General features: G+C 39.1%; 1 protein-coding gene and 1 pseudogene across 1 annotated transcript; both read left to right on the top strand.

Moving 5' to 3' along the window:
• Window positions 19,097–38,877, top strand: LOC100158065 (annotated as a pseudogene).
• Window positions 59,371–60,033, top strand: LOC110259678 (olfactory receptor 1J4-like). Its single transcript, XM_021085249.1, has one exon. It carries the CDS (start codon window positions 59,371–59,373, stop codon window positions 60,031–60,033), a length of 663 nt encoding a protein of 220 aa, XP_020940908.1.

Raw genomic sequence — 72,089 nt, 5'->3', positions numbered from 1 at the left:
GGAAGACATGCACATTTTAAGGGGCTTTGTGTTTTAATGAAACCTGTGTCAGTGTTGGGGAACCTACAGAAGAACTTGCACTGCTTGTGCCATACACTGCCCTTTGGAGAAGCTCTGCTTATGATGCAGAGGCCACGGGCAATGGACGAACTCCTGCTTCTCATCAGAGACTTTACCAGGAGCCCAAGGTAACACTGATATCAGGGACACTTTCTCCTGTGAAAATAGGTGCAGCTCAGCCTTTTTGGACCCTAATCATCCTCCTTCCCAAGGGGCCAGGAGGGAGTTGGGAAGTTACCCCATTGGACTGCTTCTCTAGTCAGGAATGGGGTGGATTCCCTCCAGTGTCTCTTTTGGATGGAGAAAAGGAGATCTCCTTGTGCATCATTTTGAAGCTGGGGAACTGACATGAGACTCTGTATGGTCCTCAGGCCACCAAAGTTTGCTCTCTTTCTTTGGATACTGGGTCTTCTGGACAGAAAGTGAAGATTCAGGTAACAGAATGAAGCAGAAGGTATTTGAACTCAGAGCACAGGTATAACTCAGAAGCAGCCCAGAAATCTCCATATTCAGGGAAGTGTGTCTGTGTTTAATGTGTGTGTGACCATCAGAGAAGGTAGAGTATTTGGGTGTGTGTGTGTGTGTGTGTGCATGTTGTACAAGTCTATGTTTGTATGTATAACTGACAAACACACTGGATGACACACACTAGGATATACAGAGGTCAGAGAATCCTGGACATCTCCTCAGTGTGTGCCTATTCTACTTGCATCTGCTGCTTATATGTCATGTGTAAGACATTGTGCACTGTTTGTGATCCCAATATGAAGGACTTGCGACAACAACACCTTTGGTCTAGGATGCTTGACAGTTCTGAGTGTGTAGCTGTATTGTAAATGGATATTTTGTTTGTGTGTTTTGCATAGATTTATGTGAAGCTGACTCACACCATGACTGTACTTATATATTTGAGTATAAGCCAGAGTAATCTATAAATCTCCACTTGACTAGTGTTTGTCTGTGATGGTGTGTGAGTTCTTTGTGTATCAAACTCACACATTGATTTCTTTCACACAGAAGATATAAATATGTGTGTGTGTGTGTGTGTGTGTGTGTGTGTGTGTGTGTGTGTGACTGTCTCACATTTTTTAACCTCCACCTGTCTGAGACCAGAGTCCACACAGGCAGCTCCACAGGAAACTGACTTTGCAGAGATGTTGGCATCCATTTTTCTGTGATTGGATTCCTCCAAAGTTTTTGACACTCTGCTTCAATTTTGGGCAGTCCATTTAGTAACGAAAGGCTCATTTTGGAAGCACGTACTTTGACAGTCATATCTTTATCATTCCTCACTTAATAGCTTGGTAGCCTTGTTTGTGGCCATGGTGATTCTCAGCATCCACTGCTGGTAAAAGGTATCATGCTAACTGCTGAAAGATCTTGTTTGTAAGGTGCTTAAGAAGCTCAGCACTTCATAGGCATATGGCACACTGTAGCCTCATGAAGACCCAGACACCTGACTCTCTATTTTCTATTGTGCAGGGGGCAACATTTAGTATGAAGACAGGAAAATCAAGCCCATCCATAGTCTCTCTCTTTCTCAACGCTCCACCCCTAGGTCATACACTGTCTACTCTTCACTATTGAGCAATTTCCCAGCCGCTTCTTTGCACATAATGCTGATGGAATCAAAGTACCACATCTGTATTGTTCCCTTCTGATCACATTGCAGCTCCTGGGTGTCATTAGGAGCTCTGGTTCTTTTTCAGGAGATCTCTGAGGTCCTGGGATAAGACTGATCCAGAAGCTTTCAGTGAGAAGCCTGTGCTTGGCAGGAGGGTCAAGTGGCTGGTCCCTCCTTATGCCCCATGAACTGAGTCAGTTAATAACCTCGAACAAGTCCCTGGTCCAGAACAAGCATCTACTGACAGATTCTTACACAGTGTTAATGTCATATTCCTCTCTCAGGCGTATTTTAGCATTTAAGTTTTCACTTTTAGCATTTGACTTTAGCCTCTATACCCTCAATAGAAAGAAATTGGTGGATTCTCTCTCTAGTGATAAGATGAACAGAAAAATCAATGTTTGAGTCCCGGTTCTACTATGTGATATCTACGTGAGATTGTTTAAGTGATTTCACTACTCATGTTTGTAAAAAGCAGGGGAAAAACACTGTGTTCTTTACTTCCCAAGAATAAATAAATGTTGATCAATTCAATGAAATTAAAGGCACATTGAAGCCATTGGCAGGCTAAAGGGCTGCATGAATATGAATGTGGACAGTTACCTGAGCAGGTGGGCACCTTCAAATCCTGAAATACTTCTTCACAATGTCCTGCCTATTTTGTCTAAATAAAGAGAGGAATAGTATGGTTATAGGAGCAAAGATTCCAATATATATTTAAAAGCTTGTGAGGAAATGTGACTACGGCTGTTACTCATTTGATGGTCATGTTCTTTTCATACTCCTTCTGAGTATGTTCATAATGAAGTTTTATTTTTTTAATTCTTAATTTTATTTTTTATGTCCACACCTGACAAATGTTGTCAAATCAGAGTTGCAGCTGTGATGGTAAATCACAGCCACAGCTATGCCAAATCCAAGCCCTCTCTGCAACCTACATCACAGCTCTCAGCAATGCTGGATCCTTAACCCACTCAGTGAGGTCAGGAATTGAGCTGGCATCCTCATGTATACTATTTGGGATCTTAAACCACTGAGCTAAAATGAGAACTCCCAATAGTGAAGTTTTAATAGCACCTTCCTCCTAAGACTATTGAAATATTCAGTGAGGCAATCATGTACAAGTCTATTTATTTGCCATTGTGTTAATTAACTGTGTGAAGATCAATATCAGACATAGTGCTGGTCAATCAGGTCACTGACTTCTAAGAGACACCCCAATTCTTCAGTATGCCTCAGCTCTCAAACTTCATCTCAGATCTCAATTGTCTTTCTGTCAATGAATAGCCAGATCCAAGCCAACTTGGAGGATTAGATATAGACAAAATAGACAGAGGTGCATGAACTGAAGTAAGCTTTATTTCTTGGCAAGAATGTAAACGTGCATTAAGACATGATCCAGAGGGGAACTTACCCCAGTGATAGGTTATGAGCTCAGAAACATACTTGAAGAGTGTGAGAGCTCAGGTAAGTTAACATAAATTTTAGGTCACATTTTTGGTGCTTTATTGTGACCAGCTCATAATACTCTTTTTTTAATTTCCTGAATTTGATACTGGTTTATTTTGGATATTTATCCTGTCATAAAAATGATCAGTACAGTTTTTGGTGTCTGTGTGATGCACAGCAGTATTCTTAGATATGAATGCATATTGAATTAGAATTCTTTTTGTTAAATCTATGAATGTGTGATATTGGCATCTTCAAGTTATAGAGGGACAACATGAGTACCAGATATAGACAGAGATAGATGGAAATAATGTTTATTTCTTGTTTATATATGATTATTTTTTCTATTATAGTTGATTTACAGTGTTCTGAATAAGATTTATTTCTTGGCAAGAAGATAAACTTGCATTAAGATAAATCCCACCAGGGAACTAACCCCAGTGATAGGAAATGAGCTCAGAAACTGACATTGAGTGTGTGAGAACTCAGGTAGGTTGACATAAATTTTAGGTAAGCTTTGTGGTCCTTTATAAACCACCACATAATATTGTTTTATTGAATTCATGATTGGTTTTTTGGGGATATAGGTCCTCTCATAAAAGATAATTTATGCAATTTTTGGTGTTTATTTGATGCAGGACAGTGTTCATAGACATTCATGCATGACGAATTAGAAGCCTCTTTATTAACTCAATGAAGGTGTGATATTGGCTTCTTCATGTTATAGAGGCACAACTTGAGGCCAAGAGAGATTTAGCATCTCATTTCCTACAGCAGCAAGAAAGAGGTGGGACCAAAATCACAACACAGGGAATCTGGGTTCAGGTTCACATCGTTAGTCAGTCCTTTGTCACGTGTGCCCTTGAGGGTCAGTATCCTGAAGGAAGGGATCCTGTATGTTGTATTTATTCTTGTATGTCCAGTTAGTGACTTAGTGCCAGAAACATGGTTGATTAAAAAGAAAAAAGAAGGAGTTCCCATTGTGGCTCAGTGGTAATTAACTGAACTAGTATCCAGGAGGATGCAGGATTGATCCCTGGCCCCACTTAGTGGGTTGGTGCTCAGGCATTGCCATGAGCCCTGGTGGAGTTCACAGATGTGGCCAGGATCTGGTATTATTATGGCAGCAGTGTAGCCCTGCATGTGAAGCTCTGATTTGACCCCAGGCTTGGAATTTCCACATGCCACAGGTGCAGCCCCACTCAAATAAATAAAACAAAGGAAAAGAAAAAAGAAGAAGGAATTTACTGTTTTTTATTGAAAGGAATCATGTTGAGTGTTGAGGGTGTGTCACTTACTTTGGCAACACTACGTGATAGAAGAAATGCAGGCAGTTATTCTATTTCTCCACTAGAAAGTGAGAGACCCTAGTGTGGTGGCCACAAGTGAAAATTCAATGTCTCTGACATTTCCCACTCCCATCCTTCCACAGCAGACAGGAGAGGAGCATGAGGAGGGAGAAGCAGAGCAGCATCTCTGAGTTCCTCGTCCTGGGGCTCCCATCTGTCCAGAGTAGCAAGGTGTGTCCTTTGCCCTGTTCCTGGGCATGTACCTGACCATGGTGCTGGGGAACCTGCTCATCATCCTGCTAATAAGGCTGGACCCTCATCTACACACCCTCATGTACTTCTTCCTCAGTCACCTGGCCTTCACTGACATCTTGTTTTCATCAGTCACAGCTCCAAAGATGCTCCTGAGCATGCAGACACAGAGTCACTCCATCTCACACACTGGGTGCAATTTTCAGGTGTATTTTTTCTTAATGTTTGGGTGTCTTGACAGCTTTCTTCTCACCTCAATGGCCTATGACAGGTACATGGCCATCTGTCACCTCTTCCACTATATCATGATTATGAGTCAGAGTCTTTGCCTCCTGTTAGTAATCATGTCCTGGACACTATCCTCTGCCAGTGCCCTTTTGCACACCGTCCTCCTAGCTTGTCTCTCTTTCTGTGGAGACAACTCATTCCCCCAGTTTTTCTGTGATCTCTCCATCTTACTTAAGCTGTCCAGCTCAGATACCACAGTCAATGAGCTGTTCATCCTCACTGTAGGAGTGATGGTCATTGCCCTGCCATTCTTATGCATCTTAGTCTCTTTTGGGCACATTGGGGCCAGAATCCTTAGGGTCTCCTCCTGCAAAGCTGTCTACCTGTGGCTTTCACCTCTCCATGGTCTTTCTGTACTATGGAACAATTATCAGACTCTACTTTTTTCCCTCATCCAGTAACTCCAATGACAATGATGTTATTGTGGCTATATTGTAAATGCTGTTCATGCCCATGTTCAATCCTTTCATCTACAGTCTGAGAAATCAGGATATGAAAGGAGCTCTGGTAAATATACTCAGCAGAGCACTTTCATAATGATGAACCTTGCTTTTCCTATTAATTGCATGTAAGACCTATTCCACCCCCATCCCTGTTCCATCATTTCCTCTCTCATTAGCTGTTTCTTAGTGAATTTTGATGCAGTACTTTCTTCAGTCTGTGTTTCAGTTGGACACTGTTTTCTTCTCTTTAATTTTTTGTTCATTATGCAGAAAGGAAGTTCTTACAAACCACCTGCAAAACATTTTCCTGCCCCTTTTTCTCTGGCATACCTTGTACTAGAAATAATTAAAATTTCATGTAATCACAACTTTCAGTTTTTTTTGGCTGGGTGTGGATAATTTACAGCTTTTATGTAGGAAATACTTTTCCCTTCTCAAGATAACAAAAATATATCTTTGGCCCATGATTTTATTCTGTGTTTAATTCACTAATACCTTCGAAATTTATTTTTTGAGTTAAGAAGAAATCTAGTTTTAATTTTATTTATAATTCCTTTTTTACTATTACTGTGCTTTTATTTTGAAAGCAACTTCCTGTTACATTTTTTCAGCCCTTTCTTTTAAGATTTAATTGAAACATGTCTTAGAGTTCCAGTTGTGGCTTAGCAATTAAAGAAACTGGCTAGCATCCATGAGAACACAGGTTTGATCCCTGAAATATCTCAGTGGGTTAAGGATCTGGTTTTGTCATGAGCTGTGGTGTAGCTCACAGATTCAACTTGGATCCTGTGTTGTTCTGGCTCTGGTGTGGGCCAGTGGCTAGAGCTCCAATTGGACCCTGGCCCAGGAAACTCCATATGACATGGTTGTGTCCCTAAAAAGACCAAAAATAAGTAATTGAAAAGAAAAGGAGACATCCCTGAGGGCCATGTGACTGAGAGAAGAAGTACATGAGGTTGTGGAGGTGAGGGTCTAGCCTGATAATCAGGTTCCCCAGCACTGTGGTCAGGTACATTCACAGGAACAGGGCAAAGAACATACCCTGTTTCTCTGGCTGGATGGGGAACCCCAGGAACAGGAACTAATACATACTGATCTGGTTCCCCCTCCTCGTGCTGGTAGGGCAGCTGAGGGGACTAGTAGGGATGTTGAAGGGAAAATGTGGGATATCTTGGGATAGAAAAGTGATCAGTGTAGCCTAGCGTAATGGAGAAGTTCTTTTGATTTAGGGAAGGGCTTCATTCATATTTTCATACATTTATTTTATGTATTTTGCTGGATACATGAAGAAAAGTTGTAGGATTTTCCTCAATCTGGTGCCAGTTTCTATAAATGATAACACTGACAGTATTATTAAATGTTGTCCTTCTGCACTGTTCTAATAGCATACATGTAGTAAATAATGCCAAAGTCTTAAAACATGAGCTAGGTAGTTAGTCTTTCTTTCTACTTTCCAGAGAGCTGTGGCAGTCAGTCTCTTAGTCACTGAGGTAAGAAGAGAAATTGAGATTTGGACACAAGCATTTTCATCCTGAGTTTTCTGTCTGGAAGACAAATTATTTGACATTAAAATGTTTTTGCCCTTCATAATTTTGTGTTAATGATCTACTGAAGGCTGCATCCTCTGCTTCTTTCCACATTCCATGATTATTTCTAATTTGTTCATTTGTTATAGACCCCAATGTCTATGAAAGCTGACTAATGCACACACAACATAAATTTGTTGATTAAATAAAAGATGTCATATCCAGTTCAATTCCTCATGACACCCTCTTTAAGAAACTTTCATCAGGTCTTGGAAGTATAACCCTAATTATCCTGGGGTTCCATGTTATTTGTTGCATGACAACATGTTCAAAAAAGCACAACCTAAGAGACAAATGCAATTTTTAAAAGGAATTCTAATCTTTTCATGGTCTCTTGTATAGCTTCAGCAAATAAACTAGGAAATTTAATGATGAGTAAAAAATTATAATCTCAAGATATGTGCATAGATCATAATATCACTAGTAAAAATTGATAATCCAAGTAAATATTTCTCAAAATTTCTATATGTTTTTAAAGGAGAAGTTAGGGATACACCATAGCCTATCATAGCTTATTATAAAGCTAATTTGATTTCAACAAATAATATACTGTCACAAAAATAACCCCCTACAACAGTCAAGGAAAATATAGAGCCTAGACACAGACTGGTTGTAATGAGGACTTGACCTCACCATCACTTTGTCAACTGGATTCAGAAGCAACAATGTATCACCAGTCTTGGTTCCTCCATTCTGATCAGAGTGAAGGGAAGAGTGTGTTATCAATGAAATCAATGCAGTAGGTGAACATTCTTGTCAAAGGGTAACTTTCAGTGACTAGAGCAAAGCAACCATCTGTCTCCTGAAAATGTTGGAACCAGATATCAGATTAGAATGTCTATGAATTCTTTACTATTTGATCCCCCAGAAAGAGGTGAAAGATAGTTTGCTACTTAGTCCTAAAGGTGGGGGGCTTTCTTGGCAGAGTCTAGTACCTTGGACCTAAGGGATGACCCCAAAATCTTTATGGATTATAGAAAATGAGAACTGGGATACTGTCTCTAACTTTCTTAAGATTCTTTAGATTATTTGGGTCAATTTTTCTTGGGCAAGGACTTGAAGAATTATTGCCTGTGTAGTGTGATTTTCAGATCAACAATTAATCCTCCATATATCTACCCAAACACCACCTTCAAAGGGCTGCAGTGTTCTTTCAGCAAGAGAAAACAAGATTTGAGGTCCAAGCTATAGATTAGGTTTAAAAGTAAATATTCCTTGAAGAGTGAGCCCTATGGAACTCACAGAGGTAGAATAGCTGTGAAGAGTTCAATATTTAGGGACCAGGTTTGGCTGGCCAAACACAGGCTTTGACCACTTCAGTCAAAGTGAGGTTAGAAATTACATGCAGAATAAGGGCAGGGGCCATAGACACACTGAAAACAATTGTACTATCTTTCCAATTTGGCTGAATGACTGATATGTGGATTTATCATTAATAAAATCTGAATTAGTACCTAGTTTGCACCAGGTTCTTTTCAAATACTTTTCACTTCTTCCCCAAAATCTTGCAATATAGACAATCTGCTCCTCATTTTTGAGGTGAAAGCATTGGGAGGCAGTGATAAAACTTGCCTAATGTTATAGCACTAGGATGTAGTGGCTGTGGGATTTGAATCTATGTCTTCCTGGATTCAAAGATAACATTCTTCCCACTATATTATGTACCTTCATTACCTATGCTGCCTGAGAGCATTCAAGAATTTCAGGAATTAAACTAGGAAATTTAATGATGAGTAAAAAATTATAATCTCAAGATATGTGCATAGATCATAATATCAATAGTAAAAACAACAATATTATTACAACAATCATTCATTAATCACATGTTTATTGTGTGACTACTATAGACCAGTTGCTGTAACATGTACTTTATTTCAGCCTAACAGCCCACAATAAAGGCATTTCTCTAGCTTAACTTGTTGAAAACCAATACCTAAGAGCATAAGAAATTTGCCATACAGCCCTCATCATGAAAATGATGGACAAGTCATTCAATCCTATATTTATCAGATTTTGAACCCATGCTTCTAACCACCATGCTATTTTGACTCCTGTCGTGTGTCATTTGACAGAAAAGTGACACCTGCATATATGCTCCTCATTCAAGAGAAGATGGGGTCTGTCATTTCTCCAAAGCCTTGGTGGATGTGTTGCCTCTGTCCTTAGTCAGATGATCAGACATGAATAGAGAGATTATGAGACCAGCTACTGAATTTATAAGACAGATACTCATAAAATGAATTTCTCAGGGCGCCAAGGACAAAAGCATAGATAAAGTTTTTCAAAGGAAACAATAGGTGGAAAGTTAAGGCAAGTATGGTACATATCCATTGGAAGTAAAGTCATGTACCTAATAAATTGAATTCATGAAGCTTATGAATTCATTTATGAAGGAACATAATCAAAAATTGTATATAGGGTGTGTTTATAACTTTGTGAAAAACAATGCAGATAACATCACATCATAATCATCCTTATCATTATTAAGCCTGGAAGGCTTTGCTCACTGCTCACATACATACCAGACATCTACCAAAATTGTAAAAGTACACCTTCTTAGAAGGAAGGAACAAATCCCAAAGAATTGTAATTTATCATACCTATATAAGTTTTTTTTTGAGATGATACAGCAAAATTATAAAAAATCATGAGGCACAAATATAATTATCTGCAAGATTTCACAACAGACCACTCAGAAACATATACACACTCACACACACACACACACACACACACACACACACTGCTGAGTAAAGTCTAAAAGCCCTGCCCTTACCTAGCTCAGGAGAGATCAATTCAAATACTGTCAGCTCCAGGATGTAAGCAAATTTTTCATTTTCTCTCCAGAAGACTTTGACCTAGAATGGGGAGAACCCACACACTCAACCAGAATTCGGGAGGTAGTACACTATTTTTTAAACAAGATCCACGACAACAACAATAGTATTTATTTTTACCAGACAGAAGGGAACCCAGATGACCAAGGTCAAAAATTTCTGTTGAGGGAAAATTTGGGAGTGATAAATGCAATTCCCTTAACTATTCCCCATGGAGGTGTGCCTTTGACAGATACCAAAGATAGTCATCTCCTTTGGGAATATAAATGAGGATTCATTATTTGCAGATTCACTTAGAGAATGTTCATGTCAATAAGCTCATTTAATGCCCCAATCCTTCCTGCAGTAGATAGTATTTTTCCTATTCCGTTGCAAAGAGGAGGGGTTGAAGGAAAATGGGCAAAGGAGAGGTTTCAAATGCAAACGCATTAACTTCACATCTAAAGCCCTGTTCTGCTGCATAACAATGGCTCTCCTGCAGCAGTGGACTCTATCCTGTGGAGCTCTTCCTTCTAAATCCAGTCCAGATGTGGGAGGAGAGTTGCTACTCATCCCTGGGGAATAAAAACATTTATCTCAGAATAAATGGGCTTCTGTTTCTCAGAAATAGAGATTTTCTTCTTCTTATAGAAACATACAAATGCCTAAAGGGATTTTTTTAGTTAATGCACATAATAATAGTTGGCACATAGTCAGGGTTCAAAGTATACTTTTTAACCCTAAGAATGGATATTAGAAGGCTTCAATTCAGATTGGCAAAAAATAAAGACATAGAATCGTGTGGAAGATAGCATTTTATCTATTCCAATAATTGTTTATTTAATTTTCATAAAATTATTTTGCAACTACTATATGGCAAGAGTTTTGTGAGGTGCTGTGAGCAAAGTTTGGAAAGCACATTTTTAACAGAATGTAATAATGCCATTTGCAGCAACATAGATGGACCTAGAATTTATCATACTAAATCAAGTTATTGAAAGACAAACATGATGTGATATGACTTATATGTGGAATCTAAAAAAAAAAAGGATACAAATGAACTTATTTGCAGAACAGAAACAGATTCACGGACTTTGACAACTTCAGGTTACTAAAGGGAACAGGTGGGTATGGGGGGAGAGAGGGACTGGATTCTTGGGACTGCCATATGCACACTGAGGTGTATGGAATGACTGGCCAATGGGGACCTGGAGTATGTCACAGAAAACTCTACCCAATATTCTGTGATAATCTATGTGGGGAAAGAATTTGAAAGAGAATGGTTGTGTGTTTATGTATAACTGAATCACTTTCTTGTACAGCAGAAATTATCACAACCTTGTGAATCAATTTACTTCAACAATACTTTTTTAAAAATGAAAAGCTTTGAAACAGTTTTTTCCTCTAAAAGTTTTCTCAATCTAGTGAGTAGAATAGACAAAATAGGGTGTGTCAAATGATGTACTAAAGGTGAGGCCTGAGTCCTGTGAGAACAGAGCATGGGTGTTACACCTAAATTTAAGGGTCTGGCAAGGTAGGCTGCAGAAAGTTATAAGTAAGCAGAGACTCAGTATAATCCAAAGAGTAAAAGTTGATGTGGGCAGTGTAGAGAGAGAAGGAAGGAAGAAAAATATAGGAACAAGAAAACACATGGACAAGAGAAAAGGTGACAAAATCAGGAAACAAATATCAGGAAAATTAGAATGGCTAAAATATAATTTCAACAGGGGAAGAAGTTCAGGATGAGGCCAGAGAAACTAGCAGGAATGAATAGTGCATAATATTGACAGCCATGTTGAACAATTTGCACTTTTTCCTGAAGGAAAGGGAGAACTCTAGAAGGATTTGCTCAAAGAATGACAGTGTCTTGTTAAAACATATGTCTATAAGTAAAGAATGGATAATGAGCAGGTGTTTGCAGTAGAGGGAGGGAATGTAGGCAGGGCAAGGATGGAGGAATGGCATGTAAGACAGTAGCAGGGAGACCAGTTTGGAACTGTTCACAGTTTCTGGATAAGAGATTATGGAAGTCTGTCTGAGGCAGTGGAACTGGAGAGAACTCTATGGATTTAGGTCTCCTTCAGCATCAGAATTTAAAGGATGTGGTCGTTTTGCAGTGAGCCAACATTGATGGGACTATGGAAAATGAAGGCACTAAAAAACTCTCTAGATTTATGGCTTCCACAGCTGAGTGTATGCTTGTGCCATTTACTGAAATAGGGGATCTAGAAGGAAAAACAGATTTGAGAAGTTTTTAACACACCAATTATGAAGTGCCTATGGATAATTCACAAAAAGATATTCAGGAGGCAGGTAAATATATTTTGGATGCAGATAGATATTAATGACCCATCAATATAGAAGAGGGTAAGATTTAAAAAGAAATGAGATGAATAAGAATATTGAGAAAAGAGGGCAAGAATGGAGAAAGAAAAAGAGGTAAAGAAAGCAGAGGAAAGAAAGTACAAAGAGAGGAGTTTCTGTCGTGGCTCAGCAGAAATGAATCTGAATAGGAAGCATGTGGGTTTGATCCCTGGCCTCACTGGGTTAAGGTGTAGGTGTTGCTCTGAGCTGTGGTGAGGTTGCAAATGTGGCTTGGATCCTTCATTGCTATGGTCATGGTGTAGGCCAGCATCTATAGCTCTGATTGGAATCCTAGCCTGGGAACCTCCATATGTCATGGGTGCGGCCCTAATAAGGAAGCAAGAAAAAAAGAAAAGAAAAGAAAAAAAGAAAGAAAAGGAAAGAAAAGAAAGGAAAGGAAAGGAAAGGAAAGGAAAGGAAAGGAAAAGAAAAGAAAAGAAAAGAAAGAGAGAAAGAAAGAAAGAAAGACCAAAGAGGAAATAACAAAGAGAAAGGAGGTGAACAGAGCTGAACACAGACCAGAGAGAACATTGAAAATTAAGGAAATGACAGAGAAGAGCATCCTCAAAGGGCATCAGAGAAACAGAGACATGGAAGGAAAATAAAAAACATGGGACCATGGGAGAAAGGGAAGGGAAGGTTAAGTGATGAAAACTATCTACTGAATTTGGTAATAAGGAGACTTTTGGTGATGTAACAGAAGCAATGTCAGTGAGTGATGGGACCAGAATCTAGACTACAGTGAATAGAGGACTAAATGGAAAGTAAGGAAGCATAGAATGTGAATAGTCAGATTGATGCAACGTGGAAGCTTTGCTAGATGGGTGGGGTAGAAGGTCATTGGAGTTAAGTCTTTTGCAATAGGGAAGAGAGTAAGACAACATGAGATCTGTAGTGGAGAGGATAACAAATTTTGGGGAAAATGGACGGGATCAGACTGCATAGAATTTGGACCCAAAGATTCTATATAATGAATGAGTAGAGGGGAAAGAGAGAACAAGTTATATTGAAAGTTTAATTTAATAGGTAAAGCAAATCCAGTCTTCCTAATATAACCATGGGAATAGATGGCTAAAGTGCAATAGAGGTTGAATGACTGAAGATGAGCTCAGAGGATAAATATGCCACATTGCTGAGGGGTTCATTCATACAGATGCTGCAGGCACCCCACTTGATAGTGAAATTGTAGAGAAGTAAACTGATTCAGGTGCCAAAGTCTGTAACCAAATAAGAGCCACTGGAGTTTTGCTGTGTGGCTATAGGACCTAGGACAGTTTCTACTCTTTGCACAGTACTGTAGGCCAGCAAAAAAAACTTTCTCTGAATTAGAATTAGAGATATGTCTCATTATGGTATAATTTTAAAAGAAAATAATAGTTACAGCTTAGTTTCTCTCAATGAGGGAAGGGTTAAGTAACTGTGGTACACAGCCTGTAGAATATTACCTCACTGTTAAATGATATTTATGAAAAGGTTAAGATGTTATTTTTGAAAGACATAATAGAAAATTTGCATATAGGCATGTTTATGACTATTTTCAAAAATCAGATTGTTTTCTGATAACCTGGAATGATGCAGTCTAAAATGTTAAAGAAATTATTTTCTTATTGGAAGTAGAGACATTTATATATTTTAAAAAATTCCAAACAATAATATTATATAATCATGTCTTTCTCTTTAATCATGGTTTTTATTCATAAGTAATGAAAATATTAGTTAGTTTTGTGAATGCTGGCTAAATCTCATGGGAAAGAGATGGTCCAGGAAGAGAAGTACATGTGCTGGCAAAATTCGTGTTGAGGAACGCGGCTGACCCTAACAGGCACCATTGCTCTGTCTGATTGCTCTGTTTCTCACACCCATCCACTCATATAGGATCCTGAACATCAAGGCATGAAACCATCAAAGGACAAGTTCCTGAAGCATCAGGAAACAGTCCCTCTCCTAAAACTAACTTGCAGCCAATAAGCAATGCTTATGCCACTAGCAAACAGTTTGTATTCTACTGACCTATGGGCCCTCAGCCTTTCTAAATACATGAGAAAATAGAGAAGAAAGCAAGGTCTTTGTCTGATTTATCCCTGATTTTTTTTTAAATTTACCACTTTATTCATTTATAAACATTCAGGGGCATGAAGTACATTCATATTATTGTGCAATCATAACCACTTTCTATCACCAGAACCTGGTCATCATTCCAAACTAGAACTCTGTACCCATTAAAAATTGACTCTCCATACCCCTTCCCACAGACCCTGATAACCTCTACTTTCTGTTTCTATGAATTTGCCTATTCTAGCACCTGACATAAGTGGCATAAGTAGCTGTGATGACCCTAATTTAAATTAGCATAATATCTTCAAACAAATGATTTTTCCATTCCTGGCCTCAATTGCAAGTCACTCAAGATAAAGTTGTACTTTTCAAAATGACATCAATTATGTATATGCTTACATTTAAAAGGCATATTTCTGGGTTTTCTGAAGTCAAACTTTTCTCTCTCTGCAGGCCTGGGTGTGAGTGTGGTGTGTGTCAGGGGGCATACCCTTGCGTGCTCCTCCACTGCTCAGGAGGCTTTCCAACACCTGGAGATATTATGTTTTAAGATCCTTCTCAGATTTCCCCCAGATTCATATGGATCTGGCCAGCCTCCTTATCCCTCAATTTTTATTCCATTAGTATCAGGCACAGAGAGATCCAATTTCAAAAATGCTTTCTGAATCACAGTGAAGATAGGAATTCTGTTTCCTAACAAAAAGTCAATTATAAAAATCACTAAGTCATAGAAGATTGATTAACTTGCATTCCTCCAGAAGCCAATCCTCAACCAAGAATGAAGGATAAGTAGTTTATTTGGGAGTCAAAGAAAACACCAATAGGAGAGTGGGAAAGAAAGATAGGGAGAACAAGTCTATAGACAAAGGACAAATTTAACACAATCATTACCTGTGAAAATTAAGCTAATTCCAGTGAGGAAACACTAGCATCCTGCACACCTCACATTTGTCCACTTTGATTTTTCAAACTGCCAGTGGTCGCTATTCAGTTGACTTCATTCTCTGGCTTATGTCAAAATGTTGTTGGACTTCAACAGGTCTTAGTTGAGAGTCTCTCCATCCCTTCTGCTCTTATATACATGAAATTGTGGCAATAATACAGGGTCATCACAGCTAGAAAGAAGCTACCCAGATAAAGCTTTGTTCTACTTACCATCTATTAAACTCAGATATCCAAAAGGGCAAAATAAAACCTCAAAGAGGATCTCCAGCTATACATACTTCTTTGTCCTGTATATCTCAATCCTAGGAATCACTAGTGCCACATTAATGATCATTTCTTAGAAAGATCAATTTTAAAGAAACTGAAACTTTTAAATTTTAACTCAACTTTTCTGGATTGTGTGTGTCAACAACTTTTTCCCTATGTGCAAGTTTGTTTTCTTTGTGGTTTATGTTTCTTTTATTTTTCTTCCTTCTTTCCATCCCTCCTTTATTCCTCCTTCCTTGAAACTCTTTTTATTTGATGTATTTTAATTATTTATTTCTTTTGTTTGATATAACTAAGCCTAAGTTTGTCCAAAGAAAAAAAGTAATTATCTCTGCCTCTTGTCACTTTACATTTCATAGTGATCACTAAAGAGAATAAACATGAGATCATTTCCTTTGGGTTACCTGGTGGGTATGGCCCAATAAGAGCCTTTGGAGTGGGATACTGTTCTACCTAATTCCCACAAGCCAATTGGTCCTTTGGCTATTTGGATCTCATTGGAGCTAGTAATTTTTTTTAAACTCTCTGGAGCTTATCATAAGCTAAAGGGTGCTTAAGGCTGGGAAACAGAGCTTGGAACAGAAGGAAAACTGATTATCCTTGAGGTCCTTCCTCCATGGGCTCATTGTCTAAGGTCCCCAGCACAAATCTCTCTCCCATGGGACAATTTTGCTAGCGGAATCAAGGGGGAAATGGGGCAATTAATCCAGATCTGAAGGATGTCTTGAACTGGAAATTAGAAGTTTGTCTCCATGCCCCTTGGGGCTTTCTCCTTGGCTATTATACTCCTCAGTTCATAGGTCTGGGGTTGGTAGATAGGAGTGAGAGTCTCAGCTTGTTTCTTTACTTTTTGATGCTCAAAAAATGTCAGTGACCTTGGAAGTTAATATTCAGGTCCCTTAAAGAGACTCTTGGGGCATATTTACCCACCACACACTGGAACATACATGCAATAAGGTCAGTATTGGGGATGGAATGGACATTGTTTTCTCAGAAACATATGGACATATTTAGGTCTAGAAGTGGAAATATCAAAAAGCTGATTTTTTTAGGGATGTTCCTGTGGCATATGGAGGGTCCCAGGCTAGTACTCCAATTAGAGCTGTAGCTCCTTGCCTTTGACACAGCTCACAACAATGATGGATCCTTAACCCTCTGGGTTATACCAGGGATTGTACATGCATCCTCATGGATACTAGTCAGATTTGTTTCCACTGAGCCACAATGGGAACTCCAGAAAGCTGATTTTGACATGGAAGAGAAGAGAGAATACGAAAGACAGACAAACTATGATAGGGTGGCGAGGAGGTATAGTGACATGGAGTGACAAAGAATGAAGATGCAGTGGCAGAGAGAATGAGAACTGAGAGAGGAGGAAGGAGAAAATAAGAGAAATAAAGACAAAATGAAGGGAGAAACAGAAGAGAAAAAAGAAAAAAGAGATAAAATAGAGACATAGGGAAACAATTTCCTTCAGGATGAATTTTACTTGCTTTAGTTCATGACATAGTCCAGCTACTGAATATAGGAGAGAGGGTGTTTATGAGTCACCTTTGTGATCAATGGCAAATACTTCCAATGAGAGAGCATCCTTATTTCTTTACTAGTTAGCTAGGAGTTAGCTCTGTGAACCCCACCTTTTTGTTGTATAAGGATGGAAGTTGGGAAGGACACAGGGATTTTGTTGAATACTGGTGCCAGATAATCAGAGTACTTTAATATACATGAAATTTTACCATTACTGGTATATCAATTTCTTATTGCTGCTCTAACAAATTGCCACAAATTTATTGGCTTTACACCCCACAGATTTATTATTTATAGTTCTGAATGTCAGAAGTCTGATCATTGGCTTTTCTTCTTAAGACTCTGAAGGAGAATTTTCTCTGTCCCTTTTCCAGCTTCTAGAGGTTACCTGAGGCCACCTGCATTCATTGTTTGTGTCCCTTTTCTCAACTTCTCTGACAGGAGCATAACATCTTAAAATCTCTCTCTGACATACGCTTTGATTACTTCTTCTACATCTAACAACACCTTTGATTACATTAGGTCCACCCAGATAATCTAGGATAATCACATATTAAAGTCAGCCTTAATAAAGCAGCCTTGAGCACCTGCACCTTAATTCTCTCTTGCCAGGTAGCCGACATATCCACAGGTTCTGGGCATGAGGATATGGACATCTTCCAGGTCTATTATTTCTGCTTCCTATAACTAACCTGCAAGTGTTGTGTTAAATGGCAGGACCACCTGATAGGGACATGAAAACTTGGGATAAAGCTAAAATCTCACTTAGTTTAACATCTTTTGATAATCATCTTTACTTTTGTTGAGGGGTATTATCATGTTCCATAGGAAGAAAATGAAATGAATTAAACATATATTTTGTATAGGTAGTTTGAGCCATTGTTATCATTTATCCTTCTCTGTGCTGACAGTAGAAAATAAGTCATATATAAATTCTCATAAAATATTTTCTCGGAGTCAGATTGGCCTTTGCTTTCCTGACATGACATGGGACCTCAGGGAACCCACAGCCACCAAAGCAGAAGGAGTTTAAATGGCATCAAGTGGAATGTACTCTTTGAGGGAAGTTGGAATGGAGACATCAGCAAGAGTCAGTGTGTTGGAGTGAGGAGGAAAAGATTGGAAATGCAGCAGAGACAAAAATTGCTCAGTTTCTTTAAGCCATGTTAACACTGTTACACTTCATCTTAAAATCAGTCGGAATACTTTGAGAGTTTTTAAACTGGGGAAATTGTTTAGGCCTTTCAAAGAGGAATATTTTTTTTTAAATCACTCTTTCATTGCAGTAGAGAGAAAGGGTTAACACAATTCAGAGTTTCTTAAGGACCCTCTCTGAAGTGGAAACAACAAAATGGATGTATATCAATTAGTGTCCTTTAACAATTACAATAACTACTTTATGTTCTTTGAAAAGTCTGCCTCCCATCTGAAATTTATTTTTTAACTTTTTTTTCATATTTTTATTTTTTATTTTTTAATTGTCCCAATACATTACTTTTTTTCTACTGTACAGAATGGTGCCTTGTTACACATTGACAAATGATTGAATTAGGAAGAAGTGGTATATATACACAATGGGATGTTAGTCATAAAAAGTGCAAAATAATGCCATTTGCAGCAACATGGATGGAAATGGAGACTCTCATACTGAGTGAAGTAAGCCAGAAAGAGAAAGAAAATAACCATATGATATCACTTATATCTGGCTGTAATATAAGGCACAAATGAACGTTTCCACAGAAAAGAAAACCATTTGAAATTTAACAGTGAGGTCACATCTTCTACAGGTTTCTGTGCAGTGGTTGATGATTTGGACTGCAAACCACCAAACATTCTTGGGGCAATAACCAGGCTGAGATATCATTTCCATGCACTAGTGCAGAGTAACACAGATGCACAAATTCAATTTTGTCATTGAACCAAGAAAAGGATGCTCTCTTTAAACTTCCCTCCTTGATAATTATTCTAATTCCCTTATGTGTCACTGTAAAGGTAATATATGAGAAATAGGTTAAGTTTCCCACTTTCCAAAGTAAAACATACATATTTTTTATCTAACTACTAAAATCAATTAATTCAGAGACATTAATATTTTCATGCATTATTAATTCCCAGCAGTGAGAAAAGCAGCATGAGGAGGGAGAACCAGAGCCATGTGTCTGAGTTACTCCTCCTGGGGCTTCCCATACAGCCAGAGCAGCAGGGTGTGTTCTTTGCCCTGTTCCTAGGCATGTACCTGACCACAGTGCTGGGGAACCTGCTCATCATCCTGCTCATCAGGCTGGATCCTCGCCTCCACACCCCCATGTACTTCTTCCTGAGCCACTTGGCCCTCACAGATGTGTCCTTTTCATCGGTCACCATCCCTAAGATGCTGAAGAACATGCAGACAAAAAACTGTCCATCTCTTATCCAGGGTGCATCTCACAGGTGTATTTTTATATACTTTTTGGTTGTGTTGATAATCTCCTCCTTGCAGTGATGGCCTATGACAGGTATGTTGCCATCTGCCACCCTCTTCACTACACCAGCATAATGAGAGAAGGACTCTGTGCCCTGCTGGTGACTGGCTGCTGGATTATCTCCTGTTCCAGTGGCCTTCTTCACACACTCCTGCTGGCCCAGAGGTCCTTCTGTGCTGACAACATCATTCCCCATTTTTTCTGTAGCCTCCCCAACCTACTCAAGCTGTCCTGCTCAGACACCTCTCTCAATGAGCTGGTCATATACACTGTAGGGGCTGCAGTTGTCATTTTCCCACTGAGTGGCATCCTGATATCTTATGGCCGCATTGGGGTCTCCATCCTGAGGGTCCCCTCTACTAAAGGGATCTGCAAAGCCTTGTCCACCTGTGGCTCCCACCTCTCTGTGGTGTCTCTCTTCTATGGGACAGTTATGGCAGTGTACTTTTCCTCCTCATCAGACCAGTCCCATGATAAGGACATCATTGCTTCCGTGATGTACACAGTGGTCACCCCCATGCTGAACCCTTTCATCTACAGCCTCAGAAACAGAGACATGACATTGGCTTTGGGGCTTCTCTTCAGAAACAGTAACATTTTAGACAAGTGAGGATAATTTAACCATGTTCTTATTTACTCACTGACTTTGTTACAAATGCCTAAAAATGTTGTGTGTAGATACCCATGTCTCTAGCACTTTTCCAACTGTCCTTCAAATGGTCATTGTTATTAGATCAATATATTTCACTTTATTCATATCTCATCCATTTATTCTTCCATAACCCCAAATATGACATTATTCACAATACAATTTCAACTTGCTGTCTTCAAAACATCAAAATCCTTTGTGTGTGTTTGTATTTAGATTTTTTTTCAATGTGTTGTATTATTATTATCTTTGGATTTTTACAGCTTTTTTGAAGTGTATATATATATATATTACATTTTATTTTGGTCATCTATCTTGGGCATTAGTTTTCTGATTTTGTACAATTTTATTTATTCAAAATATAGTTGACTTACAATGCTGTGTTAATTTTAAGTGATTTAATTATAGCAAAGTGATTCAATTATATGCATTGTTTTCTCAGAATCTTTTACCTTATATGTTATTACAAAATATTGACTATAGTTCCCTGTGCTATATGACTAGTCCTTGTTAGTAACCTATTTTAAATATAGCAGTATGTAGTGTTACTTGCAAACTCCTAATTTATCCCTTCCCATTTCCCCTTTAGTAGCCATAAGTTGTTTTCTATATCTGTAGGTTTATTTCTGATTTGTACCTAATTTCGTCTGCATTATTTTTTTGATGACACACATGAGTGATATCATATGATATTTGTCTTTGTCTGGCTTACTTTAAATTACACCCATGTTGCTGCAGATGGCATTATTTTATTATTTTTTATCTCTGAGTAATAGTCCATTGCAAGATTGTACCACATCTTCTTTATTCAATCCTCTATTGATGGACATTTATGTTGCTTCCTTGTCCTGGCTTCTTGCCTTCCAGCAACAAACATTAATTTCTAGTGTTTAGTTTTAGTAAAGTCCAGAATGCTTATCTTCTCAATGCAGTATCTAGTTAATAAAGTACTTTGGATGGTTTGCTGAAACCTAAATAAACTTTAATTAGATTGTGCCCAAAACAGTAGGTGAGCACAAAGCAGTCAATCCAATTACTAAATGTCCCTGTTCTAGGAAGACTGATTTTTTTCCCCTCTAAATTGGATTTTCATGTTGAGAAGAGTCTATAGCTATCAGATTAATTTTAACCTTGGAAAATGAGTGTTGTCTCTGCCAGAGAGGTCATTTCTAATAAGAAAAGTCTAAATATGTGAATTTATAATTTAAGCACACAAAAATATTTACCACATGATCTATTACGTGCCAGGCAATTTTCTACATTCTGGTAATACAAGTTAAAAAATGTATCCCCTGTGAGTTTACATTCCAGCATTCCTGATCCAGCTCATCCTCATCCTCTTTTTTATAGTATGTTTTAACCTTCTAACACACCATAAGCTTTACTTATGTTTAAAATTTCATTATTTCTTTGCTGGGATGAAAGTTCTATAGAACATGGTTTATACGTCTGAAATAAATGAATCCTAAGATTTTTATACATAAAAACTGTTATGAATAAAGGAGGCATAAAAAGGGGGAAACAAGAATACTGGGGGTGGGGTTCATAATTTAACATCATGTGATACAGGAAGAGCTCATTTGGAAGGTAACATCCAAACAAAGATGTTAATGAGGACTGGTAAGTGAGTCTTGGTGGTACCTTGGCAAAAGCATGGAGATTGGCACCTAGAAATACTCTGAGGTGAGATGGTTCCTTGTTATTCCAGGGACATTAAGGGGGCCTCTGTAGCAGGACAGAGTAGGAGAGGGATGGTAGGTAATAAGTTCTCTAGGGCACTTAAGGTCACAGACTGTATTAGTCAATGTTCTCCAGAGAAAAACAACAAATAAGATGTGTTTATGGGAAGGGGTATAAGACAGAGGGATTTATGGAATTCCTATTGTGATGCAAAATGTTTGGTGGCATCTATGCAGTGGTTTAAAGGATCCAGCATTGATTCAGCTGTGGCATAGGTTGAAGTTGTGGCTCAGATATGACCCCTGACCTGGAAACTTCCATACGCCAGAAGGTGGCCAAAAAGAAGGGAAAGAGAGATCAAGAGAGAGAGAGAGAAAGAAAGAGAGAGACAATGATTTATTGCAAAGAATTTGTTTATGTGATTATGGAGACTAGCAAGTGCAGTCTGTGGAGGAGGTGGGAAGCTTGGAAAACCAGGGGAAAGGTATAGTTTGAGTCTGAAGGCAGGCTGGTTACAGAAATGGTTCTTCGTTGTGGGAGATCATTCATTTTCTTAAGGCCTACAAATAATTAGATGAGGCCCACCAACTTTACGGAGAACAATCTGCTTAATTCACACTGTACTAATAGCAATTTTTTTTCCACATTTGGGGTTTATTTATTTATCTATTTATTTATTTTTATTTTTTTAAATTTTCCCACTGTACAGCAAGGGAATCAAGTTATCCTTACATGTACACATTACATTTACATTTTTCCCCCACCCTTTGTTGTGTTGCAATATGAGTATCTAGACATAGTTCTCAATGCTACTCAGCAGGATCTCTTGTAAATCTATTCTAAGTTGCATCTGATAAGCCCAAGCTCCTGATCCGCCCACTCCCTCTCCCATCAAGCAGCCACAAGACGTTTCTCCAAGTCCATGATTTTCTTTTCTGTGGAGTTGTTCATTTGTCTGGATATTAGATTCCAGTTGAAAGTGATAGCGTATGGTATTTGTCTTTGTCTTTCTGATTCATTTCACTCAGGATGAGAGTCTCTAGTTCCATCCATGTTGCTGCAAATGGCATTATGTCATTCTTTTTTATGGCTGAGTAGTATTCCATTGTGTATATATACCACCTCTTCCTAATCCAATCCTCTGTGGATGGGCATTTAGGTTGTTTCCATGTCCTGGCTATTGTGAATAGTGCTGCAATGAACATGCGGGTGCATGTGTCTCTTTTAAGTAGAGTTTTGTCCAGATATATGCCCAAGAGTGGGATTGTGGGGTCATATGTAAGTTCTATGTATAGATATCTAAGGTATCTCCAAACTGTTCTCCATAGTGGCTATACCAGTTTACATTCCACTAGCAGTGCAGGATGGTTCCCTTTTCTCCACACCCCTCCAACACTTGTTATTTGTGGACTTATGAATGATGGCCATTCTGACTGGTGTGAGGTGGTATCTCATGGTAGTTTTGATTTGCATTTCTCTTATAATCAGTGATGTTGAGCATGTTTTCATGTGTTTGCTGGCCATCTGTATATCTTCCTTGGAGAACAGTCTATTCAGGTCTTTTGCCCATTTCTCCATTGGTTGATTGGCTTTTTTGCTGTTGAGTTGTATAAGTTGCTTATATATTCTAGAGATTAAGCCCTTGTCAGTTGCATCATTTGAAACTATTTTCTCCCATTCTGAAAGTTGTCTTTTTGTTTTCTTTTGGGTTTCCCTTGCTGTGCAAAGCTTTTCAGTTTGATGAGGTCCCATGGGTTTATTTCTGCTCTTATTTCTATTGCTTTGGGAGACTGACCTGAGAAAATATTCATGAGGTTGATGTCAGAGAGTGTTTTGCCTATGTTCTCTTCTAGGAGTTTGATGGTGTCCTGTCGTATATTTAAGTCTTTCAGCCATTTTGAGTTTATTTTTGTGCATGGTGTGAGGGTGTGTTCTAGTTTCATTGCTTTGCATGCTGCTGTCCAGGTTTCCCAGCAATGCTTGCTGAATAGACTTTCTTTTTCCCATTTTATGTTCTTGCCTCCCTTGTCAAAGAATAATTGACCATAGGTGTCAGGGTTTATTTCTGGATTCTCTCTTCTGTTCCATTGTTCTGTCTGTCTGTTTTGATCCCCGAACCACAGTGTTTTGATGACTGTGGCTTTGTAGTATTTCTTCAAGTCTGGGAGAGTCATGCATCCTGCTTAGTTTTGTTTCTCAGGATTGCTGTGGCGATTCTGGGTCTTTTGTTGTTCCATATAAATTTTTGGATTGTTTGTTCTAGTTCTGTGAAAAATATCCAGGGTCATTTGGTAGGGATTGCATTGAATTTGTAGGTTGCTTTGGGTAATATGGCCATTTTTACAATATTGATTTTTCCAATCAAGGAATATGGAATATTTTTAAATTTCTTCACAACTTCTTTGATTTCTTTGATTAAATTTTTATCGTTCTCAGCATATAGGTCCCTTACCTCTTTGGTCAGGTGTATTCCGAGGTATTTGATTTTTTGAGGTGCAATTTTAAAAGGTATTGTATTTTTGTATTCCTTTTCTAATCTTTCATTGAGGGTATACAGAAATGCGACTGACTTCTGAATGTTAATGTTATAGCCTGCTACTTTGCTGAATTGATTAATCAGTTCAAGTAGTTTTTGGGTTGAGTCCTTTGGGTTTTCAATATATAGTATTATGTCATCTGCATACAGTGACAGTTTTATCTCTTCTCTTCCTATATGGATGCCTTTTATTTTTTTGTTTGTCTAATTGCTGTGGCTAGGACTTCCAAAACTATGTTGAAGAGCAGTGGTGAGAGTGGGCATCCCTATCTTGTTCCAGATTTGAGTGAGAAGGCTTTCAGTTTTTCCCCATTGAGTATTATATTTGGTGTGGGTTTATCATAAATGGCTTTGATTATGTTCAGGAATGTTCCCTCTATACCCACTTTGGCGAGGGTCTTGATCATGAATGGATGTTGGACTTTGTCACCTGTTTTTTCTGCATCTATTGAGATGATCATATGATTTTTGACTTTTTTTTTTGTTAATGTGGTGTATGATGCTGATTGATTTGCATATGTTGACCCATCCTTGTGAACCTGGGATGAACCCAACCTGGTCATGGTGAATGATCTTTTTGATATGTTGTTGGATTCGGTCGGCTAAGATTTTGTTGAGAATTTTTGCATGTGAATGCATCACAGATATTGGCTGATAGTTTTATATTTGTGGTATATTTGTCTGGTTTTGGAATGAGGGTGATGGTGGCCTCATAGAATGTCTTTGGGAGTATTCCTTCTTCTTCCACCTTTTGAAAGAGTTTAAGGAGGTTGGGCACCAGTTCCTCTTTATATGTTTGATAGAATTCGCCTGTGAAGCCATCTGGTCCTGGACTTTTATATGTAGGGAGTGTTTTTATGACCCTTCAATTTCATTTCTAGTGATAGGTCTGTTCAGTTGGTCTGTTTCTTCTTGATTCAGATTTGGCAGGCTGCAAGATTCTAGAAAAGTGTCCATTTCTTCCAGATTGTCAAACTTGTTGCCGTTAGTTGTTCATAGTATTCTCTTATGGTTTTTGGTATTTCTGCCGTATCCGTTGTGATTTCTCCTTTTTCATTTATAATTTTGGTTATTTGGGTTCTTTCTCTCCTCTTTTTAGTGAGTCTGGCCAGGGGTTTGTCCATTTTGTTTACCTTTACAAAGAACCAGCTCTTGGTTTTATTAATTTTCTCTGTTGTTTTTTGAGTCTCTATTTTATTGATTTCTTCTTTGATCTTTATCATTTCCTTCCTTCTGCTGACATTAGGCCATTTTTGTTCTTCTTTTTCTAATTCCTTTTGGTGGAGGGTTAAGTTGTCCATTTGGGATCTTTCTTCTTTTTGGAGAAAGGCCTGTATTGCTATACATTTCCCTCTGAGCACTGCTTTTGCACCATCCCATAGATTTTGATAGGTTGTGTCTTCATTATCGTTTGTCTCAAGGTATTTTTTAAGTTCCTTCTTGATTTCCTCATTGACCCATTGGTTTTTAGTAGCATGTTGTTTAGTCTCCATGTAGTAGGTTTTTTCTCTTTCCATTTCCCATGGTTGATTTCTCGTTTCATGGCATTGTGGTCAGAGAAGCTACTTGAGATAATTTCTATGCTCCTAAATTTATTGAGGTTAGCTTTGTGTCCCCATATGTGGTCGATTCTTGAGAATGTTCCATGTGCACTTGAGAAGAAGGTGTATTCTGATTTTTTTGGATGTAGTGTCCTAAAGATATTAATTAAGTCTACCTTTTCTGTTGTTTCCTTTAGAATCTCTGTCGCTTTATTGGTTTTCTGTCTAGAGGATTTGTCCATTGATGTGAGGGGGGTATTAAGGTCTCCTACTATGATTGTATTCCCATCAATTTCTCCCTTTATGTCTGTTAATATTTGTTGTATGTATCTGGGTGCTCCTGTATCTGGGGCATATATGTTGACGATAGTAACATCCTCTCCTTGGATGGATCCCTTAATCAATAAATAGTGTCCTTCTTTGTCTTTCTTAATGTCTGTTGTTTTAAAGTATATTTTGTCTGATATGAGTATTGCAACTCCTGCTTTTCAGTCATGTCTATTGGCGTGGAATATTTTTCCCCACCCTTTCACTTTCAGTCTATATGCATGCTTTGTCCTAAGGTGAGTTTCTCGTAGGCAGCATATTGAAGGCTTTTGCCTTTTTATCCACTCAGCCACTCTGTGTCTTTTGATTGGAGCATTCAGTCCATTAGCATTTAAGGTCATAATTGATAGATGATTATTTATTGCCATTTGAACCGCGTGTTCCAGTTGATTGTATGGTTCGCCGGTCTTCCCTTCATTTTTTTTTTTTTTTTTTTTTTTTTTTTTTTGTTGGAATAGTCTCCGGTTATTACCTGCTTGAGTTTTTTTTTTTTTTTTTTTTTCATTTTTTGCAAATGCAATATTTGGTTTTGGCTTGTGGTTGCCCTGTTTTTTAAGTATGCTAAGCCCTTCCTATAATTGTGTATTTTAGCCTGATGGTTCTCTAGATTCAATCACTTCATTACTATATTACATGTAAGAAGAGAAACATAAAACAAACAAAAAAATGGTCTATTTGTTTCCTAATATTCCTTGCCCACACGTTATGATATTGATGACTCTTTTTTTTCATTTTCATTTTATTTTGTTCGAAACATGTTCATGATTAAATCTGTATGTTGTCTTATTTGAGTGACTGCTCTCTGATAGTATTTTCCTCAGTCCTAGTTCTTCCTCTTCTTCTTTTCTTCTTTTACTTTTTTCTTCCCTTTCTTTCCTTCTTTTCTTTTTGGATTAGAGAATCCCTTTCAGTATTTCTTTTAGCCTGGGTTTTGTATTGCTCTATTCTTTTAGTTTTTGTTTGTTGGAAAATATTTTATTCCTCCTTCTATTTTAAATGATATTCTTGCTGGATAGAGTATTCTAGGTTGCATATTTTCTCCTTTCAGCACTTTAAATATCTCTTGCCATTCCCTCCTGGCCTGTAGTGTTTCTGTAGAGAAATCAGCTGATAATCTTATGGGGGTTCCCTTGTAGGTAACATTCTGTTTTTCTCTTGCTGCCCTGAGGATCCTCTCTTTATCACTAACTTTTGCCATTTTTATTACAATGTGTCTTGGTGTGGGTCTATTTGAGTTCAATTTGTTTGGGGCCCTCTGTGGTTCCTGTATCTTGAACTCAATATCCTTTAGATTTTCGAAGATTCCAGTGATAATTTCTTCAAATATATTTTCCATTCCCTTATCTTTTTCTACTCCTTCTGGAATTCCTATTATGTGTAGATTGGCCCGCTTTATATTATCCCATATGTCTCTTATATTGCTTTCCTGTTTTTGATTTGGTTTTTTGTCTGCTGACCTAATTGGGTGATTTCCATTATTCTATCTTCCATATCACTGATTCGTTCTTCTGCATTATTCATTCTGTTTTTTACTGCTCTTAGTCCTGTTTATATCTCTGCAAATGAATGCTCTAGTTTTTCTTGGCTCCTCCTTATATTTTCTAGTTCCTTTCTGAGGGTGTCTGCATTAGTGTTCATATCTTCTCTTAATTCCTTCAGTATTTTCACTATTTCTCTTTTGAACTCCAGGTCTGTCAGACTGCAGAGATCTGTTTCATTGTTGACTGCTTTAGGTGAATTCGCCTGTTGGTCTGACTGGGGGTGGTTTCTGAGCTTCTTCATCTTTCTTGTTGTTTTCTTTCTCCTGAGGGAGTTGTACTCTCCGTGACCGGGCAGTGTTTGCCCTGTCACTGCCATGGAATGTTTCCTGAGGGCTGGTGGTGTTGCTCAGTCTTTTTTGAGGCAATGTGGCTTTTCTGGAGTGTTGATGGGGCTAACAGTGTTTCTTTGAAGCAAAGGAGGGCTTCCTGAGTGCAGACAGGACTGGGAGGTCCACACCACGATGGTAGCAGATTTCACTTGGTCATGCAGAGCTTTTTCTGGTATTTTTAGGCTGTGGGGTTCTTGCAGGGGTTGGCAGTGTTGGGCAGCTGTTCCTCAGGAGTACTGCAACCCTATGGGCTGGAGCCGCTATCTGGGTCACTGAGAACCCAAGAGGCTCTTCCCCAGGGCAGCCCAACTTAGAAGGACGGTCTGAGAATCTAGGCAGATATTTTCCCAGTTTGGCCAAGCTTGTTGTAGCTTTTCTGGGCTTCAGGGGGTCCTGCAGAAATCTGGCACTCCTGTGCAGCTGTTCCGTGAGAGTTCTCCACTCCCCAAGGGCTAGGGTATCTAGCTGGGCTGCTGCAAACCCAAGAGGCTCTTCCCCAACTTGGAAGGACTATCCGAGAATTAGGCAGACCTTTTCACTGCCCGGCCAGGCTTGCTGTAGCTTTTCTGGGCTGCAGGGGATCCTGCCTGGAACTGGCAGTCCTGTGCAGCTGCTCTGCAAGAGTGAAACACCCCCTGAGGGCTGGAGCAGATAGCTGGGCTGCTGTGAACCCAAGAGGCTCATCCCCAAGGCAGCCCGATTCAGAAGGACTGTCTGAGAATTAGGCAGATATTTTCATGGCCTGGCTAGGCTTTTTGTAGCTTTTATGGGGTGTGGGGGTCCTGCCTGGAGCTGGAAGTCCTGTGCTATTTTTCGGCAGGAGTGCAGCTCCTCCTGAGAGCTGGAGTGGCTACCCAGGCTGCTGCAAACCCAAGAGGCACTTCCCCAAGGCAACCTGACTTGGAAAGACTGTCCAAGAATTAGGCAGATCTTTTCATGGCCTGGCCATGTTTGTTGTAACTTTTCTGGGCTGCAGGAAGTCCTGCAGGGAGCAAGTAGTCCTGTGCAGCTGTTCTGTGAGAGTGTGGCACCCCTGATATCTGGGGCAGCTAGCTGGGCCACTGTGAACCCAAGAGGCTCTTCCCCAGGGCAGGCAGACTTGGAAGGACTGTCTGAGAATTAGGCAGATCTTTTCACAGCCTTCCCACACGTGTTCTAGCTTTTCTGGGCTGCAGGCCTTTTCTCGGGGGCCAGTGGTGTTTGGTGCTGCTCCGCTAGGGTGTAGCCCCTCCAAAGGGCAAGCAGGCCAGTGTAGGGACAGCCCCTGCAGTGGTAGGCTTCAGGCAATTGTTGAGGCCAGCCCTCCCAGATGGCAGGTAGCCCCAGGTCCGGCAAGTGCGTAGGGGGTGGTGGGGGTGGGGGGAGGTGATGCACTGGGTAGCACAGCTTTCTGATAGCTAGTGGGCCGGTAAGCTTGCTGTGGTGTGGGGAATATTCTATGGGGACCCACCCCTTCTCTCCCCTCCCCAACATGGGCACAGACCAGGCTCTTCTCCCAGGTTCCCTTTGATGTGGCTTTCCACTTCCCCACCCTTAGAGTATTGCTCCTTCCCTCTGTGACAGCTTTGCTTTCTAGTATCCCAGGCTTTCTCTTCCCCATCAAACTTTACAGACTGGTTTCTAGACCTCCCAAGCAGTCTCTGCTCCACCCTGCCTCCCCAGCCCTTTCCCAGGGACTATCCTCTGGAGCCAAGGTCTTGGTGCCCAGCCCCCACCCAGGCATCTCAATTTTTGGTGACTGTGTCAACAGTTCAGATGATCCGTTTGGTTCTCAATGTGCTTTTCAGAACTCCGACTTACTGCTATACTCTTCTCTGCATCTGGAGATTTCTCTGGTTTGTTTGATCTTTCCCTAGATAGGTGACTTTCCAGGGTGTGGGATCCCTTTCTCCTCCGCAGTTCCCTTTTGGGAGCTCCCATCCAGCTCAGATTCCTCTTCTCTCACTCACCTCTTTTCTCTTGTTTTACCTAGTAATGTCACGAACTTCTTGCCGTTATTGGAGTTTAGGTTCTTCTGCCAGTGATTAGTTGCTGTTCTGTGCAAGTCATTTATTCTGTAGGTGTGCTTTTTTTGTTGTGTTTGTGGGAGAGTGTGATCATGTCCCCCTACTATTCTGCCATCTTGTCCTGATTGCAATGTTAATCTCATCCACACAAATACCTTCATGGAATCATCTAGAATTGTGTTTGAGCAAATAACAAGGGACTGTAGCTTAGCCAAGTTGACACATAAAATTAATCATTATAATCAAATTTTTGATTTTCTGTGTGATTTGGGAACCTACTGGAAGGGATTCAATAGAGGAATAACATGGCCATACATGATTTTGTTATTGTTTCTCTAAAAGCACACAAATTTTTTTGAGGTGTAAGTGTCATACAATCAATGTCATATAACTAAAATATACCATTTGACTAGTTTTGTAATATATAGACCCATTAATCTATCACCACACCTATCCAGATTGTGAATTCCTGTGATGTCTACCCTCCTATCCTCTTTTTGTTCCTCCAAGGAAACAATAATCTGTTTCCATCTCATGGATTCATTTGCATCTCCTAGAAGATTACTTTGGTTGCCCCTTACAGTGTCTATTCTTTTCTTGCTTCTTTCTTTTACTCTGCATGAGCATTTTGAGATTCATTCATATTGCACTGTCTATCAATAGTTCATTTCTTTTATCCCTGAGAAGTATTCCATTGTGTGGCTATACAACAGCAATTGCATATTCATCTTTTTATAATTTTAAAAATATTATAAATTATTTTTAAATTTTGAATTATTCATTTTAATTGTAAAATTATTTCTTTTTAAAAATTATACTTATTTTTTACTCAACAATTTTTTGTTGCTGTTATTATTTTTTATTTATTATTATTTTAATACTTATTGCCCCCCAATTTTTTTCTACTGTACAGAAAGGTGACCCAGCTACACAAACATGTACATATTCTATTTTCACACATTATTGTGGTCCTCATAAGTGAATAGACATAGTTCCCAGTGCTACACAGCAGGATCTCATTGCTAATCCATTCCAAAGGCAATATTTTGTATCTATTAACCCCAAGATCCCCAACCACCCCACTCTCTCCCCCTCTCCCTTGGCAACCAAAAGTCTGTTCTCCAAGTCCATCATTTTCGTTTCTGTGTAAAAGTTCATTTGTGCCTTATATTAGATCCATATATAAGTGATATCACGTGGTATTTGCCTTTCTCTTTCAGGCTTACTTCACTCAGTATGAGAGTCTCTAGTTCCATCCATGTTGCTGTAAATGGCAGTATTTTGTTCTTTTGTATGGCCGAGTAGTATTCCATTGTGTATATATATCACTTCTTCCTAATCCAATCATCTAACAAGGGACATTTGGATTGTTTCCATGTCTTGGCTTTTGTGAATAATGGTGCAATGAACATAAGGGTGTATGTGTGTTTTTTAAGGAAAGTTTTGTCTGGATGTATGCCCAAGAGTGGGGTTGCTGGGTCATATCGTAGTACTATGTATAGTTTTCTAAGATACCTCCATACTGATCTCCAGAGTGGTTTTACCAGCTTCCATTCCCACCTGCAGTGCAGGAGGGTTCCCTTTTCTCCACAGCCCCTCCAGCACTTGTTATTTGTGGACTTATTAATGATGGCCATTCTGACTGGTGTGAGGTGGTATCTCACAGTAGTTTTGATTTGCATTTCTCTAATAATCAGGGATGTTGAACATTTTTTTATGTGTTTGTTGGCCACCTATATATCTTCCTTGGAGAAATGTCTATTCATGTCTTTTGCCCATTTTTCCATTGGTTTGTCTGCCATTTTGCTGTTGAGTTGTATAGGTTGCTTGTATAATCTAGAGATGAAGCCCTTGTCAGTTGCATCATTTGAAACTATTTTCTCCCATTCACTAAGCTGTCTTTTTGTTTACTTTTGTTGTTTCTTTTGCTGTGCAAAAGCTTGTCAGTTTGATTAGGTCTCATTGGTTTTATTTTTGCTTTTATCTTTTTAATCATTTCCCCAATACAATTTTTTTCTACTCTATAGCATGGTGACCCAGTTACATACTTTCATTTGATTTTTTTATTGATCTATAGTTCATTTACAAATTTGTTTTAGTTTCAAGTATACAGTAAAGTGATTCAGTTATACACAGAAACACACACACAAAAACACACATATATATCCTTTTCTGATTCTTTTCCCTGATTGGTTTTTTACAAAATATTGAGTGTATTTCCCTGTGCTACACAGTGAGCCCATTGATGAACTTCTGGGATATTCCTTGTTTCCAGATATAAATTAGAGCTCTTGTGATCATCGTTGTTTAAGTCTATGTATAACTATATACTTTCTTTTCCTTTGGACAAATATCTAGTCATGTGCTAGGTATATTGTATGAGAGTTCCAGTTCTACCATATCTTCAGTGATACTTGAGAGCAGCAGTCCTTTCAATTTTTCCAGTCTAATAGGTGTATAGTCGTGTAAACCAGTTTGCAGAACTGGAGCCACTTGATTGGAGGGGTATCTGGGTTTCTTGAAAAAGAATACAGTAACATTGGTACTTTTAAAACTTTTTTGGAGAGGTACACATGCAGGAAGCAGAAATAACCAGGCCAGGGATCCAACCTGCACCACAGCAGTGAAAATGCAAATTCTTAACCACTAGGTCAACAGAGGACTCCCTGAAATTCTTGAGTCTCCCTATCTCCATACCTGAAATTTTATCATAGCCCAGCACTTTTCACCATTTATCTGCCATTTTGCCTTCATAACATTTTTCTCCACACAACCCCCTTGCCCCACTTCAATGTGTGTTCTAAGAGAGGGATTTCTATTTATATTATTCTCTATTATGTCTCTAGAGAATATGTCAGCATCACTTTACTGTGAGCCTCAATGATTATTTAAGGGAATGGGTGAATAAATGAACAGATAAATTCATTCAACAGTTACCAGTCACAATTGCCTGTTGTGAGTCATAGCTCAACTCTAGTGATACAAAGACACTGACAATAAACCTTAACATTTAGTAAGCTTTCATTAGGTGCTCATTGACCCGTTCTTAAAATTAATTTGAAGAGAGCAATTATTAATTCCACTTTGGAAAAACTGAGGTTCATGGTCTTAGATAAATTGCTCAGCTATGCTCTCACAGTAGGGGAAGAACCCAGGGTTTTGTTCCAGAGTTTTATATTCAAACCCCTTCTCCTGAAAAAGGCATAGAATATATACAAAAGCCTTCTAGGAGAATGGTGAGACCTGAACATTTCTTTTTCTTTTTATGGTCACACTGGTAGCATATGTAGGCTTCTGGGCTAGGGGTCAAATTGGAGTTGCAGTGGCAGGCATATGCCACAGCTACAGCAACACTAGATGTGGGCCACATCTACAAACTACCCTGCAGCTTGCAGCAACTTGGGATCTTTAACCCACTGAGAGAGGCCAGGGATCAAACCTGCATTGTCACAGAGAATATGTCATGTCCTTGAACCACTGAATCACAATGGGAACACTGAGACATGCACATTTTAAGGGGCTTTGTGTTCTAATGAAAGCTTGTGTTGGTGTTGGGGAACCTGCACAAGCCCTTCCACTGCCTGCACCACACACTGCTGTTGGAAGAATCTGTGCTCTTGACACAGAGGCCGGGGAAATGGGGGAACTCCTGCTTATCATCAGAAGCTTGACCAGAAGCCAAGGTACCACTCATAGGGACATTTTATCCTATGAAACCAGGTGCAGCTCAGCCCCTATGGACCCTAATAATCCTCCTTCCTGATGTGCCAGGAGGGAGTTGGGCAGTTTCCCAAATGGAAAGCTTCTCTATTCAGGGCCTTGGGGGGATTCCCCCTGGGGTCTCTTTAGGGTGGAGAAAAGGAGATCTCCTTGTGCATCATTTTGAAGCTGGAGATCTGACATGAGAGTCTATACAGGTTCTGAGGCCACTGAGGTTTTCTCTTTTTCTTTTGAGCCTGGGTCTTCTAGACAAAGTGAGGATTCAGGTAACAGAATGAAGCAGAAGTTATTTGAAGTCAGAGTACAGGTAGAGCTCAGAAGGAGCCCAGAAAATTCCCTAGTCATGTATGTGTTTCTGTGTGTAAGTGTGCATATGACCATCAGAGAAGTTATGTGTATTTGTATGTGTCTGTTGTGTTGCATGAGTTTATGTGTGTATGTCTAACTGACAAACACACTAAATGCCACATACTAGTATATATAGAGGTCAGAGAAGCCTGGACATTTCCTCAGTGTGTGCTTATTCTACATGCATCTGCTGCTTGTGTGCCATGTATAAGACCTTGTGTGCTGCTTGTGATTTGAATAAGTATGACTTTTTGTGTAAACAATACCTCTTGTCTATGATGATTGACAGTTGTGTATGTGTAGCTTTGTTTTATGTGTGTATTTTTTATGAGTTTTGCATAGATTTGTGTGAAGCTGACTCACACCCTGACTGTATTTATCTGGTGAGAGTATAAGCCAGAGAAATCTATAAATATCCATTTGGCAAGGGTGCATCTGTGATACTGTGAGAGTACTTTTCTGTAACACCTTGACTTTCTTCATAAAGAAGATATAAATATTTGTGTGTGTGTGTGAGAGAGAGAGAGACAATCTCACATTTTTTACTCTCCCCTTGCCTTAGACCAAAATCCACACAGGCAACTCCACAGTAAACCTACTATGGAGACCTATTGGCATCCATTTTTCTGTGAATTGACTACTCCAGCAGGGCCCCTGCATCCTCAGTGGTTTTGACACCCTGCTTCAATTTTGGGAAAAATAGTTCAGAAACAAAATGCTCATTTCTGGGATCATGTATGTCAACAATCACATTTTTGTTTTTTCTCCACTTAATATCTTAGTTGCCTTGGGTTTGGCCCTGGTGATTCTCAGCATCCATTGCTGTTCCATGGGATCATGCTAATTGCTGACTGATCTTGTCTGTAAGTTGCTTCAGAAGCTAGGTGCATTGTAAGCACTTAGAAAATTGTATCAAATTGGTCATGGAGACCCAAAAACTTGCCTCTCCATGTCTTACTGTGCAAGGGAGAGTATTGGTATGAAGACAAGAAAATCAAGCTCATACATATTGTCTCTCTCTCAATGCCCCTGTCCTAGGTCACATAGTCCTTTTCCTCTTCACTACTGAGCAATTTCCCAGCCACTTTTTGCACACAGTGAGATGGAGTCAAAGTACCTCATCTACATTTTCCACTTCTCATCACATTGCAGCTCCTGGGTGTCATTAGGAGCTCTGGTTCTCCTGTAGGAGATCTGTGAGATCCTGGGCTAAGTCTGACCTAGAAGCTTTCAGTGATAACCCTGTGCTTGGCAGGAGGGTCAAGTGGCTGTTCTCTCCCTTTGCCCCATGAACTGAGTCAGTTAATAAACTCGAGCATGTCCATGGTTTGGAGTAAGCATCTACTGACAGATTCTTACACAATGTCAAGTTCCCCTCCCAAGCATATTTTAACATTTAACTTTAACTTTTCACCTTAGCCTCTCTACCCCCCATAGAAGGAAATGGGTGGATTCCCTCTCTAGTGAAAGATGATCAGAAATCCACCTTTGAGGGAGTTCCTGTTGTGGCTCAGTGGGTTACAAACCTGAATAGAATATGTGAGGATGCCGGTTCAATGCCTGACATTGCTCAGTGTATTAAGGATCCAGTGTTGCCATGAGCTGTGGTATAGGTTACTGAGTTGGCTTCAATTCCACATTGCTGTGTCTGTGGTGTAGTCTAACCACTACAGCTCCAATTACACCCCTAGCCTGGTAACATCCATATGCCACACTTGCAGCCCTAAATAGCAAGCGAAAGAAAGAAAGAAAGAAAGGAAGGAAGGAAGGAAGAAAGAGAGAAAGAAAGAAAGAGAGAGAGAGAGAGAAAGAGAGAGAGAGAGAGAGAGAAAATCAACCTTTGAGACCAGGTTCTACTATGCATTATCTATGTGAGATTGTTCAGGCTGTTTCACTACTACTGTTAGTAAAATGAAGGAAAAAAAAAACACTTTCTCTGCTTCCCAGACACAAATGAATATTGATACATTGAATGAAATTGAAGGTATATTAAAGCCATTGGCAAACTAAAGGGATTCAGGAATATTAGTGTGGATAGTCATCTGAGCAGGAGCACTCTTTCAAATTCTCAAACAGTTCTTCAGGTCCTACCTTTTGTCTATCTAAATAGAGGGAGAAACTGTAGGGTCATAGGATCAGAGATTTCAGTGTATTTTTAATAACATGGGAAAGAATTGTGACTACAGCAGTTACTAACTGTATAATAATTATATAATCATGCTAGTTTTTTACTTCTTCTGAGTATGCTATTAATGAAGTTTTTTTTTCTTTTTTTTTTACCTGCTGCACCTGTGGCAAATTGAAATTCCAGGCTCATGGTTGAATATGAGCCACATCTGTAACCTATGCTTTCAGCAGTTCAGTATCCTTAACCCAATGAATGAGGCCTGGGGTGGAATCTATATACTCGCATAGAAAACATTGGCCCCTTAACCCACTGAGTTAGAGCAGGAAGTCCTCCCTCCTCAGACTTTTGAAAAATTTAGTGAGGCAATAATGCAAAAATGTATTTGCCCACTTTAGTGTTCATTAACTGTCAGTTATTATCAGTGCAAAGTTCAATGTTGGGAAACAGTGCTGGTCAATCAGGTAACAGACTTCTAAGAGACACCCCAATCCTTTAGGATCTCCCCAGACCCCATCTCAGATCTCATGTGCCTTCCTAATGATGAATATCCAGATCTGAGCCCAACTTGGAAGATCAGATGTAGATGGAAATAACTGGAGGTACATGAACTGAAATAGTAATAATAAAAATGATAAGAAATAAATCTGAAGTAAGGTTTATTTCTTGGCAAGAAGATAAACTTTCATTAAGAAAAATCCACCAGGGAACTTACCCCAGTGGTAAGATATTAGCTCAGAAACTGACCTTAAGGGTGTGAGAGTTCAGGTAGTTTAACATAAATTTTAGGATAGCTTGGTCCTTTATTCTGACTACTTCATAATATTCTTTTATTAAATTCTTGAACTTAATGCTGTTTTTTTTGGGGAAAACACAGATAATATCAAAAAATATTCTATGCAATTTTTGGTGTTTATTTGATGCAGGACAGTGTTCTTAGATGCTAATGCCTAATGAATTGGAATCCTTTTGTTAGCTCTAGGAATGTGGGATATTGTCATCTTCATGTTGTAGAAGAACAACCTGACACCAAGAGATTTAGCATCCCAAGTCCTAGAGTGAGAAAGTGGTGGGACTAAAATCATAACACAGAGAATCTGGTTTTAGGTTTGCTCCTTTAGTCAGTCTTTTGTCAGGTGTTCCCTTGAGAGTGAGTATCCTGAGGGAAAGGATCCTTTATGTCGTATATATTATTCCATGTCCAGTTAGTAGCTTAGTGTTGGAAACAGGGTCAATTAAAATGAAAAAAAGAAGAATGAATTTACTGGTTTCCATAGAAAGGAATCATGTTGAGTGTTGAGGGTGTGTCACTTTATTTGGCAACACTATGTGATTAAAGAAATGAAGGTACTTATTCTTTTTCTCCACAAGAAAGTGAGAGCCCCTAGTGTGGTGGCCACAATTGCAACTTCAATGTCACTGATGTTTCCTACTCCTCTCCTTCCCCAGCAGACAGGAGAGAACCATGAGGAGGGAGAACCAGAGCAGCATATCCGAGTTCCTCCTCCTGGGCCTCCCCATCCCACCAGAGCAGCAGGGTGTGTTCTTTGCCCTGTTCCTAGGCATGTACCTGACCACCATGCTGGGAAACCTGCTCATCATCCTGCTCATCAGGCTGGACCCTCGCCTCCACACCCCCATGTACTTCTTCCTCAGCCACCTGGCCCTCACTGACATCTCCTTTTCCTCTGTAACTGTCCCTAAGATGCTGATGAACATGCAGACTCAGGATCAATCCATTCCCTATGCAGGGTGTGTAACACAAATGTATTTTTTCATGTTTTTTGCTTGTTTGGATAATTTCTTGCTCACCTCAATGGCCTATGATAGATACGTGGCAATCTGTCACCCTCTCCGCTATACCAGTATTATGAGAGGGGGACTGTGTACCTTACTAGTAACTGTATCTTGGATTCTGTCCTGTGCCAATGCCCTTTGTCACACTCTCCTCCTGGCCCAGCTGTCAATTTGTGCTGAAAACACCATCCCCAATTTCTTCTGTGACCTTGGTGCCCTTCTAAAGCTCTCCTGCTCAGACACGTCCTTCAATGATCTAGCAATTTTCATAGCAGGAGTGGCTACCATTATGCTCCCACTCCTGTGCATTTTGGTCTCTTATGGCCATATTGGGGCCACCATCCTCAAGATTCCATCCACCAAGGGCATCTGCAAAGCCTTGTCTACCTGTGGCTCCCACCTCTCTGTGGTTTTTCTCTATTATGGAACTATTATTGGGCTGTATTTGGTCCCCTCATCCAGCACCTCCAGCCATAAGGACATAGTTGCCTCTGTGATGTACACAGTGGTCACCCCATTACTGAACCCCTTCATTTACACCCTGAGGAACAGGGACATGAAGGGGGCCCTGGAGAAACTCTTCCACAAGGCACCAGTCTTGTCTTAGTGACATTTACTCATCTTTATAACAGACACATGTGGTCACATAACTCCAGATCATACACCCCTTATCTTGAGCCCAGTTTGTATAAAAGCTTAGTATATATTTGGTAACTGGATTGGATTTTGTTACAGTTATTCTTTCTTTTCCTAGCAATTCATTAGTATCAATTGTGAATTCTGAGTTGATATTATTGATTGATGTTCTTGTCTACAACGCTAAGAAATTATATACCTGGTACTACTTAATGTCTCTCTTTTTATTTCCTGGGAATTTAGTAGCTCTTTATAAAACATCTTTATTGAGGTAAAATTGTTCTATAAATGCAGCACACACTTAAAATGTTATGATTCATATTCTGAAACAGTATACCTTGTGAAATAACCTCCACAATGATTAATTAACATATTCATCACCTCCACTTATTTACCATTTTAACATATTTGTGTGTAGGGGCAAATATGATCCACCATACTAAGGTATTAAATATCAAGTGTACAATAGAATCTGGTCCGCTATAGTCATTGTGCTGTACATTTGACCTCAGGAGAACTTATTCCTTTTATATAACTGGATCATTGTCCATCATGATAGTGAAATAAGCCCAACTCAAAACAAGACAAATACGGTGTGATCTCACTTTCATGTAGAACCTGAAATAGTTAAATTCATAGAGAAGGGGATAGGATGGCAGTTGCTAGGGCCTGGGGAGGAGGACATGAATGTTGTGATGAATTGGTGGAAGCTCCAGGCTGAGCAGGCTCCTGTGGCATGGAAAGGTGCCAGAGATGGGACATGGTCAAGTAACTGTCTTTCCTTTCCTTGCTTCTCATTCAGTGATCTTTTCATATTTTGGTTGTTGGTGGTGATGATGGTGGGTCAGGAGTAGAAACTGTAGAGCAGCATATATTGCTTCAGGCACAATCAACAGCTATGAGTTCAGCTCCTCCACTTAGGGACTCAAGACTTCTTCTGGATTTTAGAAACACTGAACACTCTAATACACTGCTGTTGCCTTCACTTAGTAGTTAACTCTCAGGCTAGTTGTCTGTGGAGTATTCTGACATCATGTGTGAGTTGCTGAAAATGCCAGGTCCATCCATACTGGGAAGGAGAAAGACAAAGAAAGCACTTGTGGTCTGGAGTCTTCTGTTGCCCCTATTGAATTTGCTGTCTGTCTCTTTCAAAGTCTTCATTATTAATATCCATGAAAACCATTTCTACTCAGCATAATGATACCAGTTTTGTGTTAGGAGCCTAAGTAATTATTTCTTTTCTTCTACATCCATTAAGGGACCACATAGTTCTCTTTCTTAAGCATGTACTTAGTTAAAGATGAATGTGATCAAAACTGCTTCTGAGGCTCAGCACCACACAGCTGTAAAAGATGAGTATTTGGGAAAACAGATCTCAATGGCAGGCTGTATCTGCCAGAGTATGTGGCTTAGGGTGATTCCCTTCAATCTTCTAAATATCCCTTTATTCTTCAGTGGAAATCAAAAGCATTACAAAACATAAAATGTGTTTGATTTGAAACAAATGTGATAACTAATTTGGCTTAACATGACCCCTGACCAAGAATATAGAACTTTCGCTTTCCCTCTGTTTACCAGCATCACCTTTGTCCCATATATATGTTCATGTTTATAGCTCTGCATACAACTCTTTATGGCAACAGAGTTTTATTTCTTTTGCAGAAATTCCTAGGAGTGGAATTGTTGGGTCAAGATTATGCTTAACTTTATGAGAAATTGACCAACAATTTTTCAACAATTTATTACTGCCAAATATGTATGAAATTTTCAGTTTCTAATAACATCCTCACTGCCTCTGGTACTGCCAGTCATTTGACTTCAGCCATTGGTGGGTTTGCTGTGGTATCTCTCTGTGGTTTTCATTTTCATTTATCTAAATACTAATGGTGGTTATCTTTCTACAGACTGATCTGCTGTCTTCTTGGGTGAAATATCTTTTCAAATTTTTTACAAATAATTTTAAATATAATTGTGTCACTTTTCTTTTGTATATATTCTCAATTCAGGTCTTTATCAGAAATATATCTTACAAATATTTTAAGCCAAACTGAGACTAGAAATATATCTTACAAATATTTTAAGCCAATCTGAGACTAGTCTTTCCATTTTTTAAAATTTATTTATTTTTTATTTCCCCATTACATTATTTTTTTTTCTTCTTTGTGTGTTTGGTAAAATTTGCCGGTGAAGCCTTCTTGTCATGGGCTTTTATTTGTAGAGTGTGTTTTTATGACATATTCAATTTCATTTCTAGTTATTCGTCTGTTCAGTTGATCTATTTCTTCTTGATTCAGTTTTAGCAGGATGTGAGTCTCTAGAAACTTGTCCATTTCTTCTAGGTTGTTAAATTTGTTAGTGTACAATTGTTCATAGTATTCTCTCTCCCTTTTTTTTTTTTTTTTTTTTTTTTTGTATTTCTGTAGTATCCGAGGTGACTCTCCTTGTTCATTTCTTATTTTGTTTATTTGGGTTTTTTTTTTTTTTTCTCCTCTTCCTAGTGAGTCTAGCCAGAGGTTTGAAAATTTTGCCTACCATTCTGAAGAAATAGCCCTTGGTTTGATTGATTTTTTCTATTGTTTTCTGAATCTCTATTTTATTGATTTCATCTTTGATCTTTATGATTTCCTTCCTTCTGCTGACTTTTTTGTTCTTTTTATAATTCATTTAGGTGGTGCTTTATGTTGTTGATTTGAGATTTTTTTTCTTTTTTGAGGAAGGCCTGTATTGCTATGATTTTCCCTCTGAGCACTGCCTTTATGGTATCCCATAGATTTTGAGTTGTTTTATCATCATTATCATTCATCTTGAGTTATTTTTTAATTTCCATCTTGATTTCCTCTTTGACCCATTGGTTTTTTAGTAGCATGTTGTTTAGTCTTCATATATTCAGGTTTTTCTCATTTCTTTTCCTGTGGTTGATTTCTGGTTTTATGCCATTGTGGTCATAGATGATACTTGAAATAATTTCTATCATCTTAAATTTTTTGATTTTAGCATTGTTCCCCTTATGTGCCCAATCCTTGAGAAAGTTCCATGTGCACTTGAGAAAAATTTGTATTCTAATTTTTTTGGTTGTAATATGCTGATAATGTCAATTAAGTATAACATTTCTATTGTGTCGTTTAGGACCTCTGTTGCCTTATTGATTTTCTGTCTAGAGAATCTCTCCATTGATGTGAGTGGGGTGTTAATATCTCCTACTATGATTGTTTTTCCATCACTTTCTACTTTGATGTCTGTTAGTACTTGTTGTAGGTATCTGGGTGCTACTATTTTAGGGGTATATATATATATATACAATTGTAATATCCTCTCCTTGAATGGATCTTTTAACCATTAAATAGTGTCCTTCTTTGTTTTTCTTTAGGCTTTTGCTTTAAAGTCTATTTTGTCTGATATGAGTATTGCAACTTCTGCTTTCCTGTCTTGTCCATTGGCTTGAAATATCTTTTCCAATCCCCTCATTTTCAACCTATATGTGTCCTTTGCCCTAAAATGTGTTTCTTGTAGACAGCAGATTGAAGTTTTTTGCTTTTTTATCTATTCTAACACTCTTGTTTTTTTGATTGGAGCATTCATTCCATTGATATTTAAGGTGATTATTGATAGATATGTATTTATTGCCATTTAAACCCTTTTTTTCCAGTTGATTCTATGTTTTTCTTTTCTTCTTTTTTTTTTGGTTGGATGGTTTCCATTTATGGTATTCTTGAGTATTTTTCTTCTCAGCTTTGGTGGATGTAATGTTCAGTGTTGATTTGTGGTTGCCCGGTTTTTTAAGTATGTTAACCTCTTTCTATATCTGCTTGCTTTAGCCTAATAGTCATATAGGCTCAAACATATCATTAAAATTAAAAAAATAATCTGTATTTTATTACTTTCCTTGCCCCCTTTTTATGATATTGATGTATTTTTTTAACCTCTTCATGTTTAGATCTATATGCTGGGTCATTCAAGTGGTTGCTTTCCAGTTGTGTTTTCCTAAATCCTAATTTTTCTTCTTTTCATTTTTCTCTCTCTCTATTTTTAATTTAGAGAAACCCTTCCAGTATTTATTTTAGAATGGGTTTAATATGGCTGTAATTACTTAGATTCTTTCTCCAACAAACAAACAAAAAAATTCCTTATTTCCCCTTCAATTTGAAGTATTATTCTTGCTGGATAGATATTCTAGGTTGCAATTTTTCTCCTTTCAGCACTTTAAATATATATTGCCACTCCCTTCTGTCCTGCAGTGTTTCTGTAGAGAAATCAGCTGATAGCCTTATGGGTGTTCCCTTATCATTAACGCTTTGCTTTTCTCTTGCTGCCTTTAGAATCATCTATTTAACATTTGCCCTTTTTAGTATGATATGGCTTGCTGAGAGACTGTTTTGGTTCAACTTCTTTGGGGCCTACTGTGCTTTCTGTATGTTGACATCAGTATCCTTTAGATTTGGAAAGTTTTCAGCCATAATTTCTTCAAATATAGTTTCAATCTCCTTTTCTTTTTCATCTTCTTCCTGAATTCCTATCATGCATAGATTGGCCTGCTTTATGTTATCCCATAGATGTCTATTGCTTTCATATTTTTCATTTTGTTTTCTGTCCACTGTCCTGATTGGGTAATTTCCATTATTCTATCTTCCATGTCACTAATTTGTTCCTCTGCATTATCCATTCTGGTCTTTATTGCCATTTGTTGGGTTTGTGTTTCTGCAAATGAATTTTCTAGTTTTTCTTGGCTCCTACTTCTATTTTCTAGTTCCTTTCTAAAGGAATCTGCATTACTGTTCATATCCTGTATTAATTCCTTCAGTGTTTTCACTATCCCCCTTTTGAACTCAAAGTCTTTTGAACTATAGAGGTCTGTTTCTTTCTTGACTGCTTTAGGTGAATTCTGTTGCTTTAACTGGGAAAAGTTTCTGAACATCTTCATCTTGCTTGTGTGTTTTTTTTTTTCTTTTTCTGTGAATTTGGGCAAGCCAAACTGTAGTCTTGTACCACTATTTCTATGCAGGAATATTCCCCCATTTTTTAAATATCTTTTTTGCCATTTCTTGGGCCACTCCTACGACATATGGAGATTCCCAGGCTAGGGGTCTAATCGGAGCCATAGCCACCAGCCTATGCCAGAGCCACAGCAACACGGGATCCAAGCCACATCTGCAACCTATACCACAGCTCACAGCAATGCCGGATCATTAACTCATTGAGCAAGGGCAGGGACTGAACCCGCAACCTCATGGTTCCCAGTCGGATTCGTTAACCACTGCGCCATGACGGGAATTCCTCCCCCCATTTTGTTGAGGGTGTTACTATTTATTTTATTTTTGGTGTGGGAGTTTAAATATTTGTTCTCTGTTTCATTGGTGTGAGCAGGCTGTTATCTACAGGATGCTCAGTGTGTTTTCAGGGAGAAGGAGGTGATGGGTAGAGCCAGAAGTCAATGCCTGGTCTTTGGGCTCTCAACAGAAGCAAGGACCTGCAGGAAGGTGACACAGGCTACTCCTAATTTCAGGGCCCTGGGAAGTGGTAATGAGCTCTAGGAGGGTCTGCAAGGTGACCAGAGCATTTTGCACTATCAGCAGCAGGGTGTGTGAGTTCCCAGAGGGGTGAGAACAACAACAGCTAGTTTTAAATTGCATTGCCCTCCTTTGAGGTGACTGGAACTGCAGGTGGTGCCTGTTCAGGGACCACTAGTGGGAGAGGTACATGACTGTCTCTAGAGTCAGTGATAACTGTGGTGGTTTACCCCTGCCAACTGTACCATGCATGAAGAAACCAGTCTCACTTAGCCTGCATAGGAGTTGCTACATAGGCTTTTCCTAGTTGCAGGGTCCTGGAAAGTGACATAGATTTGGCATATGGGTACTGCCATGAACGTTCAGCAATGGCAGCAGCAGGGCCGATGTGCTCCTAAAGGTGCAAGAGCACCTACAGGTGGTAATTAGTCACAATGCATTCTTCTATGATGCCTTGAAGTGAATGAGACTGAAGGTGGTGTCAGGCCATTGCTGCCTATTCAGCCAGAGATAACTGCTGTGGTTTGCCTCCACCACCTGTAAATTATGCAAGAAGCACCTCATCCTTCTTAGCCCCCATAGAATGTGCCATGCAAGCTGCTCCTGGTTGCAGGTTCCTGGGAAGGGACAGTGATCACACATCTTGTCACTGCCCAACATGTTTGGCAGTGGCAGCTGCAGGGATGTTGTGCTCCTGGAGGAGTGAGAGCACCATCAGGTGTTGTTCCATCACAATGACCTTTGAAATGCCCTCTGAAGTTTTAGGGGCTGAAAGTGATTTTTGTTCAGATATCCCAAGCAGCGGTGAGCCAAGACCACCTCCAGAGTCACGGATAACTGTGGTGGTTTGCTCCCACCACCTGCAGGTCCAGTCTGCCATGGGATAGCAAAAGGCTTCTGAATGCAGGGGGCTACACCTGAGATTCCCAGTCTGGGGCAGGCGAGAGAGTGGCTTCCCATGGCCCAAGAGGCCTGGACCATGGTGAATGGCAAGTGGCTTCTGGCTGTGGAGGTGGCTGCACCAGGGACACTCCCCACTCTGAGAGCCCATGGGTGTGTGCACGCTGAGGTGCAAGGAGTTTCCTATAATGGCCTGCCCCTTTTACTCTTGTCCTCCCCAACAATGGCACCTCACCTCTCCTGTGGTTCTAGAACTTTTCCCTGGTTCCCTCTGCTGTGGTTTTCCACTCCCCAGCCCTTATCATACCACTACCCCCACCTGCTGTACAGTTCCTTAGCCCCTTAGGCTGTCTCCACACCACCATCCCCAGCCTGATCCTGGGGACTGACCTATGGAGCCTAAGTTTCAGCACCCAGCCCCCACCCAAGCATCTCAGGCTGTGGTGTCTGCACCAGTGGTTCAGATGATCTGTGCCTCTCTCACTCTGCTTTTCTGTTCTCAGACATGATGCACTTTTCTTGGTGTCTTTGAGGTTCCTCCCATTTGGCTGATCTTTCCATCAGTTAGGTGGCTTCCCAGGGTGTGGGTTCCTATTCTCCCTCACAGCTCCCTTTTGGGAATGCTAGTTCCATCCTGATTCCTTTTCTTTCTCTCTTTCTCTTTTTTTTCTTTTATTCTACCCAATTATGTCAAGGAGTTCTAGCACTTTCTGGAGGTTTAAGTTATTCTGCCACCATTCAGTTGATGTTCTATGTGACTCATTTTACATGTAGATGTGGTTTTTATTGATGTGTTTCTGGGAGAGGCTGAGTGTGACCTCTTATCCTCCATGATCTTGCCTGCACCCCCGTGTATGTTTATTTATATATTATTTATTAGGTTATCTTTTACCTACTAAGAAATAAAAAGGTGATGGGAAATAAAGCAAATAGAACAAAAAATAAAGTGAGCCTAACTGTATTTTAAGTTAATACCATAATCAGACTATAGGGTAAAATAAACAATTAAGTTATTATTTAAACAACAAATTTTGTCTATAAACTCCTCTCACAATAACTAAAATAAAATAAGCACATTTTTGGTAAGCAAATTTTTTGAGCTGAACTTATGTTATTAACAGTGGTTTCAGTTCAAGATTCTGAAATTACATGTATTCAAAGATTTAGTAAATAAGCAAATTTTTCCTGGAAAAGAGAATGACTCCTGAATGGAGGAAAGTTGTGATGTACATGGAAAAAGAGAGGCTAGAAAGAACTCTTTGGTGTCAAACTAGAAATGAAAATACCTACTTGAACTCATGGGTAATAATGTGCATAAACAGATTCAAATTATATATCAACATCTGTGGTTCCCATCTCCCATTTTTTCTGTCCCACTCCTGAACCATTTCCTAGGGGTAAACTTTTCTTTAGTTTGCTTGTTTCTAGTTTCTACATACTGTGATTTTTTTATATATGCTTCCTGGCTGTATTCTCTGAGATAACGTTGAAGTCTTGTAAGCAACAAACACAAGTAATTTCAAATTTGATTTTTGAATACCAATATATTCTAACAGGAAACAAAGTGGCTTAGAAAAATGGCTGATTCTATGGCTGGGGCCAGGACAATACAAGACCAGGGAAAATTTGCTAAGCTTGAAAATAAAAAGTGCCCACTCAATCAAGGGAACACAGAAGCCAAATGGAAGGGCTCCCATTGGCCAAAGCTGGGATAATTAGAGCTTCAAAATGAATAACATCAGTAACAGTTTATAACTCAGAAAATAAATAAGAAGTCATGAGACCATGATGATATAAATAAATCAGTGAAAAAAAAAGTGAATGAATGTGGAGTAAGGTGAATAACTCTTTAGGAGAATACAGCCAATAAACATAGAGGAAATAATCAAAATAGAAAATCACTATTTGGGAGATGGGATTAAGATGGCAGAATAGAAAGACTGTAGCTCAACTTCTATCCTAAAAACAACAAAATTTACATCTAAAGCCTGATCAATCTTCACCCAAATGGTCTGGAAACCTTAAAAATCATATCCTACACTAGAAGAAAACTAGGAGGCCACATCAAAAGATAAGAGGGGTGATTTCATGATATAAACAACCGCATAACCACATGGGTGGGAATCCCCACAGACTGGAAAGTAACTGGTTCACAGAGGCTAACCTATAGGAGTGAGAGTTCTGAGCAACACATCAAACTCCCGCGTGTGGGGATCTGGAACTGGGAGAAAGAGCCCCTGGAGCATCTGGCATTCAAAGCCAGTGGGGCTTGCGTGCAGGAGCTCCATGGGACTTGTGTATATGGAGAACCCATTCTCAAAAGGTGCACACAGACTTTCACGTGCACTGAGTCCCAGGGCAAAGAAAAGTCTCCAAGGGAATCTGGGTCAAACCTGAACACAGTTCTTGGAGGACATCCTGGGAAAACAGGGGTGAACCTGGCTTGTTGTGAGGGAAGAACATTCAAAGGTAAGCTCTCGGGAATATTCAGCAGCAGTGCCTTTCTCTGGAGGTGGCCATTTTGGGAAAATCTGGCCCCACCCATCAGCTAGCTGCTGAGAAGCCCCAGGGCAAACAACCACCCAGGTGGAATCACAGCCCCACCCCTCAGTTAACAAGCTACCTAAAGACCCCTCAGGCAAACAGCTGCCTCTAATCCTATCCAGAGTCTATGCCCCACCCACTAGAGGGATTAGAATAGGCTCCTCCTACCTGGGGGAAGGCATCAGCCCCTCCCATCAGGAAGCCTACAGCAAGCCCCCATACTGATCTCAGCCACAAGGGGGCAGACACCAGAAGGAAGAGAGGCTACAACTCTATTATCTGTAAAAAGGTCACCATACCAAAAACCTATAGAAATGAAAAGTCAGAGGACTATAACTGAGATGAGGGAGAAAGAAAAAACCCCAGAAAAACAGCTAAGCCATGAGGAGATTCTCAGCCTCCAGGAAAAAGACTTTAGACTGTTGATGCTGAAGATGATGCAAGACATTGGAAATAAACTGGAGGCAAAGATGGATAACTTACAGGAAACACTGACCAGAGAGATACAAGATATCAAACTTAAACAAGAAGAGATGCAAAATACAAAAAAATGAAATAAAAAATTCACTAAAAGCAGCTAACAGCAGAATACAGGAAGCAGAAGAACGAATAAGTGAGGTGGAGGACAGATTAGTGGAAATAATGGATGCAGAACAGAAAAGAGAAAAAAATGAAAACAAATGAAGAGAGTCTCAGAGAACTCTGGGACAACGTGAAATGCACCAACATCCGTATTATAGGGGTGCCAGAGGGAGAAGAGAGAGAGAAGGAGACAGAAAAAAATATTCCAAGAGATATTAGCCAAAAATTTCCCTCACATGGGAAAGGAATCACTCATTCAAATCCAGGAGGCATGAGTACCATATAATATAAACCCAAGGAGGAACACCCCAAGACACATACTAATCATACTGACCAAAATTAAAGACAAAGAGAAAATATTGAAAGCAGCTAGGGAAAAGAAACAACTAACATGCAAGGGAACCCCAAGAAGGCTATTGGCAGATTTTTCAACAGAAACTCTGCAGGCCAGAAGGGAGTGGCCTGATATACTTAACGTGATGACAGCAAAAAACAAAACAAAACAAAAGAAACCTCCAAGCAAGATTACTTCACCCAGCAAGGCTATCATTCAGATTTGAAGGAGAAATCAAAACCTTCACAGACAAGAAAAAGCTATGAAAATTCAGCAACACTAAAGCAGCCTTACAACAAATACTAAAGCAACTTCTCTAGGCAGAAAAGAAAAGACAGCAAAAGCAAACAAAAATTCCACAAATGACAAGGCTCACGAGCAAAGATATATATACAGTAAAGATATGAAATCATCCATGTATAATTATACCACCAAAATCAGAAATCATGAGAAGAGGTGGAGGGCACTGGAGATGAACTTGCAATTAAGAAAACAACAACTTAAAACAATCTCATATACATATAGATTCATATCAAAACTTCAGAATAATTGCAAAACAAAAATCTACAATTGATACACAAACAAAGAAAAATCAACTCAAATACAACACTGAAGGTAGTCATCAAACCAGAAGAGGAGTGAACAAGAGAAGAAGGGAAGAAAAGGAGCAACAAAAACAAATTGAAAGCAATTAATAAATGGTAGTAAGAACATACATATCAGTACTTACCTTAAATGTTAATGGACTAAACGTGCCAATCAAAAGACGTAGACTGGCTAAATGGATACAAAAACAAGACCCATATACATGCTGTCTTCAAGAGACCCACTTCACTTCTAGGGACACATACAAATTGAAAGTGAGAGGAAGGAAGAAAATATTTCATGCAAATGGGGATCAAAAGAAAGCTGGAGTAGCAATACTCATATCAGACAAAATAGACTTTAAAATGAAGAATATTTTAAGGGAGAAAGCAGGACATTACATAATGATCAAAGGATCAATCCAAGAAGAGGATATAACAATTTTAATTATCTAAGCACCCAACATAGATTCACCACAATATATAAGGCAACTGCTAACAACCTTAAAAGGACAAATCGACAATAACACAATAATAGTGGGGAATTTTAACACCCCACTTACAGCAATGAACAAATAAACCAGACAGAAAATCAATAAGGAAACACAGCCCTGAATGATGCATTAAACCAGATGGACTTCATAGATATTTATAGGACATTCCATCCAAAAGCAACAGAATAGACATTCTCTTCAAGTGCACATTGAACATTATCTAACATTGATCAAATCCTGGACTATAAATCCAAACTCAGTAACTTTAAGAAAATTGAAATCTTGGAGTGCCCATTGTGGCTCTGTGATTAACGAATCTGACTAGGAACCATGAGGTTGCAGGTTTGATCCTTGGCCTCTATCAGTGGGTTATGGATCCAGTGTTGCTGTGAGCTGTGGTGTAGGTCACAGATGTGGCTCAGATCCTGTGTTACTGTAGCTCTGGTGTAGTCCAGCAGATACAGCTCCAATTAGACCCCTAGCATGGGAACCTCCATATGTCACAGGAGCAGCCCAAGAAATGGCAAAAAGACAAAAAAATTTGAAATCATATCCAGCAACTTTTCCTACCACAACACTATACAACTGGAAATCAACAAGAATAAATCTGTAAAAAACGCAAACACGTGGAGACTAAACAACATGTCACTAAACAACAAATGGATCACTGAAGAAATCAAAGAGGGAATTAAAAGATACCTAAAAGCAAATGACAACAAAGATACGACACTCCAAAACCTATGGGATGTGGCAAAAGCCATTCTAAGAGGGAAGTTTATAGCAATACAAGCCCACCTCAGGAAACAAGAAAAAGCCCAAATAAACAAGCTAACTTTACATCTAAAGCAGCTGGATAGAGAACAGACAAGACCTAAAATTAGTAGAAGGAAAGAAATCATAAAGATCAGAGCAGAAATCAATAAAATAGATACAAAGAAATCCATAGAAGAGATCAATGAAACAAAAAGCTGGTTCTTTGAAAAGATCAACAAAATTGATAAACCCTTAACCAGACTTATCAAGAAAAAAAGAGAGGACTCAAATCAATAAAATTAGAAATGAAAAAGAAGTAACAAGGGACATCACAAAAATATAAAGAATCACAAGAGGCTACTATATGCAACTACACCAATAAAATGGAAAACCTAGAAGAAATGGACAAATTCTTAGAAAAGTACAATCTTCCAAGACTAAACCAAGATGAAATAGGAAAGACGAATGGACCAATCACAAGAACTGAAATTGAAACTGTGATTAAAAAACTTCCAACAAACAAAAGTCCAGGACCAGATGGCTTCACAGGTGAATTCTATCAAACATTTAGAGAAGAGCTAACACCTCTCCTTCTGAAACTATTTCAAAAAATTTCAGAGGAAGGGACACTCCCAAACTCATTCTTGAGGCCACCATCACCCTGATACCAAAATCAGACAAAGATACCACAAAAAAAGAAAACTACAGTCCAATTTCACTGATGAACATCAATGCAAAAATCCTCAGCAAAATATAGCAAACCACATCCAACAATACATGAAAAGGATGGTAAATCATGATCAGGTGGTATTTATCCCAGGGATGCAAGGGTTCATCAATATCTGTGAATCCATCAGTGTGATATACCACATTAACAAACTGAAGAATAAAAAACATATGATCCTCTCAATGGATGTGGATAAAACCTTTGAAAAAATCCAAAACCCATTTCTGATAAAAACCCTTCTGAAAGTGGGCATAGTGGGAACCCACCTCAACATAATAAAGGCCATATATGAGAAACCCACAGTGAATACCATCTCAATGGTGAAAAGCTGAAAGAATTCCCACTGAGATCAGGAATGAGACAAGGATGTCTACTCTTGCCACTACTCTTCAACATTGTTTTGGAAGTCCTACCCATGGCATAGAAGTAAAACAAATCAAAGGAATCCAAAATGGAAAGGAAGACGTAAAACTATCATCATTTGTAGATAACATGATACTATAGCTAGAGCATCCTAAAGATGCTATCAGAAAATTATTAGAGCCCAACCACGAATTTGCCAAAGTCACAGGATACAAAGTTAATACACAAAAAAATTGATGTCATTTCTATACATTAACAATGAAGGAGCAGAAAGAGAAATTAGCGAAGCAATCCTGTTTACCATCACATCCAAAAGAATAAAATACCTAGGAGTAAACCTACCTAAAGAGACAAAAGACCTGTACTCTGAAAACTATAAGCCACTGATGAAAGAAATCAAAGAGGACACAAATAGATGGAAAGACATACCATGCTCAAGGACCGGAAGAGTTAATATCAAAATGACTATACTACCTAAGGCAATCTACAGATTCAATGCAATCCCTATCAAATTACCAAGGACATTTTTCACAGAACTTGAACAAAATATTTTAAAGTTTGTTTGGAAGCACAAAAGACCCAGAAGAACCAAAGACATCCTGAAAAAGAAAAATGGAGCTGGAGGAATCAGGCTCCTGGACTTCAGACTGTACTACAAAGCAACAGTCACCCAAACCATGTGGTACTAGCACAAAGACAGAAACATAGATCAGTGGAACAGGATAGAAGGCCCCGAATTTAACCCACGCACCTACAGCCAACACATCTATGACAAAGGAGGCAAGAATATACAATGGAGAAAGGACAGCTTATTCATTAACTGGTACTTGGAAAACTGGAGAGCCACATGGAAAAGAATGAAATGAGAACACTCCCTAACACCATACACAAAAATAAGCTCCAAATGGATTCAAGATCTAGATATAAGACCAGACACTATAAAACTCTAAGTGGAAAACATAGGCCAAACACTCTCTGATATAATCAGAGAAGTAAAACAAATCAAAGGAATCCAAAATGGAAAGGAAGAAGTAAAACTATCACTATTTGTAGATGTCATGATACTATAGCTAGAGCATCCTAAAGACGCTGCCAGAAAGTCAGCAAGATCTTCTCAGATCCACCTCTTAGAGGATTGTCAATAAAAACAAAAATAAACAAATGGGACCTAATCAAACTTCAAAGTTTATGCACAGCAAAGGAAACCCTAAACAAAAGGAAAAGACAACCCACAGACTGAGAGAAAATCTTTTCAAATGAATGACTGACAAGGGGTTAATTTTGAAAATTTATCAACACCTTCTGCAGCTCCACACCAAAAGAACAAATGACCCCATCAAAAAATGGGCAGAAGATCTAAACAGACAGTTCTCCAAAGAAGACATACAGATGGCCAAAAAACACATGAAAAGATGTTCAATATCCCTCATTAGTAGAGAAATGCAAATCAAAACCACTAGGAGGTACCACCTTACACTCCCAGAATGGCCATCATCAAAAAGTCTACAAACAGTAAGTGCTGGAGTGGGTGTGGAGATAAAGGAACCCTGGTACACTGTTGGTGGGATTGTAAATTGTTGCATCCGCTGTGGAAAACAGGCTGGAGATTCCTCAAGAAACTAAAAATAGAACTACCATTTGATCCAGCAGTCCCACTCCTGGGCATCTATCCAGAGAAAACCACGACTCGCAAAGACACATGTACTCTGATATTCATTGCAGCACTATTTACAATAGCCAGGACATGGAAACAACCTAAATGTCCATGGAGAGAGGAGCGAATCAAGAAGATGTGGTACATATACACAATGGAATATTACTCAGCCATTAAAAGGAATGAAATACTGGCATTTTCAGCAACATGGATGGACCTAGAAATTATCATGCTAAGTGAAGTCAGCCATACAATGAGACAACAACATCAAATGCTTTCACTGACATGTGGAGTCTGAAAAAAGGACAGACGGAACTTCTTTGCAGAACAGATGCTGACTCACAGATATTGAAAAACTTATGGTCTCTATAGGAGACCGTTTGCGGGTGTAGGGAGATGTGCTTGGGCTGTGGGATGGAAATCCTGTGAAAATGGATTGTTATGATCATTATATAACTACATATGTGATAAATTCATTTGAGTAATAAAAAAAGAAAAAAAAGGAAAACCACCATTTTGGCCACCAAATTTGCAATAATTTTTTCCATATATGAATCATCAATGGGTGTTTGATATAGTGGGTGAAATTTTATTAAGAAAAGTGTTGTGGTTATATAGTCTCAAAATATCTACCAAAAGATACTTACTTAATTACAAAGGTTACAATAGTAAGTTACTATAGAGAAGCTGGCAAACACCCACCTTAACCAATTGATCAATGATAATATCACTAGTAATTGGAAAAAAATATTTTTATGGCTCCACCTGTTCATTGTAAATCCCAAGGCTAAGGGTAGAATAAGAACTGCAGCTGCCATCTGACACCATAGCTACAAAATCACAGGATCTGAGCCACGTTTTCTGCCTACAATGCAACCTGTGGCAAAATCATGTCCTTAACCCAGTGAGCAAGGCCAGTGTTCAAACCTGCATCCTGCTGGATACTAGTCAGGTTTGTAACCTGCTGAAGAACAAAGGGAACACCAAAGAACACAAATTCTTGATGTAGCTGTGCTATTTTTGAAAATACTTGGAAATGTAAGGCTTATGTTTAGTATTAAATAAGAAACATTGGTAAAGCCCTTATTCTAGGATCCAAATGTTCATAAAAATTTTCAGAATTATGAATGATAGTTTGTGGACTATTCTAGCACCAGGGTGCTATACCAAGTTCTTTATTGAAATATAATTTGTAGGGCCTGAATAGCTCAGTCAGGAGAGCATCAGCCTTTTAATCTGAGGGTCCAAAGATCAGGTCCCTGTCCAAGCACTGTGTGAAATTAAATTTGCAAACAATATTATGTTAGTTTCAGGTGTATTACATGGTGATTTGACATTTTCATACATAATGAAATGATCACCATATTAATCTAGTTATGCTCTGTCCCCATAAGCATTTACATTATTATTGATCATATTCCTTATGCTGTATAATACATCCCATGGTTTCTTTATTTTATTACTGGAGTTTTGTTCCTCTTCATCCACATCACCTATTTCATCCCTCTCCCCCAGATACTGTCCCTTCTCACAACCACCAGTTTCTTCTCTGTATTTATGAGTCTGTTTTCATTTTGTTTTGTTGATTTGTTGCTTTGAATTTTAGTCTCCAATTATAGGTTAGATACCATTACATGTAATATTGTCTCTCTGTCTTATTTCATAGAGCATAATACGTTCTAGTTCCACCCATGTTTTTGGAACATGGCCGTGAACTGTGAGATGCCCCTGAATAGCTCCCTTATGGCCACATTGTTGCCAAAGAAGGTGGAAAACATCTTTGTCCCCAGGATGGGATGGCACAGACCATTTTTTTCACTGTTGGGCATTCACCTTCATTCTTTTGTGTGTGGATAACTAATTTCTCAGCACCATTTATTGAAGAGACTCACCTTTCCCCATTGTGTGTTTTTGGCTCCCTGGTCAAAGATCAGTTGATCATATACGTGTGGGTTTCTTTCTGGACTCCATATTCTCTTCCATTTTTTAATATGTATTTTAAAGGCAGTAATATATTGTGTTGATTTTTAAAGGTTAGAAGTATAGTTTTCAATCAGGAAGTGTGATGACTACAGCTTTTTCCATTTTGCTCAAGATGGCTTTGACTTCTGTGGGGTTTTTTTGGTTTCATATGGATGGAATAAATGATGGTGATGGGGTGCGAGTTCCAATGCATTTCAGCATCAGTGGTGTGTGGCCTCAAGATATGGTCCTACTCTGTTTGGTCCTTTCTGCAGTGGATGGAGTGACAGTTTCCATTATAGGTTCTCCAAAGTTCAAGGGTGTTCATATAGCCTCTCCTGCTCCTCATGAGCAAGCAGAGGATAGACCAATGTGTCACTGGCATTAGAGACACCTTCTGGAACTCCTGTAGTTCATTCAGTCCCTTTGGTCCCTGCACTGGCTCCATCTCAAGAGGGACACAAGAAATTGGGCAATTAACTCAGTCATCTTCTTCTCTAATCAGAAGCTTGGGGGTATGTTCCCTGGTGTCTTATTCCTTTTGGTAAATTCAGATCTTCCCCCCTCATTGTTCTCCTTCTTGTAAATAGCTGTGGAAGTGACAAACATCATCAGGAAATGGAAACATAAGAGATGAGTCCTCAGGTAGTAGCCTGGTCCAGCATAGATCAGAGTATTGTTGGGAACCATCCCTTGACCTAGATGTGTGCAATGATATGAGAACCAGGAAGTAGAGATTGAGAAAATGTGTATTTATGTTGCTCATATAATGGTGTGATTTTAGTGACTTATTCACACACTGAGGTACATAGTGTCACCAGCCTAAATTGGCCATAACATTAAAATTGATTATAATGACCTCAAATTAAAACTTTGGTTCTTCAGTTGCACTACCTATATTTAAAGTCTCCAGTAGTCACATGAGACTGGTCCTGCTGTATTGGACTACACAACTATAAAGTATTTCCTTCCTTGTGGAAAGTCCTACTGTACGGTGCTAATAATAAACCATGGAGGCTGGAAATCTGCAATACATGTGTGTGTGCTTGGGTTTCTGTGTGCATGTTGCCTCTTTTTATCATTTCTGTGTTGGTTTGATCACATGTGATTCTTAGTTTATGTAGTGGAGTTTCTGTGTGTGAGTATGCATGGTTTGTGAGTTGTGTGGGTGACTGGATGTGGTCTTTGCATGTTTTTTAAAAACATCTTGTGAGGTGTAATTGATATACAAAAATCTGCACATATTTAATGTACATAATTTGAGGGGTTTGGACATGTGCACATACATTTGAAGCTACCACCACAATCAAGGTCATCAACATAGCTGTCTCCTCTCAAAATGTCCTTGTGTCATTTCTATGTGGTAAGAAAACTTAACATGAGATAAAAACATTTAAGTGATTTTTAGGTGCACTGTATAGTATTTTTGACTCTAGGCATTATGCTGTAGAGCAAGTCTCTAGAACTAATTGATCTTGCATAACTGAATCATCATTTCAATTAAATAACAACACTGCATTTCTCCTTCCCCCCAGCTCTTGGTGACTGTCATTTCTTCTATGCTGCTATGAGATTCTCAAAGTGAAATTATGCAAAATTCATCCTTGTAGGACTGGCTTATTTCACTTAGCATAATATTCTCTATTTCAACCATCTTGTCTGAAATGGTAGGACTTCCATTTTTAAGCCAAAATTATAATCCATTGTGTGTATATGCCTCATTTATACATTCACCTGTTGATAGACATGCAGCTTGTTTCCATAGCTCATCTGTTGTGCACAGAGCTGCAATGCATATGGCAGTGTATTTTCATCTCTGAGATCCTGATTCCAGTCCTTTCTGGTCTACACCCTGAAGTGGGATTACTGTATCATGTACTAGTCCTCTTTTCAATGTCTTGGGGAATCTCCATACCATTTTCCATAATGGCCACACCATTTTACATCTCCACCAACAGTGTAGAAGGGTTTGTGTTTTCATGTTTTTAAAATTGTGATTGAGAAAAGATTTCATTTTAAAGATGTAAGTAAATTGGTATGAATCCATACAAAACTCACTGCTGACTAGGATGAGCATAGTTGGAGAAGGCCGAAAAGTAGAACCTAGGGTTTTGTTTTTGTTTCACATTGTGTCATGCTGAGTGTCTGTTTCTGTGTAAAATACACTCACAATCTCCTACTCCTCTCCTTGGATGGCTGTAGAGCAAAGATGTCCACATGAGGACCTTGGAAATATGTGTATGCATTTGACCTGGTCAGAAAGCCTCACAGCCTGAGTCTTCCTTTCTCTCAACTCTAGACATAAACAGGCAGTAAACAAAGTTATCTTTATGCTGAGTTGGTAGGATACTTTATCCAGGTGGCTTGAAGGCTCCTGAATTTCTCACAGTGTTCCTCATTGATGTTTGATAATTTCCACATTTCCACTTTGAGAAACAAAGTAGGGTCAATTTTGGAAGCTTGTGTAGTTAATCAGATGGCTGTGAATTCTGATATCAGTCCTTGGTCCTACAGCATCTGTAATATCTTGGCTCTCTGGTATCCTTACTGGATAAATTCACATGTCCTCACCTTTGCATGTATGTTCAGAACTGAGCCATTTTAAAACCCTGGTAATGGAAGTGGAGAGACTGAGAGACAATGGCAGTTATTAATAAAGCTATTTCTTGGAAAAGTTTTTAAAAATGCAATGAGTCAAGTTCTGTGGAGCTACTAAACTTCAAGGGCCATCCATTGTCTGGGGCTGTACTGTTTCCTAGATTTGAGAGTGAGACTTCAGAAGTAAGCACACATTTTCAGGAAGCTACTTCATCTTGCTTAATGGCCTCCTATATATTTGTCATCTTTAATTCTTGATGTCTGCTTAGCCATCCTGCCCAAATAATGAGTTGATGTATTTAATTTTTGGGTCACTCTCCTTTTGAGTGATATTTATAGTCAATATTTATTGACACTCAGGGTATATTTTTTTTAAATTAAATAATTATTGTGATAAAAGATATGTAACAAAATGTAACATTCCAATAATTTTTATGTGCAATTCTGTGGCACTAATTAATTCATGTTGTTGTACAACGACCACCACTATCCACCTCCAGAAATTTTTTATTTTTCCAAATGTAAATTCTGTACCCCTACCAAAAAATAACTCCTCATTTTCCTCCCCACACCAGCCCCTGACAGTCACCATTCCATTTTTGTCTCTATTAATTTGACTATTCTAGGAATCTCATGTGAATGGAATCTTACAGTATTTACAATTTTGCGATGTATGATTTAACTTAACATAATGTCTTCAAGGTTCATTCATGTTGCGGCTATATCAGAATTTCTTTCGTTTTTAAAGCTGAAGCATATTTCACTCTATGTATAGACCACATTTTATTTATCCAATCATTTGGTAAAGGACATGGGATGTTTCCATATTTGGCTACTGTGAATAATGTTTTAAATATGGGTGTATAAATACCACTTTGGCCCCTGCTTTCAGTTATTTTGAGTATATAACTAGCAGTAAAATTCCTTAACTAATGGAAATTCTATTGAATTTTTTGAGGAACTTTCATAATGTTTGTCTTTTCCTTCCTTCCTCCCTTCCTTCCTTCCTGGTTCCCTTCCTTCCTATCTTGGTTTCTTCCTTCCTTCATTTCTTCCTTTCACTTTTTTCTTGCTTGCTTGCTTGCTTGCTTGCTTTTAATTTCTTACAGTCATTCTAATTATAAAATGTAAGTTTCTATGTTGAGCACTTTATTTTGTACATGTTATGTTAATCTTCTAAATAATATTTAAGTGGTATGTGTATATATATGTATTGTGTGTTTGTATGTGTGATAGACACAAGCACATAAGCAGTCAGACAGTAGAGCCATGCAAGGGAATGAGCTTATTTATTACTCTTTCTCTCCTGTCTGTCATGATGTCTCCACTTTGTAAAAAAAGAGAATGAGCTTTTCCTTATTTTTGCTGAAAGTTTTGATTGAAGTCATGCACTTTCTCCCTGTGACAATGTCAGAGTTCAGAGAAATCACATTGTGTTGCTTTCACCAGACTGGATGAAGCATCAGTGTGTGAGTGCAGTGCAGTGAAACCTGTCTGTACACTGACACAGTCACTCTTAGAAAACATGTGACCACATGGTAACTGCTATGCTCAGTACTTCCAAGTTCCAGGAATTTCTGATTTCTCTTCATTCTCAGCAAAGAGAAAAGCAGCATGCACACAACCAGAGCAGTGTGTCTGAGTTCCTCCTCCTGGGGCTTCCCACCCAGCCAGAGCAGTAGGGTGTGTTCTTTGCCCTGTTCCTGGGCATGTACCTGACCACAGTGCTGGGGAACCTACTCATCATCCTCCTCATCAGGCTGGACCCTCACCTCCACATCCCCATGTACTTCTTCATCAGCTGCCTGGCCTTCACAGATGTCTCCTTTTCCTCTGTAACTGTCCACAAGATGCTGATGAACATGCAGACTCAGGTTCAATCCATTCCCTATGAAGGATGTGTAACAGACATATTTTCTTCTTATTTTTTTGCTTGTGTTGATAACCTTATTCTTGCAGTGATGGCCTATGACAGGTATGTGGCCATTTGCCACCCTCTACATTATGCCATCATGAGGGAGGAGCTGTGTCTATGTCTGTTGGCTGGATCCTGGTTCCTCTCCTGTGGAAATGCCCTGACCCACACTCTCCTCCTGGTTCAACTGCCATTCTGTGCTGACACCATCATCCCCCACTTCTTCTGTGACCTTGCTGCCCTACTTAAGCTCTCCTGCTCAGACACCTCTCTCAAGGAGGTGGTCATATTCACTGCAGGGTCTGCTGTTGTCATTTTTCCATTGAGTGGAATCCTGGTATCTTATGGCCACATTGGGTTCTCCATCCTGAGGATCCCCTCTACTAAGGGGATCTGCAAAGCCTTGTCCACCTGTGGCTCCCACCTCTCTGTGGTGTCTCTATTTATGGGACAATGATGGCAGTGTACCATTCCTCATCAGGCCAGTCCCATGACAAGTTCATTATTGCTTCTGTGATAAACACAGTGGTCACCCCCATGCTGAATCCTTTCATCTTCATCCTGAGGAACAGAGATATGACATTGGCTCTAGGGATTCTTTTCAGAAACAATAACTTTTTTGCCAAGTGAGAATCATCTAACCATGTTCTTATTTCCCTCACTGACCTTGTTAGAAAAGCCTTAAAAAGTTTTATGTTCAGCACCCATATATCTACCAATTTTCTAATTGTTTTAAATGGTCATTATTATTGGAGAAATCTTTTTTCCCTTTAGTCATGTTGCAGGACTTGCATATGGAAAGATGGGACTCCAAGGTTTGATTTTTTTTTCCAGCAAGCAGTGTTTATTTATGCAGGCTCTGTCTCAGTGGATTCCTATCCAGAGGCTGAGCCCCAAATGCAGTGGTGAATTCTCTTGAATACCCTCCATTATTATTTTTTTTATTGTACACTTAGGTCCCTTTGTCCCACTTATAAGGTAACACACATTCTTTAAATTCTGGTTGGATGGTCTTTGCTACAAAATTGCACGTGGATACAGATGATGTTGCAGTGCCACAAAGTTGCACATGTGTGCACATATGCTGATTTTGCATGTTGCTTTGCCTTTGGTCTTGGAGGGCCCCTACCACATTCATATCTTTTATCCATTTACTTTTCCATAACCCTAAATTTGACATTACCCACAGCACACATTCAAAATAAGGTTTTAATGCATGAATTTCCTTTCTGTACATGTATAAGTATGTTTAAATTTTGCTTTATCTCTATATACTGTATTATTATTACATTTGCTCTTTTTATAGCTTTTTGAAGTAGGTATATTCTTTAAGTTTTATTCTGGTTATCTATTCTTGGGCATTGCTTTTTAAATTATTTAATTGATAAATTATGTAATTAATTTGAAGTCTAGTTGACTTACAATGTTGTGTTAGTTTCAAGTGTAGTGCAAAATGATTAGATCTTTTGTTTTTCCTTTATTTTTTTATTAATTAATTAATTTATTTTTTCCACTGTACAGCATGGGTGCCAAGATACACTTATGTGTATACATTTTTTCCACCCTTCATTCTTTTACAATATAAGTATCTAGGCATAGTTCTCAATGCTATATTATGTAGTACATATGCAAATTTTCAGGTTGTTTTCCCTTATATGTTATCACAAAATATTGATAACATTTCCATGTGCTATGCAATTGGTCCTTATTGGTTATCTATTTTGTATACAGAAATGTGTATGTTAATCCCAAAGAAACAATTTGTCCATCTAACCTTAACCTTGTGTTAACCATAAGTTTGTTTCATATGTCTGTGTGTCTTTTTTATTTTGTGCATAGGTTCATTTGTATCTTTTGTGTTTTTTCTTGCATTGTTAGTGTCACACAGCAGCATGTGGAAATTTCCAGGCAAGGAGTCAAAGTGGAGCTATAGCTGCTGGCCTATACCACAGCCACAGCACTATGGGATCCAGCCTGTGCCTGTGACTTATACCACAGCTCAGGGCAATTTTGGATCCACTACTCACTGTGCAAGGCCACTTTGGACCCACATCCTCATGAGTACTCATTGGATTCATTTCCCTTGAACCAAAACAGGAACTTCCTGTGTCATTTTTTTTTTCAGATACCACATATAAGCAATATCATATGATGTGTGTTTGTCTCTGTCTGGTTTACTTCATTTTGTGTGATATTCTCTGCCTCCAACTGTGTTTCTACAAATGGCATTATTTCATTCTTTTTATGGCTGAGCAATATTATATTATATAAATGTACCATATCATCTTTGTTATTCATCTGTTGATGGGCATTTAGGTTGATTCCAATCTTGGCTTCTAAAGCTAAAGACATTCAGTTAAGTTTCTAATTTTTCATTTTAGTAAAGTCCACAATGCTTATTTCTCAATGCTGTGTCAAGTTAATATAGTGCTATTGATTGTTGGCTAAACCTAAATAAACTTTAATTTGATTGTGCTTTTGACAGTAGGGGAGCATTGAGTAGTCAATGCAATTACCAAATTTACCCATTCCAGGAAGACTAAATTATTTCCCCTAAATTGGATGTTTGTGTTGAGAATAGTCCACAGCTATTGGATTAATTTTAGTCTTGGAAAGGAGTGTTGTCTTTCCCCCAGAGATCTCCCTTCTAATATGACAAATTGCTAAATTCCTGAATTTAAAATATTTGCAACCAAAAATATATCTTGCATGACTGTATGTGCCAGGGAGTGTTCTACATTTTGAGTATACAATTAAAATATGTATCCCTTTTTAGAGATTACATTCCAGCACTCCTGATCCAGCTCATGATGCTCCTTTTTTTTTACAGAGCAAGATTTAAGCTTCTAACCCACCATAAAATTAACTTATTTTTAAAATTGTCATCATTTCTTTACTAGGATGAAAGTTCTATGGTAGATGGGTATACATGTTTGAAATAAGTAAATTCTAAGCTGTTAGTAGGTTAAAAACAGCTGTGAATAAAGGAGGTATAAAAGGTGGATCAAGGATTTCCTGTCATGGCTCAGGGAAACACACCTAATATCAAAGAGGACACAGGTTTGATCCCTAACTTTGATTAGTGGGTTATGGATCCAGTATTGCCATGAGCTGTGGTGTAGGTCTCAGTTGGGGCTTGGTTTAAGCTTTGCTGTGGCTGTGTGTATGCTGAAAGCTACAGCTCTGAATCCACCTCTAGCCCAGGAATTTCCATATTCCCCTTGTGTGTCCCTAAGAATCATAAGGTGGGGATAGAGGGCTGGTGTGGGGTTCATAGTTTAACATCATGCAGTTTAGGTAGAGCTAATTTGGAAGGTAACATCCAAAGATGCTAGTGAGGACAAGGAAGTGAGCCATGGGTCTGCCTGAGCAAAAGCATGCAGATCAGCACCTACAAATACTCTGAGGGGAGATGGTGCCTGGTCTATCCTAGGGACATTAATTGGGCCTCTGTTCCTGGACAGGACTAAGTAAGGGAAGGATGATTGGTAATTATTTCAGAGATATCAGGAGACCAGATTGTTAGGGCACTTAAGGTCATGGTAGGTGTATTAGTCAGGATTTTTCAGAGAAGTAGAAATAATAGGATGTGTGTGTGTGTGTGTGTGTGTGTGTGTGTGTGTGTGTGTGTAAGAGAAAGAGATTAATGGAGTTCCTGTTGTGGCATTATAGCATTGGTGGTGTCTCTGCAGTGGGTTAAGGTATCACGTTGTCACAGCTGTGGTGTAGGAGGCTACTGTGGGTCTGATGTGATTCCTGGCATGGAAACTTCCATATGTTACAGGGCATCCAAAAGAGATTTATTTTAAAGAATTGACTAACATAATTGTGGAAGCTAGCAAGAGTAAACTCTGAAGGGTAGGGTGGCAGTCTGGAATCTCAGGAAAAAGTTGCAGTTTGAGTCTGCAGGCAGGCTGCTGACAGAAGTGTCTCTCCTCAGAGGGAGGTCATTCCTTTTCTTAAGGTCCTTAAATGACTGGATAATGAGCACGCTCATTGTGGAGGACAGTCTGCTTTACTTAGAGTCTTCAGATAACAGTGTTAATCTCATCCATAAAGATACTGATATGGAAACATATAGATGTGTGTTTGACCAAATATCTGGGTACAGTATCTAACCAAGATTACATACAAAATTATCAATTATAGTTGAGTTTTTGGTTCTCGGTCTGCTTTGGGAACTGATGAAAGGGATTCCATAGAGGAATAACATGAACATATTTGATTTTGTTATTGTTTCTTTAAAAACACCCAGAGTGTTGGAGGTATAAATGACATACAATAACATATGGTTAAAGTATACCATTTGATTCAGAAAAATGAATATAGAACTACTGTATGATCTAGCCATTGCAGTCCTGGGCATATATCCAGATAAAACTACAATACAAAAATATACATGCACCCCTATTCTTATAAGCCTTGGTCACAATAGCCAAGACGTGTAAATTACCTAGATGTCCATCCAGAGATGAATGGATACAGCAGTTTTGGTACATATTGAGAATGGAATACTACTCAGCCATGGAAAAGAATGCTCTAATGACATCTGCAGCAACATGATGCAACTACATAGTTTCATAGGAAGTGAAGCACATCAGAATAACAAACATCATATGATATATTTATGTGTGAAATATAAAACATAGCAGAAATGAACCTATTTACACAAACAGAAGCAGACTCATAGAAGAGCCTTGTGGTTGAGGGGGAGGAGAGAGGAGTGGAATGGATGGGGAGTTTGGGATAAGTAGATACAAACTGTTGCATTTAAAATGGATAGGCAGGAGGGAGGCAAGATGGCAGAAGAGTAGGGGGACACACTCACATTCTTGCACAAACACACACACACACAAAAAAACACATCTACAGGTTAAATGACTCACACAGAACAGCAATCACTGGCAGAAGAACCTAAACTCCAATAATGGCAAGAATCTCATGACATAACTGGGTAAACAAGAGAAAAGAGAGTGAGAGAAGGTGAATCTGAACTGGATGGGTGCTCCTGAAAGGGAACCGTGGAGGAGAAAGTGATCCCACACTCTGGAAAGTCACCTAATCCACAGAAAGATCAACTGAACCAGAGGAATCTCCAGATGCAGAGAAGAGTGCAGCAGTAAGTCAGAGTACTGAAAAGCAGAGCAAGAAATGAACAGATTATCTGAACTACTGGCACAGTCACCAAAAACTGAGATGCTTGGAGGGGGCTGGGCAATGAGACCTAAGCTCCAGAGGTTAGCCCCCAGGAAAAGAACACAGGCTGGAGTGCAGAGACTGACTGGGGGTTCTAGGAGCTAATCTGTCAGGTTTGACAGGGCAGAGATTGCCTGGGAGACTAGAAAGAAGAGAGTCTTAGGGGGAGGGAGCAATACGCTAAGGGTTGGGAAGTGGAAAGCCACATAAGAGGGAACCTGGGAGAAGAGCTGGATTTGCAGGAGAAACAAGGTGCCAGTGTTGGAGAGGGGAGAGAAGAAGGGGTGGGCCACCAAGGAATACTCCCCAAGCCACAGTGAGCTCACTGGCCCACCAGCTATCAGAAGGCTGTGCTTCCCAGTGCATCTCCCCTCCCCCTATCCCTCATGCACCTGCTGGACCTGGGGCTGCCTTCCATCCCAGATGGCTGTCCTCAAAAATTCCAAGAAGCCTACCACAACAGGGGCTTTCCCTGAAATGGCCTGCTTGCCCCCTGGAGGGGCTACACCCCCGTGGAACAGCACCAAACACTGCCAGCCCCCAGGAAAAGGTCTGCAGTCTAGAAAAGCTACAACAAGTTCAACCAGACTGTGACAAGATTGGCCTACATTCTCAGGCAGTCCTTCAGAGCTGTGCTGCCCTTGGGAAGAGTCTCTTGGGTTTTCAGTAGCCCAGCTAGCTGCTCCATCCCTCAAGGGTTGCTCCACTCCCATGGAACTGCTGCCCACCACTGTCAGCCCCCTGAAAGAGCCCCGACAGCCCAGAAAACTAGAACAACCTTGGCTGGGCCATGAAAAGGTCTGGCTACATTCTCAGGTAGTCCTTCTGAGTCAGGCTGCCCTAGGGGAGAGCCCCTTGGGTTTAGAGCAGTCCAGCTAGCGGCTCCAGCACTTGGGGGGTGCTGCGCTCCCTCAGAACTGCTGCCCAGCACCGCCACCCCTCTGCAAGAGCCCCTGCAGCACAGAAAAGCTAGACCAAGCTTTGCTGGGCCGTTAAAAATCTGCCTACATGCTCAGACAGTCCTTCAAAGTCAGGCTGTCCTGAGGAAGAGGCTGCTGGGTTCTCAGTGGACCAGCTAGCCACTCCAACCCTCGGGGGGTGCTGTACACCTGTGGAACAGCTGCCCAGCATCACCATCCCCCTGCAAGAGTCCCACGCACCCCCCCAAAAAAAGATCAAGCTCTGCTCGGTTGAGGGAAATCTGCGTCCATCATGGTGCAGAACTCCCAGTCCTGTCCGCCCTCAGGAAGTCCTCCTTTGCTTCAGAGAGACCCTGCCAGACCAGCCCACCCTCTTGAAAAGCCATTCTACCTCAAAAAAAGACTGACCAACAACACCAGCCCTCAGGAAACATTCCATGGCAGTGACAAGGCAAACACTGCCTGGCTGTGGAGAGTACAACTCCACCAGGAAAAAGAAAACAACAAGCAAGATGAAGAAGCTGAGAAACCACCCGTAGTCAAACCAACAGGAGAACTCACCTAAAGCAGTCAACAATGAAACAGATCTCTGCAGTCTGACAGACCTGGAGTTCAAAAGAGAAATAGTGAAAATACTGAAGGAATTAAGAGAAGATATGAACAGTAATGCAGACTCCCTCAGAAAGGAACAAGAAAATATAAGGAGGAGCCATGAAAAAATAGAAAATTTACATGCAGAGATACAAACTGAACTAAGGGAAGTAACAACCAGAATGAATAATGCAGAAGAATGAATCAGTGATATGGAAGATAGAATAATGGAAATCACCCAATCAGGTCAGCAGACAGAAAACCAAATCAAAAAACAGGAAAGCAATATAAGAGACCTATGGGATAATATAAAGTGGGCCAACCTATGCATAATAGGAATTCCAGAAGGAGAAGAAAAAGATAAAGGGATTGAAAATATATTTGAAGAAATTATCACTGGAAACTTCCCAAATCTAAAGGATAATGAGTTCAAGATACAGGAAGCACAGAGGGCCCCAAACAAGTTGAACCCAAATAGACACACAACAAGACACATTATAATAAAAATGGCAAAAGTTAGTGATAAAGAGAGGATCCTAAAGGCAGCAAGAGAAAAGCAGAATGTTACCTACAAGGGAACCCCCATAAGGTTATTAGCTGATTCTCTACAGAAAGAGGCAAGGAGGGAATTGCAAGAAATATTTAAAGTGCTAAAAGGAAAAAATATGCAACCTAGAATACTCTATCTAGCAAGAATATCATTTAAATTAGAAGGGGAAATAAAAAATTTCTCCAACAAACAAAAGCTAAAATAATAAAGCAATACAAAATCCAGGCTAAAAGAAATACTGAAAGGGTTTCTCTTAACCCCAAAGAAAGGAAGGAAATAAAGGGAAGAAAAAGAAAAAAAAAAAGACGAGGAAGAACAAGGATGGAGAAAACCACAATCAGAGAGCAGTCACTCAATTCAACCAGCATACAGATTTAATCATGAACATGTTTCAAACAATATAAAATTAAAAAGAAAAAAAAGAGTCATCAAAACCATAAAATGTGGGCAAGGGAAGTAAGGAAATAAATAGACTCTTTTTTGTTTGTTTCTCTTCTTAATTTTAGTATAGTAATGAAGTATTCAAAACTAGAGGACCATCAGGCCAAAACAGACGATTATAGGAAGGGGATAGCATACTTAAAACACAGGGAAACCACAAGCAAAAACTAAATATTGTATTCACAAAAAATGAAAAAAAAAAACACTCAGACAGAAAAAAATCTGAGATCATCCAACCAAAAAGAGAAAGAAAGAAGGTATAACTATAGAATCAACTGGAACACGAGGTTCAAGATGGCAATAAATAATCATCTATCAATTATCACCTTAAATGTCAATGGACTGAATGCTCCAATCAAAAGACACAGAGTGGCTGAGTGGATACAAAGGCATAAACCTTCAATCTGCTGCCTACAAGAAACTCACCTTAGGACAAAGCTTACATATAGATTGAAAGTGAAAGAGTGGGGAAAAATATTTCACACCAATAGACATGACAGGAAAGCAGGAGTTGCAATACTCATATCAGACAAATTAGGCTGTAAAACAAAAGACATCAAGAAAGACAAAGAAGGACACTATTTAATGATGAAGGGATCCATCCAAGGAGAGGGTATTACTATCATCAACATATATGCCCCAGATACAGGAGCACCCAGATACAAACTACAAATATTAACAGACAGAAAGGCAGAAATTGATGGGAATACATTCATCATAGGACACTCTAACACACCTCTCACACCAATGGACAGATCCTCTAGACAGAAAACCAATAAAGCAACAGAGATACTAAAGGAAACAATAGAAAAGTTAGACTTAAGTGATATCTTCAGGACACTCCATCCAAAAACATCAGAAAACACATTCTTCTCAAGTGCACATAGAACATTCTCAAGAATTGAGCACATATTGGGACACAAAGCTAACCTCAATAAATTTAGGAGCAAAGAAATTATCTCAAGTAGCTTCTCTGACCACAACGCCAGGAAGCTAGAAATCAATAATGGGAAAAGAAATGAGAAAACACCTACTACATGGAGAATAAACAACATGCTACTAAAAAACCAATGGGTCAATGAGGAAATCAAGAAGGAACTTAAAAACTACCTTGACACAAACGATAATGAAGACACAACCGCTCCAAGTCTATGTGATGCTGCGAAAGCAGTGCCCAGAGGGAAATTTATAGCAATACAGGCCATTCTCAAAAGAGAAAACAGATCATAAATTGACAAATTAACCCTCCACCTAAACGAATTAGAAAAAGAAGAACAAAAAAGACCTAAAGTCAGCAGAAGGAAGGAAATGATAAAGATCAAAGAATAAATGTATAAAATAGAAATTCAAAAGACAACAGAGAAATTTAATAAAACCAAGAGCTGGTTCTTTGAAAAGGTAATGAAAATTGTCAAACCCCTGGCCAGACTCACTAAAAAGAGGAGAGAAAGAACCCAAATCACCAAAATTATATATGAAAAAGGAGAAATCACAACGGATACTGCAGAAATACAAAAAAACCATAAGAGAATACTATGAACAACTACACGGCAACAAGTTTGACAATCTGGAAGAAATGGACAATTTTCTAGAATCTTACACCTTCCAAAACTGAATCAAGAAGAAACAGACCAACTGAACAGACCTATCACTAGAAAGGAAATTGAAGAGGTCATAAAAACACTCCATACAAACAGACGTCCACCCTCTTTAAACTATTTCAAAAGGTTGAAGAAGGAATACTCCCAAAGACATTCTATGATGCCACCATCACCCTCATTCCTAAACCAGACAAAGATACCACCAAATATAAAACTATCAGCCAACATCTTTGATGAATATACATGCAAAAATTCTCAACAAAATCTTAGCCAACCGAATCCAAAAACATATCAGAAAGATCATACACCATGACCAGATATAGTTCATCCCAGGTTCACAAGGATGGTTCAACATACGCAAATCAATCAATGTCATACACCACATTAACAAAAGAAAAGTCAAAAATCATATGATCATCTCAATAGACACAGAAAAAGCATTTGACAAAGTCCAACATCCATTCATGATCAAGACCCTCGCCAAAGTGGGTATAGAGGGAACATTCCTGAACATAATGAAAGCCATTTATGACAAGCCCACACCAAATATAATACTCAATGGGGAAAAACTGAAGTTTTCTCACTCAAATCTGGAACAAGACAGGGATGCCCACTCTCACCACTGCTCTTCAACATAGTTTTGGAAGTCCTAGCCACAGCAATTAGACAAAAGAAATAAAAGGCATCCATATAGGAAGAGAAGGGATAAAACTGTCCCTGTATGCAGATGACATGGTACTATACATAGGAAACCCTAATGACTCCACTCAAAAATGACATGAACTAATTAATAAATTCAGCAAAGTAGCAGGATATAGGGTTAACATTCAGAACTCAGTCACATTTCTGTATACCCGCAAAGAAAGATTAGAAAAGGAATACAAAAATACAATACATTTTAAAATTGCACCTCAAAAAATCAAATACCTCAGAATACACCTGACCAAGGAGGTAAAGGACTTATATGCCGAGAACTATAATACCTTAATCAAATAAATTAAAAAAGATGTAAAGAAATGGAAAAATATTCCATGTTCATAGACTGGAAAAATCAATATTTTAAAAATGGCCATACTACCCAAAGCAATCTATAGATTTAATGCAATCCCTATCCAATTACCCAGGACATTTTTCACAGAACTAGAACAAACAATCCAAACATTTATATGGAACCACAAAAGACCCAGAATCGCCAAAGCAATCCTGAGAAAGAAAAACCAAGCAGGAGGCATAACTCTCCCAGACTTCAAGAAGTATTACAAAGTCACAGTCATCAAAACAGTGTGGTACTGGTATCAAGACAGACAGACAGACCCATGGAACAGAATAGAGATCCCAGAAATAAACCCTGACACCTATGGTCAATTAATCTTTGACAAGGGAGGCAAGAACATAAAATGGGAAAAAGAAAGTCTGCTCAGCAAGCATTGCTGGGAAACCTGGACAGCTGCATGCAAAGCAATGAAATTAGAACTCACCCTCACACCATGCACCAAAATAAACTCCAAATGGCTGAGAGACTTAAATATAGGACAAGACACCATCAAACTCCTAGAAGAGAACATAGGCAAAACACTCTCTGACATCAACCTCATGAATATTTTCTCAGGTCAGTCTCCCAAAGCAATAGAAATAAGAACAAAAATAAACTCATGGGGATCTCATCAAACTGAAAAGCTTTTGCACAGCAAGGGAAACCCAAAAGAAAACAAAAAGTCAACTTTCAGAATGGGAGAAAATAATTTCAAGTGATGCAACGGGCAAGGGCTTAATCTCTAGAATATATAAGCAACACATACAACTCAAAAGCAAAAATCCAACCAACCAATGGAAAAATGGTTGGAAAAGACCTGAAGAGACTGTTCTCCAAGGAAGATATACAGATGGCTAGCAAACACATGAAAACATGCTCAGCATCACTGATCATAAGAGAAATGCAAATCCAAACTACCATAAGATACCACCTCACACCAGTCAGAATAGCCATCATTAATAAATCCACAAATAACAAGTGCTGGATGGGGTGTGGAGAAAAGGGAACCCTCCTGCACTGCTGGTGGAAATGTAAGCTGGTACAGCCACTATGGAGAACAGTTTGGAGATACCTTAGAAATCTATACATAGAACTTCCACATGACCCCACAATCCCACTCTTGGGTATATATCCTGACAAAACTCTACTTAACAGAGACACATGCACTCGCATGTTCATTGCAGCACTATTCGCAATAGCCAGGACATGGAAACAGCCCAAATGCCCATCCACAGAGGATTGGATTAGGAAGAGGTGGTATATATACACAATGGAATACTACTCAGCTATAAAAAAAGAATGACATAATGTCATTTGCAGCCACATGGATGAAACTAGAGACTCTCATCCTGAGTGAAATGAATTAGAAAGACAAATGCAAATACCATATGATATCACTTATATCTGGGATATAATGTACAGTGCAAATTAACTTTTCCACAGAGAAGAAAATCATGGACTTGGAAAATAGACTTTTGGTTGCCCAATGGGAGATGGAGGGAGTGGGAGGGACTGGTCACTTGGGGTTTTCAGATACAACTTAGAATAGATTTACAAGGAGATCCTGCTGAGTAGCATTGAGAACTATGTCTAAATACTCATATTGCAACAGAACAAATGGTGGGGAAAAAATTTTTGCATGTAAGGATAACTTGATCCCCTTGCTGTACAGCGGAAAAAAATTAAAAAAATAAATAAAATGGATACGCAATTAGTTCATACTGTATAGCACATTGAATTATATCCAGTCCCTTGGGATAGACCATGATGGAAGATAATATAAGAACGTTTATTACACACACACACACACACACACACACACACACACACACACACACACACACACTGTATTACTTTGCTATACTGCAGGAAATTTGTGAAACATTCTAAATCAAATATGCTTTAAATTTTAAAAATTAAAAAAATATAAATTATACCATCTGACCCATTTTGACATATATACACACCCATGAAATTATCCTCACGGTCATCAAGATCAGGAATTTCCCTGATGTCTACTCTCCTGCCCTCTCTTTGCTCCTCCCATCTGTCCTCAGGGGAACCACTATTCTCCTTTTGTCACATGGAATAGTTTGCATGTCCCAGAAGCTTATATCAATGGAATCATAGAGTGTGTATTCTTTTCTTTCTGTATCTTTCACCGAGCATAACATTTTGAGA

The sequence above is a fragment of the Sus scrofa genome, chromosome 1 (assembly GCF_000003025.6).
Source record: "Sus scrofa isolate TJ Tabasco breed Duroc chromosome 1, Sscrofa11.1, whole genome shotgun sequence".
Lineage (NCBI taxonomy): Eukaryota > Metazoa > Chordata > Mammalia > Artiodactyla > Suidae > Sus > Sus scrofa.
This window is presented reverse-complemented; position numbering and strand designations above follow the sequence as displayed.

Bases quoted from the DNA above. Each gene is read 5' to 3' on its own strand.
- LOC110259678 (XM_021085249.1), top strand. From the start codon at position 59,371: ATGTACCTGACCACAGTGCTGGGGAACCTACTCATCATCCTCCTCATC.